The 70,533-nt window shown below is 46.8% G+C and overlaps 4 protein-coding genes across 6 annotated transcripts; 2 read left to right on the top strand and 2 right to left on the bottom strand.

Moving 5' to 3' along the window:
• Positions 1-4,647: 4,647 nt before the first annotated feature.
• On the bottom strand, positions 4,648-7,257 carry LOC144703179 (basic leucine zipper 6-like). 2 transcript variants are annotated; one of them, XM_078575292.1, is made up of 5 exons: positions 6,308-7,257; positions 5,641-5,731; positions 5,375-5,501; positions 5,229-5,296; positions 4,928-5,068 (listed from the first exon to the last, which is right to left on the bottom strand). In XM_078575292.1, the coding sequence occupies exons 1-4, from the start codon at positions 6,841-6,843 to the stop codon at positions 5,241-5,243; spliced, it is 810 nt and encodes a 269-aa protein (XP_078431418.1). In that variant the 5' UTR covers positions 6,844-7,257; the 3' UTR covers positions 4,928-5,068; positions 5,229-5,240. The 2 variants fall into 2 exon arrangements, with proteins under 2 accessions (XP_078431416.1, XP_078431418.1); XM_078575290.1 differs by lacking the exon at positions 5,229-5,296 and having other exon boundaries at positions 4,648-5,068; positions 6,308-7,255.
• Positions 7,258-9,960: 2,703 nt separating this feature from the next.
• Positions 9,961-11,743, bottom strand: LOC144703178 (uncharacterized). The gene has a single exon (XM_078575289.1). The coding sequence runs from the start codon at positions 11,673-11,675 to the stop codon at positions 10,062-10,064; it is 1,614 nt and encodes a 537-aa protein (XP_078431415.1). The 5' UTR covers positions 11,676-11,743; the 3' UTR covers positions 9,961-10,061.
• A 16,821-nt stretch (positions 11,744-28,564) lies between these two features.
• LOC144703174 (RNA helicase family protein) lies at positions 28,565-51,580 on the top strand. Its single transcript, XM_078575284.1, has 23 exons — positions 28,565-28,918; positions 28,989-29,133; positions 29,248-29,322; positions 29,775-29,864; positions 29,981-30,060; positions 30,670-30,739; positions 30,839-30,924; positions 31,288-31,357; positions 31,448-31,543; positions 38,598-38,703; positions 39,235-39,281; positions 39,366-39,449; positions 39,542-39,595; positions 45,582-45,682; positions 46,612-46,702; positions 46,891-47,055; positions 47,218-47,307; positions 47,381-47,452; positions 50,013-50,111; positions 50,209-50,295; positions 50,734-50,787; positions 51,160-51,239; positions 51,350-51,580. The coding sequence occupies exons 1-23, from the start codon at positions 28,818-28,820 to the stop codon at positions 51,495-51,497; spliced, it is 2,091 nt and encodes a 696-aa protein (XP_078431410.1). The 5' UTR covers positions 28,565-28,817; the 3' UTR covers positions 51,498-51,580.
• Positions 51,529-65,215, top strand: LOC144703175 (sodium/calcium exchanger NCL2-like). Of its 2 annotated transcripts, XM_078575286.1 has the most exons (8): positions 51,529-51,669; positions 51,779-52,158; positions 52,536-52,724; positions 52,830-53,011; positions 63,735-63,883; positions 63,984-64,251; positions 64,357-64,665; positions 64,760-65,215. In XM_078575286.1, exons 2-8 carry the CDS (start codon positions 51,906-51,908, stop codon positions 65,006-65,008), a joined length of 1,599 nt encoding a protein of 532 aa, XP_078431412.1. In that variant the 5' UTR covers positions 51,529-51,669; positions 51,779-51,905; the 3' UTR covers positions 65,009-65,215. The 2 variants fall into 2 exon arrangements, with proteins under 2 accessions (XP_078431412.1, XP_078431411.1); XM_078575285.1 differs by lacking the exon at positions 51,529-51,669 and having other exon boundaries at positions 51,732-52,158.
• Positions 65,216-70,533: the final 5,318 nt, after the last annotated feature.

Below are 70,533 nucleotides of genomic sequence, written 5' to 3'. Positions count from 1 at the left end.
GAGTCATTGAAAATAAGGAACAAGCCATCCTTAGTAAGTCAAAAGCCATTATATACTTACAAGGGAACTATCCCAATAATGTAAAATAAAAAATAAAAAAATATATTGTGTTGCCACCCATGTGTTATAGCCATGGTACCTATAGCCATTTGGAAGGCCCCAAAGTATGTGGCATTCATGCACATCGGTCTGCGTGCTAACTGTGGGAACATGTTCGCGTACTAGACTCGTGATTGGAGAGTGAGTAAGTGCAATGCTACAACACGCACTGCGGATGGTGACGCTCGACCCTGATCTTTAAAGCCATCGCCCTTATGGTGTGTATGCTCGTCGACACTCAAGCATGGTGTATCAAGGGAGGCCTGCACAAGCTGGGTCTGCGGTCCGTAGAGAGCGTGGGCATGTGCGCCTAGCACCGCGCGCATGACTAGGATGCGTAGGCTGGGCCATAGTGTCGCTGCGCTGCTCATGGAGCTGCGCGAGTGAAGTGCACGACTGTGCACACACCCTGCACGCTGCGTGCGCGGGTGCGGGCCGGGAGATGTTCCGCGATGAAAATAAGGTGCTGGAGCACGGAGAGCGCAGAAACGGCTGCATGCTCTTGGCGTCCCTATGGATAGTGTCGGGCGTGCTATGCTTGATGTGCAGACCATGGCGGCTTCGAGCAGACTGTGTGCGATAGGTGTCACTGCAGGTGCCGGTGGCTCGTGGAGCGTCAAGGCTGGGATGATCTAGCAGATGGTCGGGCGCATGCCCGTGGGCGAAACAATATGGCTGATATTCCGGTCATGTAAAATTCATGGATTCATAGGGTTAATTCACTAAGGCCTTAACATAAAGGTCACCCAGTATCCCTCCTTAACATCTCCACACAAATGGTTTCATATCATACATCCTCATCACATGAGCAAGAGTTTATAATGATATCGTAAATGGGTGTTTTGATGTCCTTCTCGAATACCCGTCAAATTGGAATGTTTAGTATTATATCACTCATATCACTGCCTCTTATTTACCACCATTTATATTTTTCATCATAATCTTTTTATTATATTGTTTCTTCATCTTATTTTCTTGTCTCACTGCCTTATTTTACTAATATATTCATTTTTAATCAACATTTAAAGAATATAAACTCTTAATCACATTCCCTACGGAGACTGTCCTTACTCAACGCTAGCTAGATCTATTTTAGTGAGTGCAGGTATCAATATATTTTATAGATTAAACTCAAAATCTAAACAAAAACATATTTAACACCTGAATTATGATTTCAACATCTACCACCATAATTCATGTTCTTTAATTTTTGGATGGTATGCATGTGTGCAACCATTGCCGCTTTCACTCTTTGGCGCTCAATTATTTCTCTCCTGCCAGAACTATAGCCAAAACTGCCACTTTATAACGTACAAGTGCTATCCACACACATGACCACCATTTTGTGTATTCTCGGCCACAGGATTGTCTCATCTTCTCCACTACTGTCATTGCAACCACCACTCTACAACATATATGTGATATTTCCTTGATCTACTACTTTCTTACTCCTCTATTGCACCAGTTCTTAAACTACCATAATTTAACCGCAGGCTATTCCCATGTGTGAACCTTTCCAATTGCACGCCCGCCAGCTTCACAGATTATGTGCTGAAGCAGCCATTCACAAAATAAGTGCAGCCATTGACCGTACAACTGCCATTTCTACAAATAGCGTTGCCACCGATGTCATCGTACACCACACATCACATCATTTCCTAGGGCTGCCTACTCACCACTAAACACCACTAAGCACTTGTAAATTAGTTTTCCTTTTTTAAAATTGAATTAAATATATAAAATCAATTAAATTTAATTTGAAATAATTTTACCTTTTATTTTGAATTCTTGAAAAAACATCTTATTAAATCTTAAAACATTTTTCTCACAGATATTCACTAAATTCAATGGCATATGTCAATGCAGATTGAACCTTGCTTACCTTTTGCAAAGGAAGAAACTTTAAATTTGATGTTGAAACCTGAGCTCCTTAACATATATGACTAAAGGACTGGCTCATTATTTCCTTGAATATTTTTAAATCATTAAATTTTCAATGATGGTTTTGTGGCGGTGCTACAAGATGGTGATTTCTTGTAAAGTATAGAGGCAGATCTATTGATTGACCATGAAAATAGTTACTATGTTGTATGATATAAGTTATGATAATGATCATTTAATCACAGAAAACCATGATTGCGTAGCATTACCATAACCACGTGATAATGTGACTATGCCCAATGGTACAAAATTATAAGATGAATTAAAAAAAATAGTTTCATACAACCAAAATGTCAGTCAATGGTAATAATATATTCCCTATAAAATTTTAGTTTAGGTTTCCATTTATAATTATTAAAATTATATCATACATGGGATCGGATAGCAAGTTCCATAAGTGATAGAAATATAGTATTCATTAAATCCGCGGGCTACTCGATATATACTAAATTTGAACTAGGCTTCACTAAAGGAAAGTATTTATTACATCTATGATCTTTGAAACATTGAAGACTAAGGTCTATTTTTCATAGCTAAAAATGCAATTACAATAAATGAAAATTAAGGATCAATCTAGCAATAGGCCTTTTAAAATATAATTTTTCCTCCTTCAGCGTTTAATTAATTGTTAAGTTTAATTTCTAACGTCAAATTCGTAACACAAAATAATTATAATTTTTTATTAATTTTATTTACGCTGAGTTACAGGTTGTTCCATGAGGATATGAGGCTTTAAATTGTGTCTTTGATGCAAATTCTTTGGTAATAAGGAGAGTGGATGAGTGGAAAGGAATTTCAATTTCAAAATTAAACAAAATCTTGCGATTAAATTTATATTAATTGTCAAACGACCTGAAATATCAGGATGATAAAGTGCAGAAAATATGAAACTAATCTAATTACTTTTAAATCTTAATTGGGTTTCAAAAGCTATCACGTAAAAACTAACAAAGATACTGTTGAAAAATGAATGCATCGACGTCCGATATCGACTTCTCTCTAATTCCGTTCTTTGGCGGATCCCTAATCAAATCTTAATTGTCTCTCTCCATAGCGAACGATTGCATAAATATTTGCACCAACTACATTTGTCTAGATCTCAGCTTTCCAAGTACAAACACTATCTCTGATTCGGCATAGATGGTCCTCATGGTCCTATTTTCTCGGAGTTTACCACGTGCCAAATGAGAAGGGAACAGCCTGATTTCACGAGTTCTTGAGAATCCCCACGGCGATGTGGCCCCATACCTGTCGGCCACGCCGCCTACGTTACTGAAATCGGGGTTGACGCAGTTGAGATATCAAGTTTTCTGAACGATAAACATGTCACTTAGATCTGTGACTCTTAAAACGTTGATGACTGTAACACCGTTAAGACAACTCCAACAGGGCATTGCGGAAGATGAAAGGTAAAATTCATTTTTTTGTAACGCAATTTTTGTCTCCTGATCTCTCAAATACAACTGCAAAGAGACATCTTAAGACCGCTTCTTCCCAGGAGATACAATCTTATGATGCAATTAATAAAAACACGAAGGATAGTAGCAGGTGTTAGTACATTCATACCCGTTGTTCGAGCGACCGGTGAATAGATAGGAGTTTAGATTCATCGACTGCTGAAAAGGGCAGCATCCCATTGATATTTCCTCTTACGTTTTTTCGTCGAATTCTCTCTTTCTGACGAAGAGAGTCTCCAATAGTCTTCTTCCTATTCTTCGTGGTCTGGACTTTTGATAAGATGGCTATCTTTTGCCGCCCAAAAGCGATACATGAAGTTTGGTAGATCCTCGTCTCGCCCAATATTACGTCTGTCCCTCACACGTTACGTGTTATATTTTCTAATCTCCTCTCCCAAGTTTTTTTTTTTCGAATAGTTTCCTTCATACGGAGGGCTCCATATACATCGAGGAGTCGCCCTGGGGGCCAGCTAACAAGAGAATAAATTTTTCTATCTGCCATGCACATGCAGCCCACGTTAGCGCGCTTGCTCCATTATAGACGAGGGAGGGGGGGACAGCTGGCGGTGTCCGTAGAGAGCAGTGACGATGAGAATAGTTCAGTTTTTGACAGTAAGGAAACACCAGCATGCATTCTCTCTCTCTCTCTCTCTCTCTCTCTCTCTCTCTCTCTCTCTCTCTCTCTCTCTCTCGATCTCTCTCTCGATCTCTCTCTCTCTCTCTCGATGAAAAAATCGGATTTCGCCACGAACCCTGTTAGAGCCGTACGAGTGCGTGCACCAGTTCTCACAGACGAATCAAATAAGAAAATAAAACATACCTCTGTTTCTTGCTTCTTCACGAGATATACCAAATGTTCTTGAAGAGAGCCTTTTGGATCAGCAGGGGATGACAATATCTAGTTTATCTTGGTAATGGGATGCCAAGGAGAATAGTCGAACACCGCGATAACCATGGTCCCTATTATAGGAAGAGGAAGACTCAACCCTCTTTAATCTATCTTAATTCATCTCATATTTATGTATTTACTTCTATGTATTTAGTAACATCACCATACTCATATTAATGTCTTTATCCCATCATTATCATAGCTGAGTCACTTTAATTGGGATCCTTACTGATACCTTAATAAGATGAAATTATCTACATCTTTTTGTCGGCCAAAGGAAATTCATGTAACAAACCCAAGACGTGCTTTTCGATTACAAATTCACAGTTGGCAGCTTCTCCCTCTGGGGATCAATCGATGCCGATCTTGAGGAAAACAATGCAAGTGGACGAATGATACATGATGATTCCCCGCGTTGAAATCAAGGGGAAGAGAGAGAATGAAAGGGCGAGAGAGATTTGCGGTGAAGCAAATCTACGAGAGGAAGGAACAGAGGCAGAGACGCAGAGGAGGAAACGGAATAGAAGAGATATGGAAATCTTCCCTTAGCTGAGCGAGTCCTTGTCAGCACAACTCGTGGGTTCTGAAGCAAGAGCAGCGGCAGAAGCCATCTTCTTGAAGCTCTGCTGCTGGTAAACTTGCCTGAGCCTGTCGATCTCCCGCTTCAGCGCCTCTTGGTGAGCTGCATTTCATATTAACCGCTGTTATTTCGAGTTTGACATTATTCTTTACTTGCCACTATTCGATTCCCTTCGACGTGGATCTACCAGTTTTTTTTTCTTTCTCTCTCTTGATTTTGTCGATTTTACACGGATCATTTTGGATGAGAATCCAAGACTAACGTTGTTTCGTTTTCATCTCCCTTGGTGTGTTGTAGACAGAAATGCAAATGCAATAATCCTGAATTGTCCTGTTTGAGAAGAGAAGCTCGAGGTATGAACGATACTAAGGGCAACGAGAAGATGAATGTAGGCGATAAAAAACTTACCGTCCTTGAAGATCTTATCCTGTGCCAGGGCGGCGATTCGCTGCTTGAGAGCGCTGTTTCCCATCGTGAGAACTGAGCGCTGGTGGTCGAGGAACGCGACCCTTGGCGACAGCGCTGAGACCTCTGTCTGCAGTTCATCCGGTGATCATCATATTTTAATCTTTTTTCTCGGAATCAATCTCATCGAAATTGTGATGGATATGAGTATAATTATCGTGATCCAGCCGGTTTGTTCTGAAGAAGAGGACCAGCAGAGTAGGAATAACCTGAAGCGAAGTCACGCTGCGTTCGAGCTCTGATATGTACTGTAGCTTCCTCACCCGCGATCTCTGCGCCGACTGTCTGTTCGCCAAGATCCTGCGAAACCGGGAACTACAATAATTAAGAGGATAATTACTGGGTCGCGATAGTTCTGCGAGAAGTTGGTCAAAATCCTTGGAAACCAGTACTATTTCTAGATAAACGGTTCAAATCACCACGGGTCGTGATAATTCCGCTAGAATTGGCTCAGATCAGCAGAAACCGGCATTAAAACATTTAAAACAAAATCGCGGAGGTGGAATTGATACGTAACCAGGGCAAAAAACAGCTTAAAACGACAATGAATCGTGATTAGCTCCATGGAAGAAGGCCAATATCTGGCGAAATCGGGGACTACAATGTTTATAATGAGAGTGTCTCGCGACAATTAAGAGAGAAGGAGGCTAAAATCCTGCGTAGTTGGGGAATAAAAAGAATTTAAGAGTATTGGGTCGTGATGAGTCGTTGACAAAGAGGCCAAAATACCAAAGAAAGAGGGAGATTTCGTTAAAGCGATAATCGGTCCCGAAAATTTAGAGAAAATATGATGAAGATCACGCAAACCCAGAATTAACGAGACTAAGAAAGTAATGGGTCGTGATAATTCAGATATACGACGGTGTTCTTAGGCACCTCTTGACCCTCTTCGGATCGACGATGGTTTCCACCGCCGCCCCTTGCGGCGGCGCCGTGGTCGTCTCCGGCGCCTCCCCGGGTTCGGACTTGCAGTCACTATTCGCCTCCTGCGACTGCGGCTCCACCGCCGTCGATGCAAACCCAGCCTTCTCATCCGACGGCGAGGATGTATTCGAAGACGAAGCGGGCGCAGGGGGGACATCGTCGGAGAACATGGACATGAGTTGGTCATCGTCCAGGCGGTCAAACTCCTGAAGACGGCCGTCACGGGCGGCGCTGCCGTTGCGGTGGCAGTCTTCGCCGTTGACCATCATGGGCAGCTCGAGGAAGGCGATAGAGTCGCTGGCGGATCTCCTGTGGGCGCCGCGCTTCACGGCGGAGAAGTCTAAGAACTCGTCGACCCATGACTGGTGGGAAGAGGACGAGCTGGTGGCGGTGCCGGGGAACAAGTTCCCCGCCGAGGGAGCTCGCTGGTGGGTGAAATTGGGCCAATTGGGGGAAATGTTGGGGACTTTGGGCGGCAATTGGGCCATCTCCGCAGAGAAGATCTTCTCTTCTCTTCTCTTCTCTTCTCTTCTCTTCTCTTCTCTTCTCTTCGCTTCTCTTCTCTTCTCTTCTCTTATCTTCTCTTCTCTTCTCTTCTCTTCTCTTATCTTCTCTTCTCTTCTCTTCTCTTCTCTTCTCTTCTCTTCTCTTCTCTTCTCTTCTCTTCTCTTCTCTTCTCTTCTGGCTACCTCCCTTCTTCTTCTTCTTCTTCTTTCTTGCCACCTTCTCCGCTCATCTAACCCACTCTCAGGAGCTACTAAAGCGCTTGGGCTCAGCTGGGAAGGGGGAGAGCGACGTGGATGAGAAGGTGGCCGGAGAGAAGACGAGAAAGGGGCAGTCACATGACGAGGTCCGGCACGGAGGGGGGACAGCTAGCAACAGCTGTGTCGAAAGAAGTCGATAGAGAGAGAGAGAGGGGGAAGATAGATGGGTAGAAAGAGTAGGACAGAGAGAGATAGATGGGTAGAAACAGTTTGAAAGAATTCGAGAGAGAGAGAGAGAGAGAGAGGGAGAAAGATAGATGGGTAGAAAGCGTTTGGAAGAATTGGCGAGAGGGAGGTGGGTAGAGAGAGTTAGAGAGAGAGAGAGAGAGAGGAGTTGGGACTCAACGGTTTTACAGGAAAATCGCAGCAGTTGAATAAGAGAAGGGGGAATCGCGACCACGTGCCGATGTGACAGAGGCCAAGGGACCTCCCAAAAGAGTTTATTTTCCTTTGTTGTTCCGCCCCGTCGGCGTCCGATCGTTCTAAATTTGCGCTGGGGAGGGAGATAGAAGACCGCGCTTCTCTCCTCTAAAATTGGTCTTCCCTCAACTGTTCTATAAAAATAAGGTCATTCTCTCTCTACCTCTCGCTCTCAGCAGATGGGCGCCAATTATGGCTCCCCATGTGGCGGGTCCGGGAGCCCACCACCCGCCCGCCGCCGCAACGCGTGCTTCTCCGTCATCCCACATGCGGCTCGCTCGCACGCTTACAGTCTTTGGCACCTTCAAACTGGCCCGAAGACTGTAACTTTATTGCCGGAACCTCCGGTCCCGGCCACTATCTCTGCTCCGACAGTTCGAGCTCGAGCGACCCATTTTCATTACTCGGTCGGGCACGGCAAACCCTCTCTCTCTCTCTCTCTCTCTCTCTCTCTCTCTCTCTCTCTCTCTCTCTCTCTCTCTCTCTCTCTCTCTCTCTCTCTCTCTCTCTCTCTCTCTCTCTCTCTCTAAGCATCGGGATCGGATCGGATCGTTCGAATCTTGATCAACAGATTCGAACGAACAAATGCCGGTTCGAACAATCTGTTCGAATCTTTCGATCGAACAGACCATTTGTTCGTGTTCGATCGAAAGTTTGGAACGAACAATCTGCTTGGTTCGTGTTCGATTGCCAGTTGTTCGACCTTGTTCGAACAAGTTCGACCAATTTCGAACAAATGGCCAGCGACGCCTGCGACCGCCAGCGGTTCTCTCTGGCGGCCGCTGGCGGCCGCTGGCGGTCGCTGGCGCCGCTGGGGGTCATAGGCCGGTCGCCGCTGGATGTCGCTGGCGTCCGCTGGCCGGGGCTGGGGGCCGCTGGCCGGCGCTTGCGGCCGGATTCGAACATTCGATTCGACCCGATTCGAACAACGTGTTTGAATCGGATCTTATTCGAACATTCGATCCGAACAGGCATCCTGTTCGAACAATCCGATCCGATCATACGCGCAGATCGGATTGGATCAGAGGTGGACAGATCGGTGTTCGGATTCGTTCGCTCGAATGCCCGATCCAATCGAACATTCGAACGATCTGTCCGAATCCCCGATCCCTATCTCTCTCTTACTCTCTCTTCTCCCTCTCTATCTCTCTCTCTCTCTCTACCTCTATTTCTCTCTCTCTACCTCTCTACCTCTATTTCTCTCTCTGCCTCTATTTCTCTCTCTACCTCTCTGCCTCTATTTCTCTCTCTACCTCTCTGCCTCGATTTCTCTCTCTACCTCTGTACCTATATTTCTCTCTCTTTCTACCTTAACTTCTCTCTCTACCTCTCTGCCTCTATTTCTCTCTCTCTACCTCTGTACCTCTATTTCTCTCTTTCTCTGCCGCTTTAGTCTTTACTTCTGTTTTCTCTCTCTCTACCTCTCAACCTCTATTTCTCATCCCTTTCTACCTCTCTACTAGTCTACTTCAATCTCTCTCTACATCTCTACTTCTATCTCTCTCTACCTGTCTACTTCTATTTCTCTCTCTACCCCTATTCCTCTCTCTACCCCTATTTCTCTCTACTCCTATTTCTCTCTCTCGGCCTCTCTACCCCTATTTCTCTTTACTCCTATTTCTCTCTCTCTCCCTCTCTACCCCTATTTCTCTCTACTCCTATTTCTCTCTCTCTCCCTCTCTACCCCTATTTCTCTCTACCCCTATTTCTCTCTCTCGCCCTCTCTACCTCTATTTCTCTCTCTACCTCTCTCCCTCCCTTTCTATCTCTCTACCTCTCTACCTCTATTTCTCTCTCCCTACCTCTTTCCCTCCCTTCCTATCGCTGTACCTTTCTAGCTATATTTCTCTCTCTCTATCTCTCTCCCTCCATTTCTATCGCTCTACCTCTAGCTATATTTCTCTCTCTCTACCTCTCTACCTATATTTATCTCTCTCTACATCTTTTTCTCTCTCTACCTCTCTCCCTCTCTCTACCTCTCGCCCTCCCTCTCCAGTCTTCCTCTCTCGCTCTCTTTACCTCTCTTCCTCTCTTCTCTACCTTTCTCCCTCCCTCTCTATCTCTTTACCTATACCTCTCTTTCTCCCTCTCTCGCCTCTCTACCTCTCTCCCTCTCTATCTCTATCTCTCCCTCTCTCTCCGTTTCTCTCTTCTCCCTCTCCCTCTCTTCTCTCTCTCATTGCTCATCGCTGTCTCATTTCTCATCTATCCCTCTCTCCCATTCTCACTCTCACTCTCACTCTCACTCTCGTTGAACATATCTCCATCTCTCGCCCTCCTCTTTCTCTCCACTCTCCTCTTCTTTCCTCTTTCCCTCCTTCGTTTCACTCCCTCTCTCTCTACAGATAAATATATATATATCGTTAAGTGCAGCTTTACAGCTGACGCGTAGTGTAGACTGTCGGCTGTTGGAGGGCGACGATAGAAACCAGCTGTGGTCTGTGTACATACCCATAGGCCGTAGCCACGAGAGACCAAGGAAAACAAAAAACAAATTACAGCAGAGAGTAAAAAATAAAATTCTACGTCCGCAGAGTCCCAAGCTTTTCCTTAACTTGGCAGACCCTCCTCTCGAGCTGGTCGACTCGCCGTTCATGGTCCCGGAACTTGCCCAGCCACGCATCCTCGAAGCAGTGTACCATTTGCAAGGCAGCTTCTCTCTCTTCTTCCTTGAGCGCTCGTCTTCTCTCCAGCTCCGAGGCGGTAAGAACATCGCCTTGGCCTTCACCGTCGTCTACGTAGAGTTGTTCGTCGCCCTGAGGAAACCGCTTGCGGTACAGGGCGAAGGCTTGGCGGGTTTCGTTGAGGGCTTTTCTGTAGCCTTGGACGATCTTCGCCATGACCATCAGCTCGTGCTCCACTTGGCAAATCTCCATCTCTCTGCGCTGTTGTTCTTCAAGCCTGGCCTTCTCCAGCAGCTGAATATGGTGGTCTTTCTGCTGCAGAAGACTGCTCATGTATTGGGCCTGTAATTGGGCAGCCGCCGATTCCTGCTCTCTCTGAGAAAAAACCATCTTCGCCTTCTCCATCCAGCTCTGCGCCTCAGCCACGCACTTGTCCGCCGTCACCGGCTCTCCTCCCCACGCCCCCTCAGTCCGCATCTTCTTGAACTGGGCCTTATCCTCGCCGTCCATCTCGTCAATCTCCGCGGGCTTGATCTGATCAGAGACGGGTTCCATCGCTTGAAGAAGATCTGTCGAATTGAGGCCTTCGAAGGGGTCAACGACGTCGTCCATGGCGACGTCCTCGCACGGCCGCAGGAGAGAACAAATGGAGTTTGGGGGGCAGTCTTCTTCTTCTTGGGATTCAAAGATTCCTGGCTTCTGATGCTTGATAAGACGCTGAAGATGAGAAGCGTAGTAGCAGAAACCAGAGACCGGGGCCTCGGTCAGCTCCTTCTCCACCATCGTCCATAGAAGCCCGCTCCAGTCGACCTTGTTGGCCTGCCCTTCTCTCACGAGCTGAGTCGCGGTCATCACTTCTGCGGGGAGAATGCAGGCGTCTTCCTCTTGGAGCAAGACCCAAGTAGAGAGAAAATCAAGAAGGAATTCTATAGATTCTTCTCTGGAGAGAAGGTCAGGGTCGGCTTCGTTGGTCTCAAAGTTCGCGGCTTTCTCCTTCTTCCATGAGAGGCCGAGCGCTCGAGCGAGGTCGGGGCGGGAAACGGCGATTCGCGCGCCGTTCACTCTGCTTCGCCTTGTGGGTGGGTCGTAGTTGGCGATGAGCTGGGCGAGGAAATCGGTTCGAAGAGGCGCGGAGAGGTCGACGTGGGCGAAGTCCCAGAGGGATAGGGTTTTGAAGAGGCGCTCGTGATTGGAGAAGTCGAGAGCTTTGGAAGGGATGAACGGAACGGGACGGAGATTCTTCCCCAAGAGGTCGAGCTTTTCTTGGATTATCGCCCGCCGTTTGTCGGAGAGGGGTTTCGATCTCTTCTTCCCTGCGGCTTTCTTGGAGGGGGGATTGCCGGACCTGGTCACGACGACGTCTTCGTCTTCTCCATCGCGGGGGGGCGGCTGTTCGTCGTCGAGGGGTTCTTGCGGCGGAGGCGGTTGACGGTCGAGACTGTGGGACGTTGACGATGACGGCGATCGGGATCGAGAAGTAGGGTCCGGTTGAAGATCGTCGGACTCTGGCATCGCGCGACGGCGTCTTGGAAGAGAGTTCTTCCCGTTCCTCGGATTTGGGCACGGATTTTAGCCCTTTTCTCGGCGATTGGAGATGGAAAGGTTGGCCCTTAATCGGAGCTTTATGCTAAGGGCAGCGGAGGGGACGCACCGCGTCATCCGTCCCCGAGGTTCCTGGGGCCCTCTTTTTATCTCTTTATTCAGTATTTAAACAGCTATGAATGAGAGAATTATAGAGTGAGATTGTTTTAGAGACCAATTTTCTTTGGTTTAGAGATGCCCTAACACCTTCTCCCCTTTTTCTTCCTCAAGGGTTTTCTAAGATTGAAAACTGATGACTGATTTATGTGGTAAATTTTGACTTTGAGATCTACATTTTGAATTTTCCTTGGGTCAAAAGTGTTGGATTTCCGAGCTTTGATTCTATGCTTGACGATCTGGCTGGTATGGGCACCTAAAATGTGTGACCTCCTATACTTCTATTTATTTAAGGCACTTTTCATAAAAGCCATTATGTCTACTAATGTCCATTTATCTTGTGCTCTCTATGCCCATATATCATTATAGGTAATAACTTTAATGGCACAATAACACTTAATGACCAACCTCATTAATTTAGGGATAATACTATGAAACAGCATGAACTTTCAAAATTTTCAGCCAGGCAGCATGAACTTTGTGACATGTTCAAAAAATAGCACGCACCAATAAGAAGACTCCAAGTGGCGTCTTCTTATTTTTCGTCAGCGACAGTCAACTAATGACATGGCTTCCACCGTGACAGCCAGGTGGACGCCACGGTGGCATCCACATCTCCGCCCGCCGCCGCCGCTGCCGCTGCCCGTCTTCGGCCGCCGCCGCCACGATAGTCTCTTCGTCAATTGTGACTCTTCTTTGAGTCCTTGTCCAGCAGAAAAGGACAGTCGTGATATCGACGGATTTCTCTCTCTCCCACTCTCTATTTCACATACACTCTCTATTCTCACTTCTCTCTCACTCACTTTCAACTCTCTCTCCTCTCTTACACACTCTCTCTTCTCTCTCACTCACTTTCAACTCTCTATTCTCCTCTCTCACTCTCGCTCCTCTCTCACACACTCTGTTTGCTCTCTCCTCTCTCTCTCTCTGTATCTCTCTCTCTCCATGTTACATGTACCATCCAACTCTCTCTCTTACCCTCTACCGTTATTGATATCAATATTCCCCACTATCAGTATTCGATATCGTTATCGATATTCCCCGAAATCGATTTTTGAATATGGATATCGATATCCTGAATATATAGGATATCCAATATTCCCCTGTACAACTTATAACTCACGAAAACAAACACGGATGGCATACTAATACACAACCAAATATCAACTTTTTGGGTCCGAGTCGGATGGTTTGAAGTTGCGACACATGTTTAGGTCCTTGCTAGCTCTTTATCTTGAGATGAGGTGAATAGATCTATGTGGGTCCTCTGGGGCATAAGTCGTGCGGCATAGGTTATTTCGTTTTTGGTACCTATAAAATATGGTGACCAATTAATATCCTAGTATTGACCAACAAATTACATAATAGTTAATTAAAATGAAGAAACAATCAAACCTGGAACTTGGTCATGCTCTTCAACAATTTGCTGAATCCTCCTGAACAAGACTGTGATCCGTGCATGATTGATCAATACTTGCTTAATCTTTTATGTTTAATGAAAATCGAGGCTATAAAAGGAAGTTCAAAAAACTGAATCCATACTTCGCATGCAGGTTGTAGCCTTCTACTATTGCATGTCTTTCTATTATGGTCGCCTTGGTTGCAGAGAGAGCAGTGCATTTGCACGCCTTTCTTGGTTAATCTTAGACCACTAGGACCTGCCTGACTAACGTCAATTCTTCTTCTATGTTTCGGCCTTCCCGGTTGTTTCTTCGCCAATGGGGCAAAGAGGTAGCTTCCTCAATTTCCCCCCACAGGTTTTTCTCATTCATCGGCGGGATACCATAACTATAAGCTAGCTGGTATGAATCCCTCTTCAACCATTCGTTGACGTAATTAGCAGGGTCCGCCCGGATAAAGTGAATGCAGGCAATAGAATGCGGGCATGGAATGTCCGTGACAGCCCAATATCTACAGGTACAGTGTTGGGCACGCAGGTCAACCACGAATCCTTCACCGTGTGTGCTAACCTTGAATTGAAGATGGCCTGCATGGATAACACTGCATGTCCTACACTTGAGTCTATTATCTTCGAGTACCCGTCTTATCCGAGGGCATAAGGAAACAGCACTCTCGGACAATAACTCCCTGTTCTTAACTAGGGTTCCATGATTGTCGTTCTAATGTATTCCAACATGTCGATGATAGGTTTAGACCTACTCGGCAAGATGAAGCTATTGAAACACTCAGACATATTGTTATCAATAACCTCACATTTCGACTTGTCAGAAATAAAAGCCCTGCAAAACTTTTGTATGCCTACCTCTACAAGATCTTGCACGGCTTCTGCTTTCAATGTCTTCATTTGTCCGATGACCCTCTAGAATCCTTCACGGGTTGTGCACTTCACTGCTTTTCAAAACAGGTTCCTCAAGATGTCAGTGGAATGTCCCTTCTTCTTCCAATTTGCATAAATATGTCTTGCACAATTCCTATGCTCCACATTCGGTAAAAAACCTGCCACTGCATTCTCGAGGCCCTGCGAAATGTCAAAGCGTATCAAGGTATTAGTGCACAACATTCGTTCCACCTTAACCAAGTAAGTCTTAAAATAAGTAGAATATGCCAAACGAGTCAATTAAATACCTTTTGCTTATCACTTATAATCGTCCAACCATAGCCATCAACAATTCCTAAATCAGTCATCAGCAGGCTGATAAACCAAGTCCAAGAAGCTTGATTTTCCTCTTCTACCACCGCCCAAGCAATAGGGAACATCTGGTTATTCCCATCCCTCCCCACGGCGCTCAACAACTGCCCTTTCAATTCTGTTTTCAAAAAACAACCATCCAACCCAATCACTGGTCTACAACCCTCAAGGAACCCCCTTGCTAGAGATTCGAAGCAAATATAGAGTGTGTTAAACCTAGGCAAAGAGTTATGAATGTCGTGCTCCACCTCCAATTGGAAAGTACTATTCCTATTCACTTTCTGTAACTCGGCCACATAGCAGAGTAGCATGTGATAATGCTCGTTCAAAGAGCCTTGAAGCATCTTGCGCGCCCAGGACCTTGCATTATAACAGGTGCCCCGTGAAACTATGATTCCATACTTTTCGTGCAATTCTCGCACCATATCTACTACCTTATAATTCATATCCCTTCGAATAGTCTCTAAGAAGTGTTCTGCGATCCAATTGATAATCGGCTTGTATATTTGTGGGAGCCCTATTGCACCTATGTTCATCATTTACTGACTTTATGACAAAGGCCTCCCTCGTAGGACCCCAACTAGCATATATCCTCCACGGACAATGTTCCTGGCATACAACTTCCACGATATTCTCTGTAGACCTTTGAAACCTAACATTGAACCCATTGCATATGACGTAGTTCTTCACGGCTGCTTTAAATTGTGAACCTGATTCAAATGTCATGCCCAATTTAATTGTAGTATTAACAATGGGGCACCTAGGATCATATCTTCTATCGTTGTGTGTGGCCAAAATATTTTCACCCTCGTCATCACCATATAACTCTTCTTGACGTTCTTCTCTTCTACTTCTCTGTTTGTCAACAAATTCTTCATTCCATTCTTCGCTTGAATATCCCTCGAGATCACTTGAGCACACATTGCTTGAATCCGAACCAAAAACAATACTTCGGTCATCAGCCCTATTTGACAAACGGATACAAAAGAATAATTTAATTAATTATACAGAGAAAATTTAGTTATGAATAGCATACTTACATTCTCCTTTTGCTTTGGCTGAATATCTTAGAGGTGCACGACGCAGGAGGATTCTTATGGCCTGCACTAAAATATCGATATCAATGTCCAAATATGGAAATCTAAAATGTCGATATTGATATCCAAATATGGAAATCTAAAAAATGGATATCGATGTTGAAATATGGATATCGTGGAATGTCGATATCGATGTCCAAATATCCAAATCTAAATTATCGATATCGATATCCAAAATATGGATATCGTGGAATATCGATATCGATGTTCAAATATGGAAATCCAAAATATCGATATCAATATCCAAATGTCCAAATATGGATATTGAAATATCGATACTAGACACCCTCTTCGGCCGCCATACTGAGACCCTCTCCGGCCGCCGCCGACGCTCAAACGTCATAAAAAAAATGCCGCTATACCTGCCTGCAAGTGGATGGAAACAGAAACTTGTCCCAAGTGGGAGGAGAGAGAGAAAATCGTTCTTCAATAGAGGGAAAGATGATGCAGCGTTGAGGAGAGAGCAATTTGATCTTCAAGAGAGAGAAAGATGATGCGGCGTTGAGGAGAGAGAGAAAATCGATCTTCAAAAGAAAGAAAGATGATGCGGCGTTGAGGAGAGTGAGAAATTGATCTTCAAGAGAGAGAAAGATGATGCGGTGTCGAGGAGAGAGAAAAATGGCGCTATTAGGGTTTGATGGGATGTTCACATGCTATTTATATCCGCGAGGAGAGAGAGATAGCGAGAGAGAGATAGAGAGAGATGGATAGATAGAGAGAGATAGAGAGAGAGATAGAGACGCGTGCCACTCCTTATATTTTATCAATGACCCAGTGACGTGGAGAGAGAGAAAATCGATCTTCAAAAGAGAGAAAGATGATGCGGCGTTGAGGAGAGTGAGAAAATTGATCTTCAAGAGAGAGAAAGATGATGAGGCGTCGAGGAGAGAGAAAAATGGCGCTATTAGGGTTTGATGGGATGTTCACATGCTATTTATATCCGCGAGGAGAGAGAGATAGCGAGAGAGATATAAAGAGAGATGGATAGATAGAGAGAGATAGAGAGAGATGGATAGATAGAGAGAGATAGAGAGAGATGGATAGATAGAGAGAGATAGAGAGAGATGGATAGATAGAGAGAGATAGAGAGAGATGGATAGATAGAGAGAGATAGAGAGAGAGAGAGAGAGACACGCACCACTCCTTATATTTTATCAATGACCCAGTGACGTGGATATTTCGCGCGCCACTCCTTACAGCCGCTGGCTAACATCCATTGCGCCTGATTCCACATGCAACTCTGGAACAAGAGCTCTGGGTCAACTCGTAATTCACTTATGAATGATGTGTAAACTGTATCGCATCGACGGCAAGCCAGAAATGATTCTTGTTCATCTATGGATAAGCGAGTGAGACAGAAACTATATTCCGTGGAATGAGAAAGGTTTCCCACCTCATTCGAGTCATCACCATTTCTCGCGATGTCCGTTTTCAGCGATTATTCATATCTAATAGAAATATTTAGGAGATCCCTCGTATCGAGCGGGAGATGCAACATGCGGATGATACTGTAAATCGAGAAATTGAAGAAACCCGACACAATATGAGAGAGAGAATAAGCTTTCGCTCGGGAAATAAACAAAAGAGCAGACCAGGTAGACAAAGAGGGCATCACGTAGATCCGGCGATGATATCTCAGTTCGAAGGCGGTCATCCAGCAGGGCGACAACTTTTTCCGCAAGTTTTTTTTTAACTTTTCATGGGGGCGACTGGTTTAGAGACGACCCCAAGATGATTCGAACGTCGTAGTCTTTCTGAATCCTAACTTCTTCCCGACACAATTGGGTCCAAAGATGAGCCTGGCAGGTGATCGAATGGAGATATCATGTTTAGGGGGATCGAACGCCACCGGAGACGGGCGGCAGCGGCGACCGGAGACTATCACGAAGCGGCGGCCAGAGACAGGCGGCGGCGACGGCAGCGGGCGGAGATGTGGATGCCACCGTGGCGTCCACCTGGCTGTCACGGTGGAAGCCATGTCATTAGTTGACTGTCGCTGACGAAAAATAAGAAGACGCCACTTGGAGTCTTCTTATTGGTGCGTGCTATTTTTTGAACATGTCACAAAGTTCATGCTGCCTGGCTGAAAATTTTGAAAGTTCATGCTGTTTCATAGTATTATCCCATTAATTTATTATATTGATAAATAGATTACTCAGTCAAGGATAAATAGATTGCGGCGTGTCCGTGGTGGAGGCGTTGACGTCGGTTGACTATGGGGGTGTGTCCGTAGCGGATATGTTGACTTCGGTTGATGGTGGCGGCGCGTCCGGTGTCGATGCGTTGGCGTCCAAGCCACCAACAACACTATGAAGAATTCTAGCCTGAGTGACTTTTGTTCAAGGCTTTATCCTATTGATACATAATCAGAATTTTTCATAAAAACCCCTAAAATTAAAGTATGTCTATTGCCAAAAACCATTAGTTTGTGAACTTTTTAGGCCAGGTATCGATGATCATTCTAATTAATGAATCCAGTGATCCAATAATCTTCATAGGCTAACTTAGCTATTTTCATATATTTTTAAAAATCAATTACTAATTTAATCCTATCGTGAGGTTAAGTTTCTAACATGTGGCATGCCAAGCAATAGCTCGTGCTCTAGAAGATACAAATAAATATATTGAGAAACTCAAAATTAGGGGTGAAAATTATGTCATTGTTGATTTGAGTTCAATCAATTTGATAGTGGATGAATATAAGTCGATGGTGATTTGGGTAGGATGAGAAGGGATACACATAGAGGAAGATGTAGTGACATGATGGAAATGGCGAGATGAGAGGTATTAAGTGCTTAACTAGGACGTGATGATACATGATGAACTCAAATTTTATTTGTTTTAATTATAATGTTGTTGTGATTTGAGTGTCATGCAATACATTTATATTCCTCACCTATGATAGTCTGCAAGCAAAAGGGTTGATCCTCAGGGAGCCTAGGTAATGTGATGATGTGCTTTTTAAGTGATCAGAGAAAAATATTAATTATTATAGGAAGGTGATAGATGAGAAATGGTGGAAAGATGAGACGATGGCAGAGAGTATGGAAATAGAAATATAATATAAGTAGGTATAAGAGGTGGTGTTTTAAGGGTTTTTGAAGTGAGTTTGATGATAGAAATGATCCCATTTCTTTGTCATTGAAAACAAGCTCCTATTGATCTCATGATCATAACCACTTTATCTTTAGTGAAGGATCAATTAGTGGGATTCCATGAAAGAATAGAGAAAATGGAGAATTCTGGAAGTGTAGAGCCTACTACAGAGGAGAATCTTTATCCCAATTTTCCCAAAATCTATAATAAAATTCAAAAGGGAAATTATCTATAAAGGGCTGCTCCCTCGAACATCAATTCTTAAAATCCCCGAGGATCTTCTCACTATCAAGTCTTACTACCTGACAAATTTAATAGAACGAAAGAAGAAAAGTGTCGACACTCAAGACAAGATTGCATATGCCCCCAAAATGGGCTCTCGCCCCTCTTTATACTCATTGGAAACTTTTCATAAAAGTCCCTAAGAGAGTTTATTCATCGACATCTAAAAAGGGTGTACATTTGACCCTCAAGGACCATGTGTTGGTTTAGTTAATGTCTTTAATGTTCCACTAAAATTTATTTCCCAACCTTGTTAATTAACTATATCATTATACAGAGTAATCAATTATCAGTTTGACCCAATCGATGGGCTGAAATTTCTCAATACAATGCGAGAAAGGGAAGGGTAGGAATATGGATATTGCCTAATGATGAAAATATACTCTAGGTCTACAATTGACTTGGTAACCTCCCTGGTTATGTGTGTTAGTGACTTACAACTCTATTCCAGGAAGAACCATTGACCTCTTAATCTAGGAACATCCGGCATCTAATGACCCAATATTGGAAAAAAAACTAGTATAACACCCTAGTTTAAGATGGAATCATATAATGTTCTGATATAGGACTATAGATGATTCAAAGAGGAAATCCACAATTGATTTAATGAGGGAATTGGTTGGTTAAGTTGTCGGTGTTGGGATATGAAGCTTCTCATTGTGATTAAGGAGTGTTGAACTCCATGCTAGGGCTTGGAGGAAGGAGAGGAAATGAAATCCTTAACTAGAATGTACATGAGGAGGGGTATATATACCCTAGGAGAGAGAGAGGAGAGAATATGAGTTAGTGATAAGTGAGGGAGCCTAGTGGGTTTATAGAACATGACCCAATAGGAGAGTCCTCTCACTAACAGCCCCCCGCAAGCGAGGTATGGATGTCATCCATGCCAAGCTTGGAGGTAGCACGAACAAGGAGAGGATTTGATAATCCCTTCGTGAGAACATCGGCCGCCTGGTCGGATGACGGCACGAAAGACAAGTCGAACAAGCCCTCGTCCATCCGCTCCTTGAAGAAGTAGCGGTTGATCTCCATGTGCTTGATGCGACCCGTCTGCCCGGATTTTGAGCCAAGGCAATAGCCGATTTGTTGTCACAATAAAAGTGGATCGGACGGGTGTACTCGGCGAAGTTCGCGGAGCACCCGTGAATCCACTGAGCCTTAGAGGCCCCATCCGCAAGTGCCCGGTATTCCGCCTCTGCACTCGAACGGAGACACGATCCTGCTTGCTGCTTTTCCAGCTCACAAGGCCCCGAGGCAAAGATGCAAAGACCGGTGGTAGACCGATAGTCCATGCCGAGCCTGCATAGTCAGCGTCTGTATATACCTTTATAGTCGGCTCTGAGCTCCGGGAAGAGTAAACCTTCCGGGACAGCCCTTCACGCACGCGAGCACCCGGTGAGCGGCCTGACGATGAATCTCATGCGGAGCATGCATGAACTGACCGAGAAGGCTAACTGCATAGCTGATGTCGGGACGCGCGTGTGGGTCAGATAGAGAAGTTTCCCACCAACTGCTGATATTGATGGGTGCTGACCGGCGGAGAGTCACTCTCGCGCCCAACTTGACGTTGGGGTCGATGGGGTCTTCACAGAGCACATCGGTCATACCCGTCAAAGTCAGCAGGTCCACCGATATTTCTGCTGGCTGATGAAGATACCACGAGCCGAGTAGGCCACCTCGAGCCCCAAGAAGTACCGGAGCTGACCAAGGGCCTTGATCTCGAACTCGCGGGCAAGGGAGCGGCTGAGGCGTGAAGCTTCGGCGATGTCCGACCCGGTGATCAGGATGTCGCCCACATAAACGACCAGGATAGCGACGCCGGGCCGCGGACGGAAGAAGAGAGTGGCTTCCCCATTGCTCTGGTGTACCTTCGCGCGCATGACGGAGCTGAAGCGGCGAACCACATCGCGGTGACTGCTTCAGTCCATACAAGGACTTCCGCAGCGCAGACGGTCCCGGAGGCCCGAGAGGGTAGCCCGGAGGATGATGCATGTAGACCTCCTCGGTAAGATCGCCATGAAGGAAGGCGTTTAACGCCGAACTGGCGAATCAACCACTCATGATGAGCGCCAGCGCCAGGAGGAGGCGGACGGTGTCCATCTTCGTGACCGGAGAAAACGTCTGGTAGTCGACGCCGTAGGACTGAGTGAAGCCACGAGCCACGAGCCGCGATTTGCGGCGTTCCAGGGAGCCATCGGCGTTGTGCTTGGGGGTGTGAACCCACTTGCAAGAGACGGCCGTCTTCCCGGGTGGGAGAGGAACCACATCCCACGTGTGGTTTTTGAGCAAGGCGCGCATCTCCTCATCCATCGCCGCTTTCCAATGAGGACAAGCGATAGCATCGGTTAAGCGGCGTGGAACGAAGACAGAGTCGATGCGGGTCAAAAACAGGCGGTAGGGAGTACTCAACCTGGCGAAGGAGCGATAGTGAGAGAGGGGGTAAAGGGAGTGCGGGTGCACTGGCGGACCCCTTTACGCAAAGCGATAGGCAAGTCAGGGGAGTCATCGTCAGCAGGAGAAGAAGACGACTCGGAAATGGCTGGCGGAAGAGAGGAAGGCGAGGACTCAGCAGACGGGGAGGGAGCGGAAGCAGGAGGCGAGGATTCGGGGGAGGAAGATAATGGAGTAGGCGCAATGGGTGAGGAAGGAAGGCCGACCGGTGGAGGAGAAGAAGAGGAGGATGGAACGACTGTGGGAGGAGAGACGACGGTGGGAGGAAAGGGAGCAGCGGGCTCCAGAACCAGATCCGGCTCCAAGGGGGGGGCCGGAGGAGATGTGGGAGAGAAGAAGGGTTGAAATTCAGAGAAGGTGACATTGGCGGAGACGAAAAACCGACGAGAAGAGGGATGAAAGCATTTATACCCTTTCTGAAGCGAAGAGTAGCCAACAAAGACGCATTTGAGCGCCCGGGCATCCAGCTTCGGCGAGGGCGTCGTGTCATGAACATATGCCATGCAGCCAAAGACGCGGGGAAGAAGGTGAGTGCGGAGCTGCGCGGCGGGAAAGGCAGCCGACAACCGGTCAAGCGGAGGGCTGAACTGGAGGGTCGGGGTGGGCAGCCGGTTGATGAGATGAGTACTCGTCAGAACGGCTTCCCCCCAATAAGTCCACGGACGTGGTAGTCCAGCAGAGAGGGCGGGCAGTCGACGTGACATACCCAATACGCCGCTCGGCAAGGCCATTCTGCTCGGGCGTCGCCACGCAAGACGTCTCGTGGAGAATCCCATGGGCGGTGAAATACGAGGTCAATTCCTGGTTGACGTAGTCCCGCGCATTGTCGGACCGGAATCGCTGAGTAGTCCGGCCAAACTGAGTCTGAAGCATGGTGCAGAAGGCTTGAACAGTCGAGGAGACGGCGCTCTTGGACGGCAACAAGTAGATCCACGTGTAACGGGTGGCCTCATCAACAAAGATCAAGAACCACCGGTGTCCCTTCAGGCTGGCCTGTCGCGACGGACCCCATACATCGCTATGAATGCGATATAAGGGAACATCACTGTGAGAAGTCGACGGAGGGAAGGAGGCCCGGCGATGCTTCGCCAGTTTGCATGCATCACAAACAACAGAAGAGAGGTCCAAGCCAGTACACAATGTCGGAAAAAGTCTTTTCAAAACATGGAAAGACGGATGCCCGAGCTGGTGAGTGAGTAGAAGCGCCGCCGGCGCTGGTCTCGACCGTCAACAAGCACCGCTGCACCGGGTTCCCGACCGCCCCTCTCGTCCAACAGCGACGCCATCCGAGCGCCTAATTCGCAAAGTCTTCCCCACCTTGTCAGTCAAAAAGATCCCATCAGACTGAATGTGGAACGAGCAATGGACCGCATCGGCGAGTCGCCGCGGTGACATAAGTAAGGTCTGAAGGGACGGAACATGAAGGACGTTGTGAATGATACCAAGGCCATCCACATGGATCGACCCGATACCAGTCACGCCGGTCGTCCCCACCCGCCGTGTGGACAGCTCGACCACCAAGGTGCCGCCAGAGGACAGAAACCGGTGGTTGAACGGGTCATATGCTCTGTGGCCCCGTATCAAGCACCCAGGTGGTATCCAAACGGCGGAGCTTGGAGGGCCGAGTGTCCACAATACCACTGATCTGACTTGGGAAGGAAGAACGCACCGAAATCACCAAGTGAGCCACGGTAGGCTGCGAAGAAGACCCGGTCTGCAGGGGCAGCCGGGAGCCGAGACGGACAAGTTCGGCGATCGGCTGGTCATTAGTCATGGCTGGATGGCTGGAGCTAGAGGGCGACGGGGCCGGTGCACGGGCAAGATGGGCTCTGGCTGCGGGACCGGCGACGACGAGGCAGGAGCTGATGACGACGAGGGGCGACCTCCGATCCCGGTACTGTCCAAAAATTTCTTGATGCACCGGGCCTCAAGATGATTCGCTTGCCGCAGAGGAGCAAACCACCGGTGCCCGAGCCCGAAGAAGGCTTGGGCAGCAAGGGAGGTTGCTCCGTAGGGCGGACAGAGGGCAACACTCTCGCTAGGGACTCGGCAGGCAGGTCCAGCAGCGGGCGTTGACGGCGAAGGCTGCTTTCAACCTCCGTCAACTCCTTAACCAGACCATCGAAGTCCGGAAGAGGAGTCTGGGAGTGAAGAGCCCGACGCGACATCCGCATATTCCAGATTCAGCTTGTCGAGAAATGACATGTAGCGGAGCTTGAGAGCATGGCGGCGGCGACGCACCGGATCCCCACCGCATGTAATAGTCCACCTCGCGCCACGTGGCTTGGTGGGCAAGGCTATAGTCCATAATGGACATGGTGCCATGTCGGAGTACACTCGCCCGCTCGGCCAAAGTAAAGATCTTCCAGTCATCAGCATCATGCCCGCAGAGCGACGCAGCGTGCTCCCAGATCTCCAGTGAGTCGCTGGTGGAGGAACTTATCATAGACCTCCAGAGAGAGTGTGAGTCAAGAGCCGAGGAGTGGGCAATCGCTCGGCACTCCAGGCCGGAAATGCGGGTCCGTGACGGGAGGCTGGCAGGTGAGATGTTTCTGGAGCAGACGGCCGCGCAGAGTGTACTCGGCGAACTTCAGCCACGACATCAAGTTCGAGCACCGAGACGGCAGTTATCCGGAGCCGGAGGGAGAGGAGCACCGATTTTCGGCGACGGAGTTCCCGCAAAGTCAGCCGCGGTGAAATCTGCTTGGGTTGACGTCGGGCGGTGGATGCGACGGATCACTGCCCATGCTGGAGGTAGTCGACATGACGGCAAACAGCAGCAGCGGCAGCGAACGAAGAACCGAACACGGTCCAAGACGGAGACAGCTTGCGGCGGCGAGCGTCCGTCGGGCGCTGCTCGCGGGCGGTGCTCGCGGGCGGTGCTCATGGCGGCTGCTGGCGGGCGCTGCGCTCGCGCGCTGCTCGCGGCGGCTACTTGCGGCGCGGCTTGCGGCGAAGCGGTCCGTCGGCGGGCGCTGCTCGCGGCGCGCCGCTGCGGGCGGCGCTGCGGCGGCTGCTGCGGGCGGCTGCTCGCGGCGCTGCTGCGGCGGCGGCTGCGGCGGCGCTGCGTGCGCTGCTCGCGGCGCGCTGCTGGCGAAGCGGCGCGGCGCTGCTCGCGCGCTGCGGCGCCGCTGCGCGGCGGCTGCTGCGGCGGGCCGCGCGGCGTTTGGCGGCGCGGCGGCGCGCGTGCGGGCGCTGCTCGCGGCGGTAGCTGCGGCTTGCGCGCGCGTGGCGGCTGCGGGCGGCGGCGCTTCTTGCGTGCGAGCAAGGAGAAGATTGAGAGGGTGATGGTGAAGAAGAAGAAGAAGAAGAAGAAGAAGAAGAGGAAGAAGAAGAAGCCCGCACACAGGCTTAGGGCTAGAGATGGGGATCAAGAGCTTGGCTCTGATACCATGTTGAACTCCATGCTAGGGCTTGGAGGAAGGAGAGGAAATGAAATCCTTAACTAGAATGTACATGAGGAGGGGTATATATACCCTAGGAGAGAGAGAGGAGAGAATATGAGTTAGTGATAAGTGAGGGAGCCTAGTGGGTTTATAGAACATGACCCAATAGGAGAGTCCTCTCACTAACAAGGAGATATAAATGCATCTAAGATGAGATCGATTAGACTATTGTGATTAGCGGCTTGTAATACATCATCAAATACAATCACTCATTAACAAGGGGTGTTTGGTGTCCCAAGTCTAACAACCACTCTCACAACCATAACATTAAACAACATGATTTACTGTTGGGTATAATAAAATCCATGAATTAATATGAAATTAATTCAAATAACTATTTCCCTAGAGAACACCAAGAATTTATCTTTGAGGTCTCCACACTAATGGCTAATATATGAGTCATACACATCATATGATTAAGACTAATGGATATTCTCAATGCATATTTGATGTCCATATTGAGTATCCTTTGAATAGGAATATTAGAACACATGTGTAAGAAATATTGCCCAATATGCTACGATCTCATCATAGTTCCCTTTTAATTTATATATTTAGGGAGTACATTATACGTATTACATAATAATAATGAATACATGTTTATTTCAATGAACATAGACAAGCCATTGAAGTGTGTTCAGCATGCAGTGCACTTGATATTCATCCCTCACTTGTTATGAATAAAAAATGAAAATAGGCCTAGATGGTTATGCACATAAGGTTTATCAGATGTCAAAGGATTTCATTAAATCATTATGATTTCTTGTGGGAAACTCAGTTAAGTATGAAGAGACCAAAAGTTCATTTAACAAACACCCATTGAACCACCATCCCCTATGAATATGATTGCAGCAGTGAGAAGATCCTTCCCAAAGCTCCATCTGCACTGATCAAGAAAAAGGATGGAGAGATCAAACATGATGGGGGCAATATGATTGTGTCTTAAGGCTGGACACTTGTGTGGATATAGACAACTCATTCAGGGAACCAATGATAAACCTAAAATGTGTCATGTAATCATACACATTTTAAAGTCATTTTGGGATCATTTCATGTGTATTGTCTTCGATTTTACTAGAATTTTGCATTTCATGCCCTAAATCGACAAAGTGATAAAAAAGCATTTTAGTGTCATTTTTATACATGTTTAACATATTCCAGAATTTATTAATAAAAATATTTAAGACATTGTGAATTTGTAATGTTCTATTAGTATGTTATCTATAATTCAGGGAAGAGAGAAAATTAAATAAAGAATATATAAAAATATTTTTGATACATTGGCCAGGTAGGGCCAACTAAGCGCAATAATGCTCAAGCCAGCCACAAGCAGGCGAGCGCAGGGCGCTCAAGCACGCCCGTAGCCAGCAAGGAGTGGCGTGCGGCAAGCAAAGCCTGGTTGGCCACACATAGAGGCCACTAGGCAGACCCACAACAGCGATACCACCAAACAGGCCCTCTCAGGCCATCAGTGATGGCTTGGACGTACATTCAAGAGGTATTGTATTTCAATTCATTAAGGAATACTTGACAGATTTTATATAGCATTGCATGTTTTTACATTTCTCAATTATGGGATAAGAATCCCATTATCTCTTCTACTCTCGCATCGAGCAGAACCGATGAGCAACGAAGGAATCGCGGCCCAACTGGCCGTGATCTGATAAAATTATAAAACAACATATGAAGGGGCTTCGAGTTAACCTGGCCTGAAACCCATATCATTTTGGGCCGTTTTAAGTAGAGGGATATGATCTCATTAATCCAATCTTCTTAAAGAAGTTAGGACGGTGATATCTATCCAATTTTTTAAACTTGTTTTATATCTATTTCAGGTCCTCTAATTGGTTGCTGGGCACTAACACGGATGGCAGGACCCTCAGCGGGAGAATTAGAAGAAAAGAAAGGCTGATGAGGAGCTGGCGTGAACAGCTGACAAGGCGCTGATGTGGCGTGAATAGGGTACACCGTAAGAAGGGTCCACAACTGCGATTTAATCGCAGCCATTGGATTTATTGAGGGAGATCGGACAGCCAGAGGCAGTTGTCCATCCCCACCCCTGGCCGTCGACGCCGCCACCTAAGGACGTTTTCAGCCAGCGTGGGGGGATCGCGGGGCAATCCAACGGCTTGGGAGGACCCCTAGGGCCGTCCCCCTCCAATCGGACTGCCTGGGAGGTCCCTCCCAATTCATTGAAAGGGGCCCAAATGTCCCCATTTCAACTATCTTTCGACTATAAGCCTCACCGGCGGCTGGGATCTCTCTCAGAATCAGAGACAGATTACAGCGTCGTGACTGCGCAGGCGGCTACAGAAGAACTGATGGAGGCTACAAGAGGGGCTAGGGAAGCTCGGATCTGCGCCAGGACGGAGGAGAAGAATGAGGGAACCTTAAACCGAAGCTAGGCAGCAACAATCGGCGCCACCACTCTCGTCTTCCAATCAGGGCGGATCAATGAGTTTTTCCAGTCACTTTTGTTGAAATTCAGTAGGATTTTATCATCAATTATACTCCAATTAGTTTAATCATAGATTCCATCCATTTCGATCAAAACAATTGCTACCACAATTTTTTATGGCATTTCATCGAACACTTCATGTGTTCGATGATTATTTTTTCGATTTGGCTAAGCTTATGAATCTATACTTAATTAAATAGTCTTTCCCTATCTATCTAGTTTCTTCTTCTTCTTGTTCTTTACTCTTATTAAATACTTATCTATCTTTTCACTAACTACATGAGTATCATTCTTAAATATAATATCTAATATCTTAATTCTTTATTATTCTTAGTATCTATCATATATATACATATGATATCAGATATTTTCTCTTCACCTATTATTCTCTCTGCTTACTATTACTCATCTCTTATTATACTTACTGCCTCTATTATTTTTACCTATATTAACGAACAACTCCATTATCAAATACATCCCTAAAGGCCAGTCCATGTGGAGACGACCTTACTCTAACTATAATTTGAGTAAGTTTATGTAGTTTATCTAATTTATTTGATTTTAAGCAAATTTAATTTACAACGACATTTAAAAATTAACATCCCAATTTGTTTCCATCAACCAACCTAACTCAACATGATTTAATCATCAATACACTTTCATTTTCTTTTAAAGGCAAGGGGTTGACATAGTAACTCTAACCATCAACCATACAATGTTTGCGAGTCTAAATGAAGCACAGTGCCGTTAACGCAAACATTAATGTTGACGTTGACGTAACGGTTGATGCGGCAGAGTCAGGGTAGCAGAAGCCGACGACGGGACACACTGATGAATATAGATCAGGGACCACCGGACGGGACGGTTTTCGTCCCATGGGACAAAAAAATCGTCTGTCCAGAGGTCTCCGGACGTTGGACGGACGAATCTGGACGGAAAACCACTGGATTCACATTCGACGGTTGAGATGTTGCCACGTGGCCTTGCTAGTACAATTTATAATATATTACCTATTAAAATATAATAAAAATATAAAATGTGTTTTTTTGTCCCGGGACGAATTTCGGTACGAAAACTCGTCCCAGGAGGACTGGACGGGACAAAAAATCGTCCCGAGTTTTGTTGGACGGGACAGTTTTTTTGTCGGTGGACGAAAAACTGTCCCATCCTTCATCCCTGAGCTTATGTCAGATGTAGGACGGGACGAAGTTCGTCTAGTCTCGTCATTCGTCCACGTCCGGGACGATCCGGTATATACTGATGAAGTTATATAATTTTGTTCATTTCTCCGTCATCCGTCAACATACCGGCATCCGTCGACATACCGTCATCCGCGATCGTTCACCATTACCGTCATCCCTTATCATTCGTCGTTACCGTCATCTGTGTCGTCATCGCTAACGAAGAAGAGTGACGGCAAGATTTAAAGGAGGACGCAAAACCCTGGAGTAGACGAAGACGGTTGAGGAGAAGGCTATGTCCGGATTCTGGAAGCCGGGATCGGAGAGGCCGAAGCTCGTCGATGACGAAGAGGGAGGAGTTCTCTTCTTCTCCGCTCCTCGCGCTTCCGCTGGAGGGTCAGTTCCCCGTCCTCGACCCTCGTAATCAATATATATTCGTTTCCTGACAAGGTACGCTCGTTTGAAGGTATGGCTACGCTAATTTGGAGAGGCAGCGGCTACGCCTGCCGGTGTACAAATTCCGAACCGCCATTCTTTACCTGATCGAGAATCACGCGACGACCATCATTGTCGGCGAGACAGGAAGCGGCAAGACGACTCAAGTTCCTCAGGTGGAATTTCGTTTTCAGTCATAGTTCGTGCGGTGTAATTGGATATATGATGTTTTTTTTCAGAGGAATTTGGTTGAATTTTGGCGTTTTGAGCTGTCTTCTGTTGTTTGGCAGTATCTCAAAGAAGCAGGCTGGGCTGAGAGTGGCCGGGTGATTGCGTGTACGCAGCCGAGAAGACTAGCCGTTCAGGTTATTTACTCCTCTGTACGAACTAAATGTAAAGAAGGCGGATAAACGTCTTCTGAAGCGGTAAAATTTGTGGTATAGTTCGTCAGAATCTGAATTCATGATTGATCACAAGGTGGTTTAAAAGTTGAGATACGGCATTGTCTCTTCAGAGGTGACTGATGTATACTCATGGATGCCTTTCAATACGATTGTTGCAGATTTTCTTTCTTTTAGCTGTTCAACGTCACTATACTCTATGATTTTTCCGTCTTAACAATATCTTCTCTTGTATCCGTCTTTTATTATCTCGATTGGCTGCATAAAGTAACCTAATTTTTTTGGCGCAAATACTACGTAGATTATGAAATCTAAATGTATTTGTCTCATGTAAACTTGGTCTGAATTGTCTTTTGGTTTAATTTTTTTTCTTTAATTATTTATCTAACGGTGAAGTTTGTACAAAATTTATTCAGTCAGTGGCATCGAGGGTAGCAGAAGAGATGGGAGTCAAACTTGGGGAAGAAGTGGGCTATACGATCCGTTTTGAAGATATGACAACTCCGGTTAGTCCATTAATCTATTTATGAGTGGATCCTCGACACCTTGTATTTGGTGCCTCTTGATCTTCTGTTTTGATCCTTCTCTTGAAATTGAAAAAGAGAAATGTTTTTAATTGCAGAATAAAACCATGATCAAATTCCTTACAGATGGTGTTTTGCTCAGAGAGATGATGGAGGATCCTCTGTTGACTAAGTATAGGTGTGAACTGAATATTCACCTTGATTATCTGTTCCGACTCCTGTGATTTTATGTGGATTCTTTTGCCTTCTTTTTGTTTTGCACTTGGAAAGCGTCATAATCTCTAAAAATTTACATAAAAATCTGCATGATTCTACAAGGCCGTCCCGTTTAGCAAGTGTATATCTCCTCTATTTGCTTCCCGAAGTACCTTCTTTTGAGACTTTTTTTCCGTATCCAAAACTCTTGAAGGATAAGCATATGGTGCAACGAGTGTAGGTTTTGCTTGATTTTTTTGTGGACTATTACCTGTCTATATTGTCATCAATCTTTTGATCTCATGCTTAATAGGATTTGTAAAGGCATATTCCCAACTTTTATTCTTAGTGCTTCAAATCATTTCTTAGTTATTATTCTACTTACCTGTGTTTTGCGTCTATATTTGCCTGTTTTTATCTAATACATCAAAACCCACCTGTCATGGCTGTAATTTTCGGTCCCCTGTAATCCCTTCTCTCTTAATAAGTTATCATGTTTTCTTTCAAGCATCTAAATATTTCCTTCTCATATAAATTATTTGTGCAAGCAATGTGTCATTATCATATCATATGATAACATGCTTTTTGATAGTGTGATTATGGTTGATGAAGCCCACGAAAGGTCTCTCTCCACTGATATGCTTCTGGGCCTGCTGAAAAAGGTCTAACCCGCGGATTTGACTTTGCTGTCTTCCAGCCTGTTGATTGTTCTTCTGTGAAGTGTTTTTCTCTCCTAAGCTATATCTTATTGAATAATTCAGGTTCAGCGACGTAGGCCTGAGTTGCGTTTAATAATCTCATCTGCAACGATCGAGGCTAAGTCCATGGCGTCTTTTTTCAGTTCCAGGTTACTCCTGGTTTGAAACTTCGAAGCTCTATGTTTTACTTGCTGCATACCTAGCATTCTTAAAAACACGTTGGTTTTGAAATTAATTGCCATTTGAAAAGTTCTTTACTTAATCCTCTGAATTCGTTTTTTGCATTTCGCAACAAAAAATGAGCAGCTGAATCGTTGAAACTTCAATGTTTTGTCCTCTCTGCTTCGGCTGAATAGTTATTAAATCTTCTTTGTGAAACGTGTTAGATTACCATTCCCAGTTATTTCAATACTTCTATTAACCATATCTATAATGAAAGTATGTCAATTGATTGATCAGACTTTCATTTGACGTCTGAATCCTTTGTTTTTCCTTGTCCCGACTGCTACCAGTAAAAAACGTTCGATTCAGGCCTCCGTGGATAATGTGCCACAAGCAGTTCCAGGAATCATTTCTGTTGAAGTAATGCTGCAGCCATGGTTATCTTATCCATTCCTTTCATTATGGTTTTTACATAACTCATTTTTGACTTTGACATCTCGATAATGTCAGGGCAAAGGGTTTCCAGTGGAGATTCTTTATTCCGAGGAGCCCTTCTCAAATTATGTTGAAGCTGCGGTATCTACTGTTATATCAATTCATGGCCAGGTAATGTTTGTCTCTTGACAGTCTACGCTGCCAATTTTTTTTATTTCTTGTTTTGATTATTTTTTTTTGAAATAAGGATAGTGGAGATCACACAAAGTCGGTGAAATATAAACGATAAATACATGACATGCCTAAAAGGCCGGCCAGGGCCTTGGCCTTGGGATTTTACACCATGCAACCATAAAACCCGCAGCTGCTTCTATCACCGCATCCGTCGATGCTTCCCGTTCGTTGAAGATGACTTCGTTCCTGTGCAGCTATAGTGCCCATAGCACTGCGAAGGGCCGAACCTGTCCCTCTTGCCCCCTAGGTGCTCCATTTTGTATTGACCCCCTTGAGTGGCTCACAGGTCTATACCATTCGGGCAAAGGAACAATAAAAAAAGAGGTGAGCGCAATCCTCATCACCGTTTTTACACATAGCACACAATGCTGAAGCTTCTGGGAGCCATTTCCTCCCAAAAACCTTCGTCACTATTCTTCGTCGGAGGAGCAGCTAACAGAATATTTTCACCTTAAGGGGAAACTTTTGTCTCCATACGGTGCGACACGCGTAAAGGATCCTTGGTTCCTCCCCTGCCTGTTTGCGGCTAAGCTTCGCATAAGCATCTCAAACAGAAAAGGATGTGCCTCTCCACTTCCACCCATCCTGTGTCCCTCCTCGCGGGTGTAGGTGGATTAGTGTTTGCTGCAACCTTGTATAGTCTTCCAGTCTTTGGTTGTATAAGGTGTTGCCTAGGCATGGGGTCCATGTGCCATCCCAACACTCACTCACTGTGGCATGGGGGGTCCTTGCAAGGGCATACAAGCATGGGAATTTTGTCTTCAATGTGCCCAGGGGAAGCCATGCGTCTAGCCAAAACCGGAATGACGTGCCATCTCCTAGCTTGGCTTCGAAGAAATCATGGACTTGAGGAAACACATACCTCAACTCTTGCCAGAATGCAGAGGCTGCTCTGACTATGTATCCACGAACTTCCCAGTTCAAACTCGAGCCATACATGTCTTTCAAAACTAGTGTAGCCATTGATGTATCCTGTCCCATGAGTCTTTACACCCACTTGGCCAGTAATGCTAGGTTGAGATCTTACAATTTAAGAACTCCTAGTCCCCCCAAATGAACTGGTCTGCACACTATATGCCACGATATGAGGGATATCCCCCTCCATCCGTTCCTGAACTTTTCCATAGAAATCTTCTCATCATACTTTCTAGATGCTTCTTGGTCCCCACTGGTAGTTTCAACACAGAGAGGTAGAAAAAAGGTATCGCTGACAAAAAGTAGCGGGGCTAGAAGGCATCCTTGTCTAATCCCTCGTTGCGGTTGAATCCAACCTTCTTCCGGGCGTCCATTCACAGCACCGCGAAGGAGTGGGATGTAATACATCTTTTCATCCACTCTACCCATTCGGCTGGAAAACCATGACGCCTTAGAGAGGCCCATAAGAATTCCCAGTAAAGGCAATCGTATGCCTTTGCAAAATCCACTTTCCACATGAACCCTTTAACTTTCAATCTTTTCCATGCGGTCAAGATTTCTGATGCAACGACTGCACCATCAATCAGTTGTCTTCTAGGAATAAAGGCAGATTGAAAAGGACCTACCAAATCGCCAATCACTTCCCTAAGCCGATTGGCCAAGACCTTGGCTATGATAAGATATATGGAATGGATAGCGCTGTAGGTAAAAAATCTCCCACTCTTGTAGCTCCTTGACATTTTGGGAGGAGAACCAAATAAGCACGGTTGATTTTTTCCAACCCAAAGTTTCCTTGTCGAAATTTTTCCACCGTAGCCATTACCTCTGCCTTGATTGTCTCCCAAAAGACATTATAAAAGAAGGCCCCGGGGCTCCTTCCCCATTTAGTCCCTTGATTGCGGCTAGCACTTCTGTTTCTGAGAAAGGACGCACCAGGTCTCTCTGTTGTGTCACATTAAGTCTAGTTGCTCCTCTTCCGCTCCACCTCCATTGGTGTCTAGCCCCTCATCTTGTGAAGCTCCTAAAGTGATCTGTCAGTGCTCTGCCAACAGCTCGAGCACCGACGTACTCTTGGTTTCCTGCTTGCACCCATAATATCTGATTTGTTCGCCTCCTCCCATTTGCTACGAGATGAAAGAATCTTGTGTTGGCATCTCCCTCCAGCCACAGTTGTCTCGACCTCTTTCTCCAATCCATCTCCACTTTCGTATCCTCATCGGCTATTATCTCTCTATGTTTATGGCGCTCTCTTGATTCCGCTTGTGTTAAAACTCTAACATCTTCTAGGTCATCCAAAACCCTGATTTTGGCAAGAGCTTCGACTCGCCTTCTATTTTGCCTCTCTCTTATATGTTTTCTCAATTCCAAGAGATGGTTGCGAAGGGCTCCAATTTTGTTGGACAGGTTTATTGTGGCAGACCCCTGTTGTAGAACTTCAGTCCACCATCTTGTTATCTCCTCCTTGAAGCCCTCCTCTAGAAGCCAAGACCTGTCCATTTGAAAATATGTTGATCGTGAGGTTCTCTCTTGCGAATGCCAAATTATCGGAGTGTGGTCTGACATTGGTCGAGGAAGTGATCTCACATCTGCCAGAGGGAATTTTTCAAGGAGCTCCACCGAGCATAGAAATCGATCCAGCCGCGAGAGAGTTGTACGGTCCGCCGAGCTCCTCCATGTGTATGTGCAATCCCTCAGCCCCATTTCCTTTAGTGATGCATCTGCGATAAGAGCCAAGAATTCTTCAGATCCTGGGTCACGTCCTCCCGCTCCATTAGGCGTGTCTTCCACCTCCAACGTCACATTAAAATCACCCCCAAACAGTAGTGGTAATCCTTGATATTTTGACACCACCTCTGCCAGCTCTCCCTAGAGGGATACCCTAAGAACCAGGTTCACTGGCCCATAGACTGATATGACCACCATCTGAAAACTATCTCTTCTCCTCTTCAATTGTACTGCTGCCGTGAAAAGTCCTGTCCAACTGTTTTCTATAGAAAACAGTGTCTCATTCCAGGCCACCATCAGTCCTCCGGATCTTCCTACCGCGTTCACAGGCAAGTATCCAGTGAGGAAATCTCCACCTGTAATTTTCCAATCCCACGCCTCACACTTTTCCAACATGGTCTCCTGCAAGCACACCACATTTGCTCCCCATTCACGTAGGTATCTCCCCACTATACCTCTTCTCCGCTCGTCTCGGAGCCCTCGCACATTCCATGATATTCATTTTATGGAAGTACCGGATCAACCCCTTCCTTGCTCTGCTCCCACCAGTATCCCGGTCCATCTGCTACTTTTTGAATCCGAGAGTCGGAATCCCTGTCTTCTTCACCCCAGCATCCGATTACCACATCATCCGGTGTCATACGATCATCTATCTCAATGTTTGTCTCGTATATGGGTTTCTTGCCTTTTTTATCATAGCTTTTTCGTCTAGAATCTGCCTCCACTTCCTGCCCCACCGCTGCTCCCTTCATACTCATCTTATTCTGCTCCTTCGTGTTTTCCTCCCTAGTGGGCTGATCCTCACATGTTCCCCGTTGCTCCAATAATTGACTTGCCTTGCCTGATTCTGCAAACCAAAGGCAACCTCCTTTTCCCGCTACCAACCGTACCTTTGCGCCTGTCTCATCCTGAACAAACCATCGTTTTCTTCTATAACTGATGAGTTTGCCAAAGATATTCCCCTTCATGATCAGCCGTCCCATGTGCAATCTTCTTGGTGCTCTGATTTTGGTTCCTCCCACCATTCTTGTTCCCTGACATTCAGTCCCGCCCGCATGATGCTTGCCCTCCAGAATGACCTTCTTATCTTGTACCTTTCGTCTAGTCTTTGGCTGGGGGGTTGGCACACTATTCTGCAGATCTATGTTGTCTGCTGGTGGGGTGATACCCCTGTGACCCTGGGAGTACCTCCAGAAGGAAAATGATACCCGTTCTTCTCCACACTAAGAAATCCGAGGGACAACCCCCACCAAAATAGCCAGAGAACAACGAGAGTTAGGGTTCGAGGTAGAGAGGAAGATGATAGTTCGAAAGGGAAAGGATAGATGTGGAAGGGCGGCTCGACTGGAGCTCCCCTCCTCTGGACGCGGCCTGCTCCACTTCCAGCCCTCAGTTGCTGCATCAACTGCCGTGTCGACCAAAAACAACCCGCTGTACTCCTTGTCTCCCGCTTTCCTTTATAGGCCTTTCGCATGTACGGGGTTCTTTCTCACATGCGCCTTTAGGTCTCCAGCTTCCGCTTCCGTCTTTGGTATTTGTTGGCGAAGAACCGGTTGGTATCATGGGGTTTGTGTCGTCACAAAATCCAGAGATGCCGTGGCCTCCTCTAGGTCCTCTCTGATAATGGTCATCGTCCTGTTGGATTCTTCGTTTACTTTTTCTGCCATCAATGGAGCCTCCAACAGTTGTAGGATGTCATTAGACTTCACTAATACTTTGTCTTGCCCTTGCTGCATCTCGGTTGATAAGATTGTGTTACTTGGGCATTGCCTTGCCTCCGTCCCTCGGACCTCTGGTGGCGGGGCCTTTCGGGGGTGGCACACTGACGCCCTCACCCTGCATGTACCTTCTGGTTGTCTAAGCATAAGCCAAGGTGGCGGTGAGACACCAGTATCCATGCCAACTTCTAGTATTGCAACATTCGGGTCTCCATAGTCCAAACCCATTGGTATAATATGCTGGAGTCGACCAAATGGTCTAACCAAGGTCTCTAGTACATTATGAACCCGATACCCCATTGGTATCCCACGAAGCTCCACGATGATCTTCTGAGTCTCATTGTAGGGAGTCCCATCTCGGGGAAGCACTTGACGCCATCTTCTCAATACGTTTCCAGAGGCTGGTTGTGTCCATCCGCACACTGACACGTATGCCGCTATAGATACCCCCCGCAAGAAGAGATCTCCTGAGTCCAATCTCCATAGTTCTGTCTCTCCCAAGTGCGGGAATTTACTCCACAGCTTGCTCTTGACCTCTTCATAATCCCCGGGTCCTTTTACCACTTCGCCTAGAAGACATTCTTGGAAAGACTGCTTTTGGGTGTTCGCCTCCACCCTAGTGCAGTCCCTTCCAATGGGGTCTTTTTGTCTCTCCTTTGCGCTTTGACTCTTGAGATCTCCTTCCATGAAGCAGTGTGACCCGCCATCGGGCATGAGGACTGGCGATGTCCTAGTCCTTTGCAGTTCCTGCATGTCAGTGGATCTCTGCAATCTCGGGCGTAGTGACCTCTTGTGAGGCAGCGAAAGCAGCATAATTCCCACTCTGTTTTTTTCTTCTCGAGCCGCTCGGTTGGTCATTTGTGCTATTCCCCTTGGGTCGACCTGGGAATGGCCATAAGGAAACTTCTCATATAGCCTAGTACTGGAGTTCCTGCCTCCGACATAGCCCCAAAGCACCGACTATCTGTCAGACTCTCGATTAGTTGGTCTTGCATAGTAATGCATCTCTGTGACTTCACGTCCTCTTCTCCGACCAGCGTTGACATTGGAGATCCCTCGTCTGTCTGTTCGTTGCGATGGGATGCGCCAGGGAGGGAGTTCCCTTGGCTTGGCCATGGGGCAAGGAAGGAATTCCCTTCTGTAGTATGTTCCTTATTTGTCTGTGTTGGTCCTCGTCTCTCGCCAGTCGCTGGAAATTTAGTCCCCTCAAATTGATGGACTTTACGGAGGGGCGATAGAGTGCGTCCTCCCATTCGATGACTCCTCCAGTGATCACCAGTTAGGGGCCTATTCATTGTTGATGTCTTTTACAGGTCAGATGGGGGATTCTGGGGGGAGCACCAGGGGGATCCTGGGGAGAAGGGGTTGTGTGTGTGTGTGTGTTGTCAGGTAGCACCCGCGGCAGGGAATTCCGCCCGGGGGCGTCGGGTCGGGGACGTCGGGGGATCTCTCTGGCACCCCGCGGCAGGGAATCCGCTGGGGAGGAAGGAGGCGTCGGGAGGTCGGGGTCGGAGGGCGTCGGGGGATCTCAGGCACCCCACAGCAGGGAATCTGCCGGGGGGGGTGGTGGTGGAGGGGCATCGGGGAGGTCGGGGTCGGGGATCTCTGGCACCCCGCGGCAGGAATCTGCCGGGGAGAGGCGTTGGGGAGGTCGGGGTTGGGGGACGTCGGGGGATCTCTGGCACCCTGCGGCAGCAAATCCGCCGAGGACCGGGGGGGGCGGGGGAGGGCGTCGCGGAGGTCGGGGTCGGGGGGTGTCGGGGGATCTCTGGCACCCCGCGGCAGGGAATCCACCGGGGAGGGTTGGGGGGGAGGGCCGTCGGGGAGGTCGGGGTCGGAGGGCGTCGGGGGATCTCAGGCACCAAGCGGCAGCGAATCCGCCGGGGGCGGGGGGGGGGGAGGGGCATCAGGGAGGTCGGGGTGGGGGGGCGGCGGGGGGTCTCTGGCACCGCGTTGTGGGGAATCCGCGGGGGGGGGGGGTTGGAGGGGCGTCGGGGAGGTCGGGGTCGGGGGGTGGCAGGGGATCTCTGTCACCCCGCGGCAGGGAATCCGCTGGGGGGGCATTTCTTGTTTTGATCATATATTTAAGTCATTGTATATTTTGATAACATCTGGATCTAATTCAAAAAAAAAACATCCGGATGTTTTCATGCGATCATATGACTTTCTTGCGGATGTCTATGCCATAAGTGTCTCGCTGATTATGTTGTATTCCATTTTTCTATTTATGATGTATTGTCATTTGTACTGAAACGTTTTTGTTTTTGCTATTATCTTTCACCGCAATGTCTATAGTTATCCTTGAGTTGTGCCCTTATGTCTTTTCATACTTTGATTTTTTCTGGTGCCATAAACTTAAAACTGCCTTTCTTAAACCCAAACCAAAGTGTTTTCTCATTGAATCTTTCCCCCTTATAGAGCTGAGGACCCCGTGCTGTCGTCCTGAAATTTTGATGGAGGGTTATGTTTAGCTTTTCATTGTCTTTCTATTTTTATTCTTAAACACTAAAGTAGCGATACAACTCCAATGGAAACTTTCACTGGGCATTGCGTTCTTCTGACATTTAAATATGATTTTTTTATAATTTGTTGTTTCTCATAAAAACCAATAATCAGCAGATTTTGGCTCGCAGGAACCGGCAGGTGATATTTTGGTATTTCTCACGGGTCAGGATGACATAGAGATGGCTGCGTCATTATTGAGGGAAGAAAGTCAGGCGCTTGAGAGTCTTTCTTCTGGTGCGTTGCCATTTCTTACATTATACGAGATATAGGTGAACTTTATCTGTTGCGGACGAAATTGTGCTTTCTTTTTCTTAAAAAAATATATGATTTGGAGCTTTCCTATTTAATGTGATCTTAGGAATGCATTACTTTTTAATATTTCTTTTCAAACAATATTTTTTAACACTTATGGAAACTATTTCGAGCTTTCCTATGCAGAAAAGGCATATTTTTTTATTTTTTCCCTCCCGTGGATTTCTCATCTATGTCCTTGTCTCGGGGTCAATTATTGATTTAGACAAGGGGCATTCTTAATTTTTTTCAAAACTAACTTTTCTGTCTCCATAAGAATTTGGAGGAAAATGACTCCTATTCCCCTTTTTCTTTCTTGTTTTTTTGCTTCTCTCCACATTGTTGTTGTGCTCTTGATTCACATTTTTTGCATGGATGATAGTTAAAATTTTTGTTTTGATAGAACTTTCTACTACTGAGTGATTGATGCCATTCATACAAGTTAAACTTGACTTCTTGATGCGTGTTGACTAGGGCTGTTGATACTACCCTTGTACTCCGGGCTTCCACGTGCCGAACAAGTTAGCAATGACCACCTTTTGTTACTTTATCCAATTTTGATGGAAAAAACTGTGAAATAATCGCATGCTTTGCTAAAATTGAAGGATCTTGTGTTTTCTCCGACTCCTAGGGGGAAGAGGAAAGTCATAATATCTACTAATATTGCCGAAACATCATTGACGTTGGAGGTAACCTTCTGTCACCTTTCTTGTTTAGATTTCTAAATTCATCCTTTGCAAGATTTGTGATCTCAAGCAAGCACTCCAATATCAATCGTCAGGGTGTAGTTTATGTTGTGGACTGTGGGTTCTCGAAGCAGCGTTTCTACAATCCGGTAATTTTTTTACTCCATTACGTTCTCTGGGTTTCCTCAATCAAGTATTTAAATATAATTTTCATGATCAAATTATTAGTTTTGAAGCTGTGTTTTGAGCGAGAAGGGTGTGTGATGTTTTGTGGCACATTTCACTTAATTTGGTTTGCGTTGACATTTGTAATTAAAAATATTAGCCGAGTGTATCCATGGGTGAATTTATTCAAGATAACATCTGGTTGTTATTTCTAATCGCATGCTGAAGTACCCATGCTGACTTAAATTTATTTCATTTGTAGTATGTAGAGTTGTATTTAGTGGATGAAAAATGTTCATAGTAATTTTTGGAATTTTCTTTTAATTTGTGTCTGTTGCTCCTTAATCATAAAGTTCGTAAGATGAGCTCCCATGAAGCCCTAGTATAACGGCTGCTTCTAAAGAGGGGGCGAGTTGGAAAAGTAATTTTTGGAAACATCAATTATTGATCTCCAGGAAGTGGGTTTCTGATACGTTCCTCTCCTTTGTATCACCTCCGTAAGCAATATGTATCTATATAAACCGCCCGTAGAATCCCAAAAAAACAAGTGATTGACTCCTTTATAGTTCCGACAGCTAGCTCCCGACAGAGGGAACGATGAAATCACTGGAAAAACCCAAAAAGACAAGCAACTGACTCGATAAGACAAGGGAAAATGTAAAATGGACTCCGGCTAGGCTGGATCAGCTGGTCGCCACCAGAGGTCGGCCGGATCGGCCTCTCTCTACAGCTTCGGAGGATCTCCTCTGCTGTCAAAATCTCCCAACTTCCTCCTCGCTTGAGGGTGCCTCCCTCCTTATTTAACTTCAATGAACCCGCCAGAATTTGGAAGCCTTGCTATATCTTGCTTCCTCTCTGTCTTTTCCGTTTATATTGCCTCATTTGGCTTGTATCAGTTTCTAATAAAGTGAAAGAACATAAGATTGATTCAGCAGATACAGACGAAGAACAAAGAAGAGAGACAAAGACAAAAGATGAGTTACTAAATAAAAGGTCGCTAAGCAAAGATGTTAGGTTCTTGATAGGATCACGCGAGGGATTCTTACCAGAGAGAGAGATGGATCAAGAGGGGCGGAGAGGATGTAAGATAAGGATGATCTTTACCCTGCCAGCTGAGAAGGGCGTCTCCTAGCCATATGCAGCTTGTGAGATCTGAAAAACAGTCAAAATACTTCTTTCTAAACACTGAGAGAGTCCATGGGCCCTTAACTAGGCCAGGCCCAAGAATTATTGGTTGCAATCTGGTGGGCCCAGGTGCTCTTCTTTGCGTTCTTTATGATGTCCTCCAAAAGATCTTATCAATACTCCCCCTCGGGCTAGGACCTTGTCCTCACGGTGAAAGTCTGGAAATTGCTCCTTCAGCTTGACCACTTTCCTCCCACATTACTTCCTCCTGTAATCCCTGCCACTCAAATCAACATTTTCATACCTTTGAAGGAAGTGTGGGTGTCAGGATTACCTCCTTGGTAGTGATCTGCACTCCCACTGCTCAACATAGCTGCAAGATGTAGAACATGGGGTATATGATGGGTGACTCTGGAAACTGTACATAACAGCCCCCATGCATTCCATGTTCTTTTAAGGCTCAAAGAACTAGGGGCCAGCTTCCTCTTGGGCATTGTGCGCTAGGAAGCACATGCAGTGTGGACACAAGCAAATGTAGACTTGGTTACCACCTGAAATTTTGCATCCCGGCAATGCTTGTTACCCGACCATGTCCAGTGGGGAGGGCGCTAGCCCCACTCAGAGGAATGATGGTGTATCTTGACCATTGAAAAATCTAATGGGTGTTGTCTGCAGGGCTGTGTGGAATGCATTTTTGTATCTCAGCTGCAAGGGGGGAGACAGTGATACCAGTCTTTAAGTCGCTTCTTAATGAAGCATCTTGATATGACTCTGGTTGTATTCGTCAAGAAATGGCTTCATCAGTCCGTTATCTGTACGATGTAGTTCGATTGTGGCAAGAATGGAGATCAAAATAGAGGGATCCATGTGCCTAGATAGAAATGAGTGATCAAGCGAGAAGAGTGATCAAAATAGAGGGATCAAGTGAGCAGTTGTGGCAGCCCTCAGCATTGAGCCTCCTTCAGATGGAAGAGCCAAACACCCCAGGGGCCCCGGACTTCTTCATCTTCTTCCCTTAGGACTTCTTCCACTTCCAGTGTCAAATCAAGAAGCTCATCTGGGGACTGCCGATCCTGCCAGCTGATCGTCTTACGGATAAGATGGCTTGAGAGGGGCCCAAATGTTGTCAATCAACATCAGGGATGTACCCTGCCAAGCTCACAAATTCTTCCAGCAGCTTGTCCGCTCTACCCATTTGGCACATGCAAAATTGATGGGTGTAGGCTTGGAGTGGTTTGAGGCACATCGGCTGGCAGAACTACCTTTTGAAATCCTCTCAAGTGTGGAATTCTGCATGGTCACCTTTGTAACATAACTTATTTGATACCTTTCCCTCTAGATAAGATGAGCCCACCCAATGCAGGTCCCGATCGTCAGCCGGGTAAGGCCAGAAGCAGTGCTCCACCTTGCATAGCCAATTTTCGGGGTTGCCCTCCGAGAAGAATGGAATATCAGTCGTGTGATGTTGATGTTTCACGCTGCATGGTGGCTTGACGAATTTTCAGTCTCCCTCTCTGAGGTCGATGTCCGAAGCTTGTCAAGGTCAGGTGTCTCCCCTGCAAGCTGTCATGTGGTCGTGGTGAGGCATCAATGGGGGAAGGCATCTTGCAAAAAAATATGGAGCCTCCTGTAGATGATCCTGTCATGATAGCCTGGCTACTGTGGTCGTTTCGGATGTATCAGGGAACTGGAAAATCTTGCCTGTCCTTGGGATCACCCACTGGTTCGAGGGGATCCCAATGCTCAATGTCCGACTCCAGCCTGGATGAGGTCACCAGTGGGGAACTGGACCACAGGAAAATGGCTACTGATGGCATGGCGTTCCAGTGGGGGAGGCAGTGGTAGCAGTGCAGGGGTGGAAATACGAGGAAAAAAATGTTAGGAAAGCCCTGAGTTCTTGGCCCAAAACAGGCGGACTAGGAGGTCGGGGTTCCATTGGGCTGGTCTAAGCTGTGTTTGTTGAGTTACCTAAGAGAACTTGGGCTCATCTTTGGTCCCAATGGTGTGGGCCTGATATGATCCTATGCCCCCAAGGGTATATTTGGCATTTTAGCCCATTAGGGGCACTTTAGTCATTTGGTATTAGGATAGATTGCTTCCTTTCTCTTTATATACATTTAGCCTCCCTTTAGGAGGGTAGTCAAGAATTAAGTTAAGATTGAACTCTTGACTCATTATCTTGACCCCCCCGTCTCGGTACTGTCCCCTGGACTGTCCAGTGATCCCCTATCCCTGTGATCATCTCACCAGGGCTTCAGCTGGAGCCCCTCCAATCCAGTCCCTACCCCTGCTGATCATTTCTCTTCTAGTCTCGGACAATCCCACCCCTGTGATCATCAATCCCTCACCCCACGTCTTCAGGCGGCTCGTCCCTGGTCGATATCTGCCTCTTCTGTTCGGCCCCTCCGATCCTTCCCATTCTACTCTCCAATCCCGGGAACATCTATCTCGTCTCTTGATGCAAACATACATCAAGATTCTTATCAGGGCCCAGATGGCATAGCACTCTCTGATAAGTCTCTGGTAAAGACTTACCAAAGTAAGCGAAGATGACACAAGCTCATGTCCCACGTGGCATTTGATGCCGCACGTACGAATTGGTTATTGAGTCTATATAAAAGGGGAGCAGGAAACGGACATGCATCAAGAATTGGTTATTGAGTCCAAGGCCGGAGATCCTCCCGCAGCGACTGACGAAGTCCGATCCGGGTCGTCAGGAGTTCAATCATCCTTCAGGAGTTCGTCTATTATTCTCCTTTTGTTCTTCGATCCCTTATATTCTATCGAAGATTTGTAGTAGGTGAATTGTCTCGGAGATCCGTCAATTGCCGTCAATTCATTGGATACATTTGAAATCTACCTCTTATATTGAAGGATCTATCCGCCAGATCTAATGATCTGGCGGAAGGGTCTATGACCCCCTTGGAAGGGTATGGCTCCAAAATGATCCTGCGGGTCCTCCTATGCCATCCTGGCAAGTGGCTATCCTTAGGGCTATCATTCTCCTGATGGTGAGGGCTCGACGGAGCTGGTGGTGACTCACCTTATGGCTCCTAGCCACGATCAGTTTGGACTGGCGGCAGAGGTGGTGGAGGTGGCGATGGTGGGAGCTAACAGGGACAGGGTCACAGCTAACAGGGACATCCTTCTCTAGACCATCCTACTTGGCCTTTGATACGATCCGGTCCCGTATCTACGAATGTCGCTCTCGGCCCATCCAACAAGACGGCAGACCGGCCCAGATGGGCATAATACCAGGCCCTTAAGAGGGCATTTCCAGGACCGGAGAGGCAGCTTTTGACCATCGTAAGTTCTTCTACGATTTCATTCAAGGTTCTCCCCCTCCGTGCTCATGGCTTCCCTTGCAGAAGACCATCCCTGCAGCAAGGAGTTGAGCTTGGAGCTTATGACGTGCATCAGTCCATCACCCTGGTGTGTTAACCCTGTCGATCGTCTCTTCCCTCTATAATTTGTCCTTCTCAGGCTTTTCTCACAATTAAAACTACTCATCTATTCTCTCGGACAATATCATCGTTGAAAGTATTAGTGTTGAAGTTACAAGGAAGGGTCATGACAGCTTTCCCCTCCCAGGGTGCAGTTCCAGTTGGAAGCATTGGCAATGGCACCAAATGGTGGGAGGAGCATCACTGGAGAATGAGGGGGTCCTACTTCTCACTTATGACTGCCTGGTCCGCTCGCAGTGCCTGGATGCCTTTGGAGGTGGCTCTACAAGTCACTCGCAGTTGAAGGTTGGTAGAGCAGTCCTCCTGCTTCTTGGTCTCTGCATTTGGAGCGGTTTTGGCATCTCAGGCCATAATGATTCCCTTGGGCATGTTGCGTGGTAGGGTTGACTGAGCTCTGAAACCATTTTGATAATGACCCAGACGGGTCTTTATCAAAACGTTGTAGTCCTTTCTGCTAATGAACAATCAACTTTGAATTTGAAAGAGTCAGTCTGATGTTTCAGATTCGCAAGGTACTGAAAATGGAGATATAGTGAAAGATTGAGAAGAAGGGAAAGAAGGAACAAGAGGAGACGGGAAGGTCATCACCCTGGGAGATAGGAGAAGCTGCTGTCTTATCGGGGAAGACCATCTTTGAGAACAATAGGTACTCACATGTCTGTAATTTTGTGTCCGTTTCAAGCTGGTTCCAGCCCTTCAGTAACTGGCTTTGGAATGCTTTTGGACTGACGTCATTCTGAAACCTGCCCCAAAATCGCATCAGAATAATAGAGAGAAGGAGAAAGAGAGAGAGAGACAGAAAATCTATAAATGACGGAGGTGTCCTCGGTGGACTCTTCCTGTTGCTAATCCAGCCTTCAGGCATGCTGACCACCGATCTGATTCTGGATCTTGAACTGGTTGAATGGATTTCTACCTGCTCCGGCCGGTCTATTTAAAGGTGGTTACACATGTGACTGTCCCCTAACATGGCTGGGACGGCTGGACTTCTCTTAAATTTCTACGATACGTTCTTGTTAATAATTTATCATAATGCTTGTGTCCCTTGGTCATGTTTGAAATGCTTCAACCTTCATGTCTTTTGTAAAACAAAATTTTTATTACCTATCTGGCGAATCCTAAAGAAACGTTCAGCATGCTGTGCCAGGAGAGTTTCTCTGAACCTTGTACGTTTATTATTCATTTTAATTTCTGGTACCGCAAAGTTTTGTTTATTTTCGTATGCACTAGTTAGCCATTAAAAACTATTAGTATTCTTGGGTTTTCCCTAATCTGTTGTCTAATCTTTGTCTTTCTTACTTCCAAAAAAAGTTTCACCGTCTCCTTGGAGATAATTGATAGGTGTTGATGTGTATTACATCTGTACAACCTTAATGTGCAGATCTCTGACATTGAGAATTTAGTTGTCGCGCCAATATCTAAAGCATCTGCCAGGCAGAGAGCCGGCCGTGCTGGCCGAGTAAGAGCAGGGAAATGCTTTCGGTAAATGAAGCCTGCAATGTTATTTGATGTCATTCTTGATTGATATATTCGTTTATGTTAGGTCATGGAGGATACTTAGTAGGGTTTAAGCTAACTAATGGGCCCGAGGCCTTGTACTCTGTAATATCCTAACCCTAGGAGATATTAATAAAAATAACTACTTCAGGCCCAACATGGGCACTTAACTTCCACTAAGGGCCCATTAAGGGCCCATGAGTGTAGGCCCAGTAGGGCCCATATATTAGGCCCAGTAGGGCCTAATATATGTTGGGCCTGACCACAGTCAGGCCCAACTCTCCAACGGCTGAAACCCAGCCGTTGGAGAGTCCAGCTGCTTTAAAAGCAGCTGGACCTCTCTGTTTCAAACAGTCATATATTCAAAATATATGACCGTTGGAAACAGGGAATATTCCTTATGAATATTCCCTTTCTAACAAGTGAAGTTTTTCTTCTATAAAAGGGGGCCCAGTTCAGCAATAAAAATTATTCCTTCTTGCCCCAAATTCTTCTCTCTTCTTTTTTCTCTTTCCATTAATCACAGTTTATGTTTATTCTTCGACTTTTAAATTGTTGGTGGAGAAGACGAGAATATCGTAATCTCTTGGATCACAACAGTTTGTGCTAATTTTATTCAATTGGGACTAAATTGAAATCTTTATCTGCATTGCTATTGACAAACTTACGGTAGCATGTATCACACTGTTATACATTTATCCCTTCATATATGTCAAAGTATTGGCCTCTCTATAGACATCATTTTTTATTCTCTGGACATTTTGTTGTAAAATATTTTATGGGGGCACTTTGGGCAATGTCTTCCTGATTTTTTTAACCCATAAAATATCCTTAAAGATTACTTTTTTACCCAAGCTTGATATTTCTTTGACAACCTAGGCCCATTTCACCCCCTTGTTATTGATTTTTAACAGACTGTACACTGAGGAATATTTTGTGAAGGAGATGGCTGCTGAAGGAATACCTGAAATGCAGAGATCCAATCTTGCTTCTTCTGTGATTCAGGTTTGCAGCTTTTACTTTATTCGGCTGTTTTCTCAGTTTATCACCTACTTAAATTTTTAACAAGTTTTATCCAAAGGCCTTTTCTTTTTGCGTTCTGTTTACGAATTCCCACTTCTTTAAGATTTATTTTGATTCTATTTTATTTTCGTAAAATAATGAATGAAAATAATCATATAACAAATTTACAGCTGAAGTCCCTTGGGATCGATAATATCCTGGGCTTTGATTGGATGTCTCCTCCATCACCAGAGTCAATGATTAGGGCTCTTGAGGTCCTCTACTCACTCGGCATACTTGACGATGATGCAAAGCTAACAACGCCTACTGGTTTTCAAGTTGCAGAGTTTCCTTTGGTAGTAATTCATATTAAGCATGCATTTCATGGTCCAGCTTTACAGTTTCAGCTCTTTGTTTTATAGCAAAGTCATCCAAATATTTGACATCTTGTTTTTTTTTCCTTTCTGTTACATTTGATTACAGTTGGATCTTGTCATAATTCGTTTCTTCTGTTTTAGGATCCGATGATATCTAAAATGATATTGTCCGCAAATAACAATGGTTGTTCTGAAGAGGCTATAACTATAGCGGCTGTTTTGTCTATTCAGGCAACGTCCATCACTCTACCTCTTCGTCTTGATTAATTGAGGCTTTCCTGACTTTTTTGTTATTTGTTTGTAGTCTATCTGGGTGTCAATCAGGGGCTCTCAACGGGAATTAGATGATGCCAAGCTCCGGTTTGCTGCTGCCGAGGTATTAAATTAGAGCTAAACCTAAGGAGTCTTCTGTGATGTTTTTTTGGTGTATTTCTTAAAGATTTAAATAATCTAGCAAGTTAGAAAAACAGCATACGCTTAGAATTCAATTGACCTAGGTCAATCCCAGTTTATGTTGATTATAAGTTAATTAAACCATTTTTCCTAGTATGATCATGTTATGTTATGTCTTCTCTTGTTCAATGGGCCCGTTATACTGACCCATTACCACTTTCTGTCTTTTCTCTTTAAACTCCGTGTAGCTAAACCTAATGGAGCATTGTGTTGAGGTTGAGCTTCCTTCCCATCGAGTCCTGTTTTCTTTAGAAAACTATCTTCTTCATGGTATCAGAGCAACCTGCATCAACTACCTTCAGATTCTTGGGGGTTTCTTCCTGGATTGGCTTCGTCTTCAAATGTCTTTCTTGCCATTTTTCTTGGCACACATCTCAGTGGCATTTATTTCAGGGAGTGCTTACTTAGGCAAGCAGTTTCTCTTCCAATTGGCGTCCCCTTTTTTTTGCCATCCTTTCTGGTTCTTGGCGATGGTGGCAACAACGTTTGTATGAATTTGCAGCGGCAGTGGAAGCATCTGTTTCAACGTCTCCTCTCCTAGACTTCTCCAAAGGCCCTAGTGATGGTCAACCTTGTGCAGCATCTGTGGCGGTGGCAGTCTCTAGTGATGGTCAATCTTGTCTAATCACCTCCCCTTGAAATCTCTATGCATTTCGCGGTGGTCAATCTCGCCTACCAGAATTTGTCACGCGCGCCACACACTGGCTTTGTAGACGTCACATAAAGGACCAGCATGCTGGGCACCTACTCTACTCGCTAAGCCTGCTCTGCCCTGCATGGTGGTCTACACGTGCTGGCCTTGCTTTCTCTATTCTTTGTTTGCACCTAATTGAGATCTTCCCCGATGTCAGATTACAATGAAATCTGGTGACTCAACTACATTAGCGATTATTCCTTTAGGGGCTCCTTCTGTTCAATCTCATCTCAGTGTCGGTAATTGGCTTCGACTTTCTTCAATGACGTCAAGTGACATTGATTGGGTAGCTTAGAAAACATATTGTTGACGAGTCCCTGCACTTGATCTCATGAATATGACCACTGGCTGGACGTTGAAGGCGTTATTCACCGCTGGCTTCTTGACATTATCAGCCCTTCTATTGTTCCAGATTTTCTTCCTCTCATGTCTGCCAAGGCTATTTGGGTGACAACTCAGGAGACTAAAAGAAGAATAACCTAGACATTTTATATTAACTTGTTACTCAGTCTACTAATTTGGTTCAGGGACCTTGTTACTTGTGGAGCTCACGGCACTATAGGCTGAGTTGGTCCATTATAGGCCACCTGATCCAATGTCAGTTCCCGTGGCTATGTACAACTCAGAGTTTTTAAATTTCTCATTCGCCTTAACCCTGTGTATGAGTCTCTCCATAGTCAACTCATTCATCAGGAAAAAAGTGCTATCATCTGTTGTCTTTGTGGGGTACTCCTCTCATCAAAAGGGCTACAAGTGCTATCATCTGTCTACCCGTTGGTTTTATGTGCGCATGGATGTTGCGTTTGATGAGTCTATTCCTTTCATACTCCCATGTCTGCCCTTCCCTTCCCGTCTGATACTTGGGGTACATCCCTTGACTTTCTTCTTCTCCTTTTAGCCCCCCTTAGGTTTCTGCTCCTTCTACTTCATCTTCTCTTTCCCCTTCTCTGGAACTCAACCCCGTCCCCCCTGTGCGACCAGTCCACCAGAGCCTCTTGTTCCGCCCTCTTGCCCCTCCTATTCTCAGCGGTTTACCGGTCCCATCAATGTTCGATGCGACCGTCCTACATCTACTCCAGCTGTCTCCTATCCTCCCACCCCTTCTGCTTCCCTTCCTGGCTCTAATGACCCCGCCTGCATCCCACTCAGTCCTTAGCCAATGGCAAAGCTTGAAATCCTCCATCACTGATGTTCCCTTCGCTCAACAGCGGGCTGATATATTTACCGAAGGCTTGCCAGGGGTGAAGTTTCAAGAGCTTTGTGGAAAGCTGGGCCTGCATAACATCCACCCTCCAGTATGAGGGGGAGTGTTAAACATAGTTATTTTCTAAAGTTCTGGTTTCTCTTGTACAATAGGAGCATTATACTGGCCAATTACAACTTTCTTTCTTTTCCCCATAAACTCCGTGTTGCTAACTGAAATGGATCATTGAGTTGAGCTTGAATTCCCATTGAGTCCTGTCTTCTTCAAAATATAAGCTTCTTCACAGACGTATTCTTCAGAATACAAGCTTCTAATTCAGTTGACCTAGGATACTCCTAGTAAGTTTTTTTTTATCTTGAATAGATGTTACTTAAACCATTTTTCTAGTATGATAGTGGGAGGACCCTGATGATTTTTTCTTCGTGCCGTTTAGTAAATTGACTTACGTTATAATTTTTTTTCCGTGCACTTATAATCTCTTAATAATATTTTCAGTCAAATGTAACCAGGTTCTAAATTCGTTCTATGATTCATCCTTTAACGTATCAATGATCATCATGCAATACTTTATTTTATCTATCACAGGGTGACCATATTTCATACCTCAATGTGTACAAGGGATTCCTTGATTCCGGTAAATCCCCCCAATGGTGCCACAAAAACTTTATCAATTACCAGGCAATGGTGTGTTAATTTCTATGCTGTTGCATTCTCCCTTCTTTATTACCGTCATTCTTATTATTGAACTGACAGTGGTATTGATTTTTTAACGAGAGAGTAGAAGAAGGTGATTGAGATAAGAGACCAACTCATTAGATTGCTGAAACGGCTTGGCATGGTTCCAGGATCATGCGAGGGAGACACAATGGTGATGACTCTGTGCACCTAACTTTTCTTTTCCTTCTTCAGTAATGTTCTTATCATATTGACTTCTTTTTGAAATAACTCATATTTTTATTTTATGGGTATCGATCTTAAACTGTCCTGACTCCGATGCCTTCAAAAAACGAAGGATGAAGCGGCAATTTTGGCCTAAAAATGACACTTCGCTCCTTCGAAAGTCATCCTGTCCCGTGTGAACAAATCAGGCTCATTTTGACTTTTCTGGCCTTATTGCTCTCCGACAGAGAATAGTCAACCCAAAATTACTTTTTGTATATGAGTATTATTCAATAAATCTCTATCACTTTTTTAATCCGACGGATGCTCCCGCATTGATAATTGTCAAATCAAAAGAAAATATTAAAATTCCCATCTGCTACGCGACGTGCACGTATATTCCAACACTAGTGATTTTTAATTTCAGGCTGTGCAGAAAGCAATCGTGGCCGGATTTTTCTCCAATGCTTGTCGATTCGATGTGAGTCATTCAACGTTTGGTGGAATATTTTTTCAAGTTTCTAATGCGATTTCGTAGAACGAATCCAGTACTTGAAATGACGGGGGGGGCGATACACTAGATCTGAGCTCTGGTCTGACAACATTTATTAGTTGACGTTGAAATGATCAATTTTCTTGTTGAATGTGCTTTTATACTAGTAGTAGGTCAGATGGCCTAAGTGTTTTTCGATTTTAGTGTTAATGTTCTCTTCTCTTGGGGGACACACAGTGGTCGACAAAAGGCCTTACTATTGAAAAAACGTATTGCTAGGCTCATTTTTTATATATTTTCTCCCTTGCTCTTACCCATCTCGTTTAATCTCTCGAATGCTTTCATTAATTTCTTCTACAGCCTCTGGGTCAGAACGGTATGTATAAGAGTCTTAGAAGCTCTCAAGAAGTGTACATTCACCCATCCTCCGTTCTATTCAGGCAAGTTTGCACTCTACGCAACACACGAATAACTCCTTTTTATTGACTGTCGACAAGTTCTACCTCAGATCTTTTCTTTATTTGACTTTCTATCGTGTCTGTCTGAGCAGGGTTAATCCCAAGTGGGTAATCTACCACTCCATCGTTTCAACAGACAGGCAATACATGCGCAATGTTCTTGCAATCGACCCTTCTTGGCTAACCGAAGCCGCCCCCCACTTTTATCAGCTACAAAAACCCTATCTCGGTGCCCTGTGAAATCCTCATAATCTTGACAAAAATGTCGCAGAACTTACCATTTCGTTTCTTAGTAAAATTATTTGTCCTGCTTGTTGCTTTAATTACTTAATTCTTGTCGTGAGAAAAATTCGGATGAAGGTCAATAATCGACCAGCAGGCGACGTGGCGCGCATACAGCGGATCGATATTGGTAGGTCCTACACACCCAATCGCCGTTGACCGTTCTTTTATTCAGAACCTGTTCTTAGAAAAAAAAATCTGATCTTGGTCGAGCTCTGATTCATGGCGACGGGTCTCAGGAAAGCGGGGCTGCTCCGGCGGTCCGCCGTCGCGGCGGCGGCGCTGCTGCTCGTCTTCGTCGGGGGGGTCAGCGGCCGGCGGCTGCTGTCATCGCCGTCGGATTCGATCTCCGACGGTCTGATCCGGATGTGGGGCCGCGATTCGTCCGCTTTGAGCAACGGAGGGCTCGGATGCGAGCAGACTTACGGGTTCCTGCCCTGCACGGACACGGCCCTCGGCAATCTGTTCCTGCTCTTGGTCTACGGCTATCTGATGTTCTTAGCGGCGACTTACATGTCCAACGGCAGCGAGCTGCTTCTGGAGATTCTCGGCCCTGGCATCATCGGCGGTCTCTTTCTCCCCGCTCTCGGCGCCCTTCCTGACGCCATCCTTATCCTCGGCAAGTTCCATTTCCTTGTTTTTTTCCCTTTATTTTTTGATTCCCTCTGTTTCTCTTTTTTTTCCCACTCCTAAGTCACCGTCCTTTGTCCGTAGGTCCGGCGCTTGATTTCAACTTTCGTCGAGGAGTTCTTCGACTACGATTTGCTTGATTCGTGCTCACTGTTTTGTCTTTTTTGGGCCATCGTAGACTGCCCGATCTCTTGGATTTTTCCGCTGCTTTTTTGGGTTTTTTTCTTTGCTATATCCTTGGTAAACTAATTTGGTGCCGAGTTCGTGGACGGTTGACGGGAACCGCCATGCCAATAAACATGAAGTGATTTCTTCGTCGATCATGATCGGACGATGGATGATGATCGGGTGGTGATGATTTTGCAGTGTCCGGGCTCTCGGGAAGCAGGGAGACCGCGCAAGATCAGGTACTGATCGGCATGGGCTTGCTCGCCGGATCGACGGTCATGCTTCTGACTCTCCTCTGGGGCTCCTGCATCGTCGTGGGCAAATGCGATCTTTCTACCCACGCGACGGCCATCGATTCACAAGACACGCGCAAGTTCAGCCTCACCGGTACGAGTTTTCGAAAAAAAAATCTATATTCAAATTTACTTTTTGCTTTTTATCGTCTGTCAGATAGCGCCATAGTTTTAAAATGTCTCGTTCTGAATAATGCAGGTTCTGGAGTCTCGACGGATGTTGAGACCAGCCATGCGGCTAAGATCATGGTGGTAACTACTCTGCCATTCGTCATCGTGCAGCTGCCCAAGATTTTCAAATGGTCGTCCGGCGACCGTTTGACCATCTTGATTTCCCTGATCGCCTCCGCCGGACTTCTCGTATCCTACTGCGTGTATCAGGTATTCTTCATAAACTCCAAAGCTCGATAATCTCTTGATAAGCTCCTCGTCGGCTCACACAATATTCAATAGAATTCCAAATTTGCAACAAGTATTCTCCATGAAACATTAGGGAAGGAAACTGAAGTTCGAGAGGAAGGAAAGATAGGATTGGGCGTGGCGAGGAAATGAGACGCCAGAGAAAGACGGAGCGGGAAGTCTCCTTGCAGATTCGCCCTCCTGGAGCTCCTGGGAAAAGCAAGGAAGGGGAAGGGTTAGGGAGGCGAGAGAGGGAAGAAGGAGAGTAGGGAAGGGAGAGGGCTTACTAGGGTTCTTCTTGTCGTCCTCTTCCTCGGCCCCCCTTCCCTTATGACTCACAGGGCTCCGTGAGTCATAACCCTTATTGGGTTTGGGCCTGTTCCCCCCCCCCCCCCCCCCCCCTCGTGGGCCTAAAAGCAGGGGGTCGTCTGGGCCCTTGCTGACATTGATATTTCTGGATCTGGTCTTAACTGTCAGAAGCAAACGTTATTTTTTGTTTATCTCCTTAAGCTTCGGGCCCAGTCTTTAAGTTCGGGCCCACGTGTAACCCTATAAAAAGGGGGAAACATTTTCTTAGTTAAGCTGTTGTTTTCTCTTATTCTTCAAAACCCTAGCCACCCTTGTCCATCAGCAGAAAAGTCCATCATGGTATCAGAGCGACCTGGGAGCTCAACGATCTGAATCTCCATCAGATCTGTCTGGCATCCATTCAAGCTAACAATCTATTGCGACGAGGCAGAGGTGAGCAGGTCTTGTGAGCCTTGAAGAGTCCAGAGTTGACACTACAAGGTTAGTAGAGAGGAGGAAAACAGCACCAAGACAACTCTAGCTTGGCGACAGCGACATAGAAGCGACCGCGACCAAGGACATTGAAACTGACTCAAGTGGAGGGACAAGTCATCATTGATGGAAAAATCCGAAAATCCAAGAATGGACAGAGAGGAGCTGGCGACATTCAGCCAGGTACTCTTCCCTGTTGTTCCTGTGGTGGTTAAATTTAATGGCTTCAACTTACTTGATTGGAGTCAATATATTGAACTAATCCTTGAGAGTAAGGGAGTAGTCCATCATCTCAAAGAAGAAATAGAGCCGGAGAGTCCAAAGTATGGAGCCTGGAAGGAGGATGCAGGTGTACATGCATGGTTACTTGGCAGTATGGTTGGAGATCGATTCAGGAAATACCTGTACCTGAAGACGGCTAAAAGCATCTGGGATCACCTGCACAAGAGTAATGTAAGGAAGAGTCATGCCTGGAGAATTTTTGAGCTAGTTACTAGAGCAACCACATTGGTGCAAGGAGAAATGTCTGCTGCAGAATTTGCAGAAGAACTTCAGGCAATCTGGCGAGAGATTGATCATCTCAGACCAATCAAAAATCCAGAGGAGTGGCAGGCTACGCTACAAGATCGTATGTTTAGATTCCTGATGGGACTAAACAAGGAATATGAAGGACTCCGAAGTCAGATCCTCAACCGAGAACATATCCCAGATATGGAGGAAGCCTTTCAACTTGTAATCAATGTTGAAAGGCAAAGGGCTTACGAAAATGATAAAGAGGAAACAGGAGCAGGGCTTATGGTGAAAACAAAGCAACAGCTGAAGAGCACATCAGAGGGCCTATTTTTAAAATATCATAAGAAACAAGGAGATGAAGCTCCAGAGCAGAAAGGGCAAGGAAGCAAACAGCAGGGTAAATTTAATCTATATTGCTCTTATTGCAAAAGGAAGAATCATACCAAGGACAACTGCTGGATTCTACATGGTCGTCCTCCCAAACCTGCACAGGCCTATGTCTCTGATGCTAGAGAAAGTGAATCAGATGATGAAGCAGAGCAAGGGCAAGCCCCAAAGAAGACTGCCTCTTAGATTACCACTGAAGACTATGCTACTCTGAAGGAAGAATTTGAGAAGCTCAAGACCATGATAAGCTCTACATCCATGGCTCGAGCTGGTGAGCTACCTACCTATCCTGATCATATTTTATCTGACTGGATAATAGATACTGGTGCAACAGATCATTTGACTCCCTATTGTTCTAAGTTTCATAACTATACTCTATATAAAGGAGACAGAAGGGTGTTCACGGCAGGGGGAGAGGCCCTTCCTGTCACAGGAATTGGGGACATAAAAATAAGAGGTATTGGGCTTATTAGACATGTTCTACATGTCCCTGGCCTCAAAGCTCAACTATTATCTCCACAGCGATTTGTCAGAGATTTGGATCTTATATTTTCCATAACTCCTGACAATGTGTTTATTTATGATAAGTCACAGAACCGGAGGACTTCACCTTTTAAAGTGAAGGATGGGCTCGTGTACGTTAGCAGTGAAGGTGGCGGAGAGCCTGCATCATGCTACACTACACAAGAACTAAAGGAGAATGGGGGAATGGAGCAGATCAAGTTGATGCACTGTCGTCTTGGACATCCGTCATTTGAATTATTAAAATATATGTTTCCAGTATTGTTCAAGGACATGAATATTGTTGATCTTTATTGTGATACATGTCAGTTTGCCAAGCATAATCGCGCAGTGTTCAATGGAAAAAGTAAGCGAAGTGAAATAACATTCGCTCTTGTTCACTGTGATGTGTGGGGCCCATCATCTACTACAGCATTAACAGGTACAAGATATTTTATTGTGTTTATTGATGATTACACACGGCTAACATGGGTGTATCTGCTAAAATCCAAATCGGATTTTGCTGCAATAATTCAAACATTCTGTCACATGAAGAAAAATCAGTTTGATACTGCCATTAAACGACTACGTTCTAACAATGCAAGGGACTTCATTATTGAAACAACCTCCAAGTATTTCAAAACTCAAGGGGTAGTTCATGAGTCTTCTTGTGTGTTTACCCCACAACAGAATGGAGTAGCTGAGAGGCGCATAGGTCATGTGACCACTACTGCCAGATCACTACTCATTCATAACGATGGGCCCAAGCGATTTTGGGGAGAAGCTGTTTTAACAATTGTGCATATAATTAATCGATTGCCATCAAGGTCATTAGGTTATAACTGCCCTGTGGAGCTAATGATGAAATTCTATCCCCACACTCGGTGGAAGACAGATCTTAAACCCAAAATATTTGGATGTGTAACCTTCGTATATCTGCACAATCCAGAAGACAAATTTAGTTCGAGATCAGCTAAGTGTGTTTTCTTGGGTTACTCACTTACCCAAAAAGGGTACAAATGCTACCATCCTAGAACAAGGAAATTCTTTGTGTCAGCAGATGTGACGTTTCATGAGAATGAAAGTTATTTCAAGGCATTACAAGGGACCTCTACTGATATATATCAGCAGGTAACAGGAGTCAAGGACAGTGGTCGCCAACCACTGAATGAAACTGAAGCAGGCGTTATATCAGTTGAAGAAAATTTGAATTCTCAGCATGAAATCTGGGAAGTACCCACAATTGACAATCAGACACCTCAAGTTCTCCCGATTTCTCTGAACAGAGAGGAAGTTGTAAATGAAGCTGACAACACCATGGGAGTAACAAATGAGATTGAGAGTGAGAGAATAGTGGGAGAAGAAGATGAAAGTAGTGGATGGCCTATTGCTCTGAGAAAGGGCCGGAGACAATGCACCCAAGGAGTGAGATATCCACTCGCCAATGTGGTTGAATATTCTCATCTTGGACAGGACTATCGATCCTTTATTGCTGCCATCAATTCAATTCCGATCCCTCGGACTTATCAGGAGGCAATGAAGGATATGAACTGGAAGAAAGCAATGGACACTAAAATGGAAGCATTAATCAAGAATGACACATGGGAAGTTGTACAAGACACCACCTGGCAAGCGTCCTGTAGGTTGCAGATGGGTGTTCACTGTTAAGTATAATGCTGATGGGAGCTTGGAACGGTATAAAGCCAGGCTAGTAGCTAAAGGTTATACACAATCCTGTGGTAACGATTATAGAGAGACATTTGCACCAGTCGCCAAGCTAAACACAGTACGAATTCTTCTCTCCCTTGCATCAAATCTGGACTGGCCACTGTTACAGTATGATGTCAAAAATGCCTTCGTCCATGGTGATTTAAATGAGGAGATTTATATGGAGCTACCCCCCGGATACTATGAGTCTGAATCAAGGAAGGTCTGTAAATTGAAGAAAACACTTTCTGGTCTGAAGCAGTCTCCAAGAGCATGGTTTGGGAAGTTCTCATGTTGCATGAAATCCATGGGTTATGTGCAGAGTAATTGTGACCATACACTTTTTTTGAAGCATGCTGTCTCTGGTAAAGTTTCAATCTTATTAGTTTATGTGGATGACATTATCATTACAGGAGATGATTCTCTTGAAATTCGATTATTGAGCTCCAAGTTAGCTGAAACATTTGAAACTAAGTCACTTGGAAAACTAAGATATTTTCTTGGCATTGAAGTTGCTTATTCTTCCAAAGGAATATTCATCTCCCAACACAAGTATATTCTGGATATCCTTCAAGAGCCAGGAATGAGTGGATGCAAACCATCATCTGTGCCTATCAATCCTAATACGAAACTGGGTACTTGTGAAGAGGAAGTTCAAGTGGATAAAGGGCAATATCAGAGGTTGATTGGAAAGCTAATCTATTTGAATCATACAAGACCAGATATCGCTTTTGCAGTTGGGTTGTTGAGCAGATTTATGGATAGTCCACGCTAGCCTCATTTACAGGCAGCATTCCGTATATTAGCATATTTGAAGGGTTCAGCAGGCCATGGAATTCTCTTCAGCCGAAATGGAAGAACTGATGTGGAGATGTATACTGATGCAGATTTTGGAGGATCACTGATAAATAGGCGGTCCACAACAGGATACTGTGCACTTGTGGGAGGAAATGTGGTTACTTGGAGGAGCAAGAAACAACCAGTAATTGCATTATCCTGTGCTGAAGCTGAATACAGAGCTCTAGTCAAAGGTATCAGTGAAACTCTATGGATACGAAATGTCATTGCAGAGATTGGGATGGCACTAGACAAACCCACTGTAGTCTACTGTGATAGTAAAGCAGCAATTGACATTGCTCATAACCCAGTCTTACATGATAGAGCAAAACATATTGAGCTAAACAAGCACTGGATCAGAGAGAAGATAGACCAAGGGCATGTTTATATTCAATATGTAAAGTCGACTAATCAGACTGCAGACATACTTACCAAGGGATTGGCTAGATCCATCTTCGACTAGTTGCTGAGCAAGCTGGGAGTTCGAAGCATCTACTCACCAGCTTGAGGGGGAGTGTCAGAAGCAACCGTTATTTTTTGTTTATCTCCTTTTTTTCTTTTAAGTTTCGGGCCCAGGCCCACTTCTCTTTAAGCTTCAGGCCCAGTCTTTAAGTTCAGGCCCATGTGTAACCCTATAAAAAGGGGGAAACGTTTTCTTAGTTAAGCTGTTGTTTTCTCTTATTCTTCAAAACCCTAGCCACCCTTGTCCATAAGCAGAAAAGTCCATCATTAACAATTCTCCCCCCTTGTCCTCAAGTTGAAATTCTGGGAAGTGATCAGCAATACGCGCCGCATCCTCCCAAGTGGCTTTAAAATCTGGTAGTTGTTGCCATTCAATCAGCACCTGTGTTCCATCCCCCGTGTATCTGTAGTCTTTGAGAGCCTGTGGTGATACATTCCAAACAAAGTCCAACAAGACTGGGGGAATCTCCTTAGACGCCACGTTGAGCCCAACAACCTCTTGAAGCTTTGAATTGTGGAAGACAGGATGCAGACGGCACTGGGTGGGCAAGTCCAACTTGTATGCCACGGGGCCGATTCGCTGGCAGATGCAGTACAGTCCGAAATACCGGGGACCCAGCTTCTCGTTCGGGCGCCTTGCCAAAGACTGCATGCAGCAGGGCCGTAGCTTGATGTACACCATGTCTCCCACCTTGAAAGCGACCTCGCGCCGATGCTTGTCCGCCGATCTCTTCATTCGGGCCTGAGAATTCTGGAGATGGTATTTCAGCACGTTCAACATCTGGTCTCGAGCTGCCAGCAATTGGTCAACGTCGGCCACCGGCGAAGGGGAGGACCCAAAACGCACCAACGGCGGAGGATCCCGACCATATACGATCTTGAATGGGAATGTCTTGATCGATGTATGATATGCCGACAACTCCGCCCACGGTAGCCATTTGTGCCATGAATTGGGCTTGTCCCCCGCGAAGCAGCACAAATAAGCCTCCAGCCCTAGATTCACAATTTCTGTTTGCCCGTCAGATTCCGAGTGGTATGCAGAACTCATTCACAGTTCAGTCCCTTGCTGTTTATGCAGTTCACGCTAGAACAGGCTGGTGAAGTCTCGCCCCCTGTCAGACACCATTGTTTTTGGAACCCCATGCAACCGGACAATTTCTTTGATAAAAATACTGGCGATGTCCTTAGAGAAGCGATGTTTGACGGCCAGATAATGGCTATATTTGCTGAGACGATCTACCACCACCATGATCATGTCAAACCCGCCCGAGCGAGGTAGGCCCTCCATGAAATCCAAGGATATATCTTCCCATATTTTTAAGGGGATTGGTTGTGGTTGCAGAAGCCCGGCTGGTGCCAAGTGTGATGCCTTGAACTGGAGACACACTTGACAGATATTGACGTGCCTTTTTATGTCGCTTTTCATACCTGCCCAATAAAACTGGTCTTTAATTCGGTGATACGTCTTCAGAAACCCCATATGTCCCCCGATCGCCTTGTCATGAAATTCAGTGAGGACCATTGGAATGATCGTTGATTGGCTGGAAAGAACAAGCCTCTTCTTGTAGAGCAGTAGATCCTCTCGAATAGTAAATCTCTCGTCCCGATTTGTACCTTGGCCGATATCTGTCGGCACCTTGTGCCATTTGGGGTTGGACTCGAGTTCACGGTGCATGGCCTCCACATCTTGCCATACCTGCAGGGACATGGAACATAGAACGGCCTCCTCTAGCTTGGGTGAATGCGAGACTGCCACCCTGTTGGCGCGGCCTTCCTTGTAGTGGATATCAAATGAAAAGCCCATCAGCTTGGAGACCCATTTTTGATATGGGCCTTGCACTTCTCGTTGCTCGAAGAGATACTTCAGACTGTATTGATCTGTGTGAATTACAAAACGTCTGAACAGGAGGTAGTGCCGCCATCTTTGGACTGCCTACACAATAGCGATGAGTTCCCTTTCATAAGTGGAACGCACCTTCGCGGTGGGCGGAAAAGCAGTGCTGAAGTATGCCACGGGTTGCCCTTCTTGCATCAAAACGGCGCCCACTCCCAGTCCCGAGGCATCCGTTTCTATGCAGAACTCCTGGGAGAAATCTGGAAGACGCAGCACCGGTGCAGTAGACATCGCGACTGTCAACCTCTCAAATGCGAGTTGTGCTGCCTCCGTCCACCGAAAGGCATCCTTGTTTAACAGCTGAGAAAGGCATAATTAGCCATGAATATGCGATAATAACCTGTGAGGCCCAGAAATCCATGCAGATGTCGCACTGTACAGGAAGAGGCCATCCCACCATATCAGCGATCTTCCCCTTGTCCATCGCCACCCCTTCACTCGAGATCACGTGTCCCAAGTATTCCAACTGCCCTTGCAAGAACACACACTTCTTCACATTTACACATAGCTGATGGTCAGACAGAATTTGAAACACTTGGTGAAGATGATGCACGTGGGCTTCCTGGTCGCAGCTGTAGATCAAGATATCATAAAAAAAAACTAGCACAAACTTTCGCAGAAAAGGTTGAAAGATCTGGTTCATCAACGCCTGGAACGTGGCCGGTGCATTTGTCAAGCCAAACGGCATTACTAAAAATTCATAATGGCCATGATGAGTACCGAACGCCGTTTTAGAAATATCCTCTGCATGCATCCAAATTTGATGATATCCGGACTTGAGGTCTAGCTTAGAAAAAACGGTCATACCATTCAGCTCTTCTAGCAACTCATCCACCATCGGGATTGGAAACTTTGTCTGGTATGGTAATGCGGTTGAGGGCCCGGTAGTGGATGCAACAGCGCCAGTTCCCATCCTTCTTGGGCACAAGCAATGCTGGGCTCGAATAGGGGCTGGTCAAATGGCGAATAAGGCCCTGGGTTAATTGTTCCTGCACCACGCGCTCCAATTCGTCCTTTTGGGCTGGTGAGTAACAGTAGGGGCGCATGCTGACTGGAAGTGCTCCCGGCCGAAGCCGGATGCGGTAGTCAATCCTGCGTAGCGGAGGAAGCCCCTTGGGCCTCTCAATAGCTTGGGGAAATTTCTCCTGCAATTGCGCAGAAAGAACTGCGCTCCTGAAGCCGATATAATCTGGGACACTCCTGAGATATAATGAAGTTCTGAGTTATGATCTTGTCCATCCCGCCTGTTGAGTTCCCGCCGACTAGGTCGATGGCCAGAAGGGTCACCCCGGAGAGTGTGAGGCACTCCATTCACGATGAAATTGAGCATCAACAGATCATAATTCGTCTTGACCCATCCCAGGCTCCTCAACCACTGCACCCCAAGGATCACCTCAATGCTGATATGCTCCAACGGTAAGAAATCCTGAATCATGGTGAGACCTTGTACTGATAACTCCAAACTACGACATAGCTGGTGGCCCTGCAGGACATGACCGTCCCCCTGCGTACTGTCATAGGGAGTGATGTCTACCAATGGAATTCCCAAGTCACCCAACAGGCGTCTGCAGATAAAATTGTGTGTGGCCCCGCTGTCAACGAAAATGGAGATTTGACGCCCCCGGAGCCCGCCCGTCATCTTCAGAGTCCCCTGTGAAGTGAGGCCCAGCATTGTATGCAGCGTTACTTGAGCAGTGTCCGGGGCCTCTTCCTCGAGCGGTGTCGGAAAATCCCGTTCTTCCGATGAGTGGCTGTAATCTGTGTCGCTTTGGACTAAGTAGAGCCGGAGCTCACACTTGCAACGATGGGGGGGGGGTGAATTTCTCATCACAATGGTAGCATAGGCCCTTTGCCTTCAGTGACCGCCATTCTTCCTCCATCAGACCTATGTAGGTGCGTCCACCTTTCCGACCTGAACACGCCGCAGGTTGACCCACCTTGGGCGACGCCGGAGAGTGTGAACTGGATGGGGGCCTGGGCACCATTTCTCTAAAGGATTGCGCCGTGGCAATCTTCGTCTGGACTCCCTGCAACACTTTGTTGGGACAGCTGGTGATCAGCTTCTAGAGCATATTCTTGTAACTCGTCCAACGATCGTGGTTGATTCCTCCAGACTTCGGAGCGAATATCTGGTTGTAGGGCAGAGAAGAAAGCCTTCGCCAAAATTCAATAAAATTCCAAATTTTTCCTTTCTCTCGAACTTCAGTTTCCTTCCTTACTGTTTCACGGAGAATACTTGCTGCAAATTTGGAATTCTATTGAATATTGTGTGAGCTTATCAGTTTGGTATCAGAGCCACCTCCTGCGCATGCCGAAGGGTCTCACCTTGGGCCACATGGAAGAATTGGAGGGGAGAGTAGAACAGTTGGCTGTGTCCACCCAAGGTACTGCAGATGCACTGGCCGCGTTAGATGCTCGAATGGAAGAGAACAAGAAGTCAACTGCTGAGGTTCTGGATCGAATCCTTCTTGCGTTGGCTAACAAGGGCCCGAGTAATGAACTCGACCCGGGAGCATCCCGAGCGGCCATTCACCACTGCCACCCCAGGGAGTGAACAGTGTGGGCGGCAATCCCACCCAGGCCCCAGAGGTCCTGGCCCCCGGCACTGTCACCGGCTGCAGACCGAGGCCCTCAGAGTTTGACGCCCCCGGCACTGTCACCGGCCCCTCTGCCGCACCACCTGCGATTACGCACCAAGCTGCACACGGACCAATTGAGCTGGCAGCTGATCCATGGAGCACAGGGGCACCCTCATTCTTAGTTGGAACATGTTGTCACTGATGAACTGCATCGTAGCTTCCCTGCGTGGGATCCTGGAGTACCCAGAGCACGGCTCTACTGCCAGGAGGAGTATGACAAGCATAGGGATGGAGCACCCATCGGCCCCGAGCGGCAACCCCATCACCATTCGGGTCGACCCCCGCCGATTCTGCCGACATATCGGGAGCTATCGAGGCCTTTTCACCCGAGGGGGACCTGCTGGGTGACAACAAGCAGGCGGAATTTGGGCGTCAAGGCGATCGTTCCCGGGTTTACAGAAAGGGGGAACTGCCGGTATTCGGGGGAGACAACCCCGAGGGGTGGTTACGTCGGGTCGACCAATATTTCCGCCTGCATCCAGCGGCAACCCACGAGCGCCTTCAATTGGTCGCCATGCCTTTGGAAGGGAAGGCCCTAGATTGGTTCTGCTACCGGGACGACCACTTTGGATTTGTTGAGTGGGATGACTTCTGGGGACGGCTCTCCAAGCAATTTGGCTATTCGACGGATGAAGCTTACCACTGTATATTCAAGCTTCAGCAGCAGGGCACCATGGAAGAGCTCATCGCCGAATTTGAGCAACTCATGGGTATGCCTTCTCTATTCTGTCGGACATTTTGGAGAAGGCTTACTAGGGTTCTTCTTGTCGTCCTCTTCCTCGGCCCCCCTTCCCTTATGACTCACGGGGCTCCGTGAGTCATAACCCTCATTGGGTTTGGGCCTGTTCGGCCCCCCTTTCGTGGGCTGAAAAGACGCGGTCGTCTGCTCCCTTGCTGACGTCGATATTTCTGGATCGGGGTCTTAACATCTCTTGTCTCGACAGTTTTCGCAAAGGGTGATGAATAATGGGTGGAAATTCTTCAGGTTGTCCAGCCGTGGATCCAGGAGAGAAGGCTGGCCTATGCCAAGAGAAAGCAAATAATCGCCAGAATACTGCAACGGGAGCACGCGGTTATCAGAGGAGGGCTCCTCGACAGGCAAACAGGACGCCCCAACGAAGACGCCATTAAAAAGTGATTAAAACCATCCATCCTAATTATCTTTTGTTCATTAAAAAGTGAAATAATAAATATAGTTATATGTTTCGCTCACCCGTCGCTTGAAATGCTGCAGAATATTTCACGGGGTGGACGTGGACCACGACGGGTTTCTGTCCCTTCCCGAGTTGAACGCATTCGTGCATGGCACGCAGGTCGACGTGGCGTGCCAAAAGCTCGACGAGACGGTGGAAAAGTTCATGAAGGATTTCGATAGTTCGCACGACGGCAAGATCCAAGAAGACGAATTCGTCAGAGGCATGTCGCGCTGGCTCGACGAGGCCAAGAACTCCATCGCTGTCTGTCGCAACTTCTCCAGGGAGTTTTTTGAAGACTTCCACACGGTCCGCAATTTCTAAACCTAAAACTACTACTACCACCACTACTGCTACTACTGCTACTAGCACTACTCTGTCGTGAACTTCATGTCTTGTCCTCCGCGAACGCAGGCGGCGACGAACGAGAGAAAATCGCTGGCGAACGGGAGCGAGGAAGAAGAAGATTCGGAGGGCTTGGAGAACCCGCAGTGGGTGGCCTTCCAGGCCGTCTCGCTGCTTCTCGCCGGGGCCGTCATCGCGGTCGCGTTCGCGGACCCGCTCGTTGACGCGGTGGACGGGTTCTCCGGCGCGACGAGTATTCCGACCTTCTTCATCTCCTTCATCGCCATGCCGCTCGCCACCAACTCCAGCGAGGCCGTCTCTGCCATCATCTTCGCCAGCAGGAAGAAGCAGAAGACGGCTTCACTCACCTTCTCTGAGGTCGCCCATCTTCCTTGTTTCTTTTCTTTTTCCTTGGGGCAAACGATCGTCGCTAATGGGGAGAGTTTCGGTCTTCTTGTTCGTTGCGGTGCAGATCTACGGGGCGGTGACGATGAACAACACGCTGTGCCTGTCGGTGTTCTTGGCACTGGTGTACGTGCGGCAGCTCACGTGGGACTTCTCGGCGGAGGTTCTGATCATTATCGTGATCAACGTAGTGATGGGCGCGGCGGCGAGCTTCCGCAGGAACTTCCCGCTGTGGACGTCGCTGCCGGCTTTCCTCTTGTACCCCGTCTTGCTTCTCCTCGTCTACGTTCTCGACTACATTTTCGGCTGGTCGTAGCCGTCGTTCATTCGCAAGTGCCACAACACCACACCTCTTCTCAGTTGCTGTTCCCTCTGCCTCGGAGGTTTATCTGATGTGTATTCAAGTTCACTCATGTTTTTCCCTACTTGATGTGTATTCATGTTTGCCCCCGAGTGATTTTTCTTTTGGCGGAGCTTTTACTAGAGTGGAGGAACTGAAAAAGTCTGAAATTTTGATTTTCAATTTCTTCGGGTTTATACATATTGTTTTCGCCATTTCCTCAGGCAGCTTGGGGCAGGCTGACAATGGGGCAGGCTGCGGTGCCGGATGCGGGCCAGTCAACGTAACAAACCCAACGATAGGAGCCACTTGTGAGGGAGCAGGGCTTAGAGTCCTCATTGCTAGACATGGTCGTTCTGTTCTTATTGTGCGAATTGTTCGTTCTGTTTGCATTTTCGAACAGAACAAAAACAAATTCGAACAGAACATCGCACAGACCCGCGTGCGGTTCTTTTGTTTGCTTTGTGCTAATTTTGTTCTAGTTTTGTGCGAATGTGCGAATTTTGTTCGTTTTTGAAAAAGAAAAGAACAGACCAAAGAACAAGGCCTGTGCGGTTCTTTTTTGTGCATTTTTTGTTCGTTTAAAATGAACAGAACAGAACTACCATGTCTACTCGTCTCTGAAGGATGCTATGTTGGAGTTGGATAAGCCTGTGTAAGGGCGGTCTCGAGGGCCCATTGTGGGGTGGTAGGGGTGACACGCTTGGCCTGGCCGCTAGTTTAGTAGAGGAATGACGACGATGGGGCCATGTCTGGTTGGTCGGATCATCTACCCTAACACTCTTTTGGATACTAGCGCAATGGTTGTTCCTCCTATGAACGCGCTATTGCTTGAAGCCTCGAGGTTGCGCAGGAACCACGGGGTATCCTGCGCAAACTCCGCGGCCCCGCGAGGCAGCGTCAAGGTCAAATGGCCCGTAAGATCCAAACACCACACGGTGTGCTGTTCTGTAGGCACACTGTGATTGGAGGGCACTGGTGGGGCCATAGGGGCAGTTTGCTCCATATAGGCGAAAGGCACATAAGGTGTGTAAGACGCAACCGCGACCGGTAATTGAATTGGGGTGTCATGGATGAGGACTGTTTATGAGACAGGCCCGGGCCAAAAACATGCTACCAAGTAGGCGCTAGGTGTTGGTGGCACGTGGGGCGCAACACTGTATGCAGGTCACAGGTGATGCAGTAACCGCGGGAGACATAGGCTAGGTCGAGGTTGCTGGTGATGCCCGAAAAGGTGGCGCCACATAGGAATACTAGGGGGCGTACGGGTATGACGGCACATGGGGGTATCCATACCCATGTGGGTCATAAACATAGTAAGGGACTGTAGGCAGATATGACTCTTTTGACACCGGTGAGTAGGGTGGCACGTAAGGCACGTAAGACAGATAAGCCGGTGAGCAGGGATACCTCAAGAATACACTAGCGGGGGTGGATACACCCACTAAGGCGGGTAGGCCTGCGAGAGGGGTAAGGTAATGGTTGAGCCACTTGTCGTACTAGCTTCATAAGCGGTGGTGGCAACTGGAACGGAAGATTGCCATCGGCAGGATTGACGACATCCTGACCGTTTCTGTCTTGTAGTGTAAGGCCCCTAACTTGGCAGCATTCCCTGCCTAGAGGCCTGTGTGCTTATTGGGAGGGCGTGTTCACTTGAGACTCACGATCTGTAACGACCGAGTCCTATTTAGTGCTACAATGCACTAAGGGTGGTGATTCCCAACCTTATCTTTCAGGGCATCGTCCCCGTAAGTGGTGATACACTACAGATTGTGTGCGTGCCCGTTCGCGCTTAGGCAGAACAGATCAGGTGAAGTCCGCGCGTTCTGGGCATGCGGGCAGGCAGGTGCGAGTGCGCCAGTGCTAAGCGCTGCGCAGGCGCCAACGCCTTGCACAAGCGCCAAGCCCCGCGCGGGACACGTAGGCCGGGCAACGTGCCGCGAGTGCAACGCGTTGAGTTGCACGGGAAACCGCGCCAAAGCCACGTGGGCCGCACGCGCATTGCGTGTGCAGGGCACAGGGCAGAAGACATCCCGCCAAGAGACTAAGGCAGTGGCGCACAGTGAGCCTCGAGGCAGCATGGGGGCGTGGCATCCCCGTAGGTAGTCTCGGGCACGCACCGCTCGGCTTGAGGCGCCTAATGCGGCGGCGTCGTGCAGTCTGCGCACGATAGGTATCAGCATGGGTGCTGGCGGCACGTGTGATCGTCAAGGCAAGGGTGGTTTGTGTGATCGCCACGCCCGCGGGCGCGCATCGCTTGGCCAAATGGCACATGTGTAGTGGCAGGGCTAGCGGGCGCGCGCTCGTGGAGCAATGGGCCATGAGGCGGGGAGGCGACACTACCCTGGCGCGATGCACCTCATCTCGTTACTTTGTATCATCCGTGGTTTTCCCCTTTATAACGATCATGACTACGGTGTACCCTTTTGTGATATCAATGCAATGACCCTATTCCTCGACGGGGCTGCGTCCCCACACTCTCCTCTAACCCTTCTATGCAATCTTAAGCTATTGCAAAAGACTTCTGCTACAAGAGATCAATGCTGCTCAGTGTTCTGCTCCAAGCACTAAGGCCGACACACGTTAGATTCGATCGATAGACATAGCTCAGGATTTGATCGCGTGACACGTAGGTATAGAAAGAAATAATTGGATGGCGAAGGGGATAGTTGTGAGTGTACATACAGGGTAGTCGCCCAATTGATCGTGACGAACGCGATTGGACCTGTTAATGTTGGTAGCATCATGGGACCGAGAACAATGACAACACAGGCAGCGGTCCTCTAATAGTGGCACGACACTAGGACACAGGTGACGTGGAACACTAATAGGCGAGCGGTGTGGGTATGACTGCAACGCGGGTAGGCGGATTGTGCTGATAGAACTAGGACTGACCCCAGGTTGTTGCGACGACACCAACGACCGCGTTGACAACAACGAAGGTGCACACAATAGGGGCACCTTGTTGCGCATGCATAGGGTGGTAGGAGAGGAGTGATAGCGATGGTGACCGTTGGCCTCTAGCTGTCGATGACTGCAAGGGTGGTAAGCATCGAAGACCTCTGGCGATCAGCAATGGCGACAAACGGTCACGTCTTGCACTATGAATTGGACATTTGGTGGCGGGCGTCTAGTTGTCTAGCGTTGAGATGGTAGAACTCAGCGACGGGATTTTGACCGTGGGCGTAGTATCTCCGGTAGCTTGAGCAGGGTGCTCGGTGGACCGGCGACGGCAATGGGTTTTGCTAAGAACAAGGCAATCCCACAATACGAACAATGACAGACTTCTAGTGGTGCTAATGGCAGTGGAAGGCTTGGCGGTGGGACCGAGATTCAGGTACAGAGCATTGCGGAGATTCTGCACAGGGGCGGAGTGGCGACTCGAGTGTTTGGGTTGACAATGGGAAGGCCTGACGGCAATGGCGAGGAGGGCTTCCTTGGTGTGTCTAGGATGATGGGATGAGGCATGCGATTAGGGTACTCAGATGCATGGTGAGGTGGTGGCGGTGACCTTGTGGGGCAGGTGCGGATGGTGCTGTTGTGCAGCTTGGGCGCGGGCAGGCGACAGGGACAGATGAAGGTGAGTGGTGGCGGGTGGTGGCATGAGCAGCGGCAGGGGCCAGAAGCCAACTAGGGTTCTCCAAAGAATGCTCAAATTTATAGTGGCATTTTTTAAAATAGGACAAAAAGTAAAAATAACAATAAATATAAAATAAAACACTATTGTTCTCCCTTTCTTTTCCACCAAATGGGGGGGTACCCCCCCCCCCCCCCCCTCCCTAGGTTTTCATAGGGGTAAATTTGGGCCCTCCCCTTAGGTAAAAAGAAAAGGCCCACACAAAAGTGTCTGAAGGCCCCTCTTGACAGAAATGCGGTTCATCCATACAAACATGTAGGCCCACATACATGGTTTTTTAAGATATAAAGACGTGATGAAAACACAACAAAGATAATGTGATGGCGCACGCCATCAAGGATCACCAACGACATCGTCCACGCCGCCGGCTACCGTCATCGAAAGTCGGGTGAAAGATGCTCGATTATCGCATTTTGTTTTTCATCGTTCTTCTCTCGTGTTTTGTGTTTCTTGTTCTCTTTGTTGTGTTTTCATTGCCTATGCGACGTGCCCCGTACGTCCGTCGTCGCCGTCACAGGAAGGGACCCCTAGTCTTTGCCTCCCCCCTTGTTTCTTTTTTATGCTTTCATTTTCTCTCATTTTGTAATGTGGGAGCCCCCTTGTTTCCTTAATGGACCTATTCCTCTCTCCCCCCCCCCTTCCTCTTGTTGACCCATTTAGGGGTCCATTTGACTTCCCCCCTTTATAAGGGAAGAAGGGGCGCCCTAAACAAACATACCAGGAAGAAGAAGTAGAATTCACGTTGTTTCTCTTGGTCTCACCCTTTAGGAAAAATCAACAAAAAAAGGAAGACGGAGAGGGAGGATCAACCAGGAAGAGAAGGAAGGCTTGGTGAAGAGGAGAATTCCCCATCACACAAGGAAGTCTTCTCTCATCCCCCCTCCTCGACTCCCGAAGGATCCAGAGCAATGCCCTGCATCACTCAATTTTGATGCGACCGTGAACAGAGGGCGGTCATCGAGTTTGTTCACCCTCCCGCTTGCAGCACAGGATGCTGAGTTTGTGCCACCCCTGGTGACACAGTGATACCTCTGCCGATGTTGTACTGAGCCTAAAGAGCCTGACGAACTTCGTGGTGGGTCGGTAGATCGCTGTCGCCCCCATCCACCAGAGACTTTGGCTCGCCGCCGTTTTCCAGGCAGATTCCCCCTTTTCTCAGTCGCCTTGAGTTGTTCTAATCTTCGCAAGTCCCTGTGGAATCTTGTCCAATTCTGTCCGGCGGTTGCCCACCCTGCAACGGACGCAATTAGGAGAATTGGGCTCTATTGGACAACTCGATTGCCGTTGGGAATGGGGACGGTGCTGCACCCTCCCTCCTCTCCCAGCCGACCCCTAATCCCTCTCTCTCCCTAGCCTCGGAGGGGTTCGAGGGATCCGTGTCGTAGAGATCTACTTGAACTGACCTTCGTATCACAATCATCGTTTGCTCGTTGAGCCGTCGTTTGCTCTCCGACACCTCTCCGCCACACCTGCTTTGACTGGCGTCGATTGTCAGCAAATTCTGCACCACGAGCCCTCCGAAGAGGTACGCTGTCCTCTCCCGTCACTCATTTACTTATCGCTTGTAGTATAATTTTGATTTGTGAGTCCACCGCGCTCGGGCTAGGTAGGTGAGAGAGGTTTTGAGGGAAACTACGACATATTTGAGTGTCTTACCGGTATGGACGAGGCCATCCGTTACGTGCAAGCCCTATGGATTGACTTCGTTCAGGCGTAGACGCCTTCGTCACTCCGACGAGGTTCGAGAGGCCACCATCCAAGCTTGGAGCTCGGCGCCTCCCTCGAGTCGGAGCCTGCACGTACGACACATAGGGCGCTCAATTATTGCATCATAGTCACATTGACCTGTTAGGGTTTATCTGTC

This window comes from Wolffia australiana, chromosome 5 (genome assembly GCF_029677425.1).
Source record: "Wolffia australiana isolate 7733 chromosome 5, ASM2967742v1".
Lineage (NCBI taxonomy): Eukaryota > Viridiplantae > Streptophyta > Magnoliopsida > Alismatales > Araceae > Wolffia > Wolffia australiana.
Note: the sequence above shows the minus strand (reverse complement) of the source record. Positions and strands in the feature narration are given on the sequence as shown.

Bases quoted from the DNA above. Each gene is read 5' to 3' on its own strand.
- LOC144703179 (XM_078575290.1), bottom strand. From the start codon at position 6,843: ATGGCCCAATTGCCGCCCAAAGTCCCCAACATTTCCCCCAATTGGCCC. The intron at 5,502-5,640 runs GTTATTCCTACT...GATGAACTGCAG, and splicing joins GCAGCGTGACTTCGCTTCAG to ACAGAGGTCTCAGCGCTGTC. The intron at 5,069-5,374 runs GTAAGTTTTTTA...TATGAAATGCAG, and splicing joins GGATAAGATCTTCAAGGACG to CTCACCAAGAGGCGCTGAAG.
- LOC144703178 (XM_078575289.1), bottom strand. From the start codon at position 11,675: ATGCCAGAGTCCGACGATCTTCAACCGGACCCTACTTCTCGATCCCGA.
- LOC144703175 (XM_078575285.1), top strand. From the start codon at position 51,762: ATGGCGACGGGTCTCAGGAAAGCGGGGCTGCTCCGGCGGTCCGCCGTC. The intron at 53,012-63,734 runs GTATTCTTCATA...GAAATTCTTCAG, and splicing joins TATCCTACTGCGTGTATCAG to GTTGTCCAGCCGTGGATCCA. The intron at 64,252-64,356 runs GTCCGCAATTTC...CCGCGAACGCAG, and splicing joins TTTTTGAAGACTTCCACACG to GCGGCGACGAACGAGAGAAA.
- LOC144703174 (XM_078575284.1), top strand. From the start codon at position 28,818: ATGTCCGGATTCTGGAAGCCGGGATCGGAGAGGCCGAAGCTCGTCGAT. The intron at 29,323-29,774 runs GTTATTTACTCC...AAATTTATTCAG, and splicing joins CGAGAAGACTAGCCGTTCAG to TCAGTGGCATCGAGGGTAGC. The intron at 39,450-39,541 runs GTAACCTTCTGT...ATCAATCGTCAG, and splicing joins AAACATCATTGACGTTGGAG to GGTGTAGTTTATGTTGTGGA.